This window comes from Macrotis lagotis, chromosome 2 (genome assembly GCF_037893015.1).
Source record: "Macrotis lagotis isolate mMagLag1 chromosome 2, bilby.v1.9.chrom.fasta, whole genome shotgun sequence".
Taxonomy (NCBI): Eukaryota; Metazoa; Chordata; class Mammalia; order Peramelemorphia; family Peramelidae; genus Macrotis; species Macrotis lagotis.
Genome location: NC_133659.1, coordinates 132,234,953 through 132,303,063, shown reverse-complemented (window position 1 = coordinate 132,303,063; position 68,111 = coordinate 132,234,953). Strand labels below are relative to the sequence as shown.

The 68,111-nt window shown below is 39.6% G+C and overlaps 1 protein-coding gene and 1 pseudogene across 3 annotated transcripts; both read right to left on the bottom strand.

The window, feature by feature from the left end:
* Positions 1-10,301: 10,301 nt before the first annotated feature.
* Positions 10,302-51,980, bottom strand: PSEN2 (presenilin 2). Of its 3 annotated transcripts, none has more exons than XM_074222830.1 (11): positions 42,691-51,463; positions 41,585-41,746; positions 25,378-25,607; positions 24,410-24,551; positions 20,157-20,224; positions 17,744-17,964; positions 16,979-17,077; positions 15,252-15,329; positions 13,962-14,081; positions 12,517-12,635; positions 10,302-11,218 (listed from the first exon to the last, which is right to left on the bottom strand). In XM_074222830.1, exons 2-11 carry the CDS (start codon positions 41,723-41,725, stop codon positions 11,063-11,065), a joined length of 1,374 nt encoding a protein of 457 aa, XP_074078931.1. In that variant the 5' UTR covers positions 41,726-41,746; positions 42,691-51,463; the 3' UTR covers positions 10,302-11,062. The 3 variants fall into 3 exon arrangements, with proteins under 3 accessions (XP_074078931.1, XP_074078930.1, XP_074078932.1); XM_074222829.1 differs by lacking the exon at positions 42,691-51,463 and adding an exon at positions 51,895-51,980 and having other exon boundaries at positions 10,303-11,218; XM_074222831.1 differs by lacking the exons at positions 10,302-11,218; positions 42,691-51,463 and adding an exon at positions 51,895-51,980 and having other exon boundaries at positions 12,544-12,635; positions 13,957-14,081.
* Positions 51,981-67,906: 15,926 nt separating this feature from the next.
* Positions 67,907-68,111, bottom strand: part of LOC141511959 (cdc42 effector protein 2-like) — a 621-nt pseudogene continuing 416 nt past the window's right edge.

Sequence of the window (68,111 nt, the reverse complement as noted above, 5' to 3'; positions counted from 1 at the left end):
GGCAGCAGTAACAGAAGAATGGACCCTGGGACAATTGGGAATGGCTTGACAAATTGTGGTATGTCATGGAATATTATTGCATTATAAGAAATGACAAAAGTGAAGAATACAGGGAAGTTTAGGAAGACTTATATGACCTGAAGAGTGAACAAAGAAAAGCTAGGAAAAAAGGACATTCACAATGACTATGATAATGTGTATGGAAACATCAATATCAACAAAAATTAAAACAATACTATATAAATATTATGACTAAGCTTGGACTCTGAAAAAAGATAGGAAAATGTATCTTTCTTTACTTATTGCAGATGTAGGGGACTCTGGATATGGAATTTCACATATACTGTTAGACTTGACTTGGGTGCTGGTTAGTTTTGGTAAAGTGTTACTGTTGTTTTAATTCTTTCTTTTTTTTCTTCATTATACTTCTCCTTTGCAGAGGTAGACTTCCCTGACTTTCTTTAAGTTCCAACTAAAATCCTATTTTTTCAGGAACCCTTTCTCTACTCTTTTAATTCTGGTGCTTTCCTTCTTTTAATTATTTCCTATTTTTGCTGTATGTAGTTTGCTTTGTATGTATTTGTTTGCATTTTTCTGCACTTCCCCCCATTACATTGTAAGCTCCTTGTATCCTTAGCACGGTGTCTTATATCCTTAGCACATAGTAGGTATTTAATACATGCATATTAATTGATTGATTAGGTGTGAAATGCTGAATATACTAGTAGACATGGATTAGTTTTGTGAACTTCCCTCTCTTTTATTTTATTCTTGTTTATTATAAGATGACTTTCTGTGTAACAGGAAGGGGAGGAATACATTAGGAAATGAAGGTGAAGTAACAGTAATTCTATTTTAAAGTAAAGGAACCAGGAAATCTGCTTCTGCCATGAAGAAAACTCACAAAATCCTGCTCTGATGTCTCATTTAAACAAGGACTGTGACTTTGAATTCTTCAAGGCTATGGCACTAGGTTTTGGTGCCATAATAGGTTCTGGCCAGTTCTTCCATTCTGGAAGGACATCAAGTAAAATCCCAGCAACAAACAATGTCTACTTTCTGAGGACCAGCATAGCTAAGTAAGGAAAGGCTCATGACCAGTAGGTAGGCTGGTTACTTGGCAGTGAATATTTTTGGCCATGGCAACCTATGAAATGAACAAGTACAAAATGGTATTCATTCTGCTTCTTCTGTGATGGGGTCAGAAAAACAGGGATGAGGATACACAGCGGAAAGGAGGGTAGACGATCATCCGTAAACATTAACCTGGCTGTGAAGCATGAAGGGAGAAACATTTTCCATTCTCTTCTCAGGATCTGAGTTTAGTCATTGTTCATTTTTTTTATTTGTTTTAACCATCAGTATTTATTGATGGATCAAAGAATACAATTTTTTTTGTTTGTTTTGCAAGGCAATGGGGTTAAGTGGCTTGCCCAAGGCTACAGCTAGGTAATTATTAAGTGTCTGAGGTTAGATTTGAACTCAGGTACTCCTGACTCCCGGGCCAATGCTCTATCCACTGCGCCACCTAGCCGCCCCCAAAGAATACAATTTTAATGAAATGATAAGGTACAACTGTGGTTTAAAACAATTTATTGTACAGTCAAAGAAGGAAAATGCATCCCCCCCCAGAACCTTAAATGTGCAAGTAGTAAAGCCACTAAAGTACCTCTCTAAGAGATCATATCAAACAATTCTTCTCTTTTACACTTTTCCTATTTACATCATCTGAGCAATAATCTAGGTTCTTTCCCTCAAGAGAAAGTCACTGGCAATTTGCATCTACCCTGTCCCATGTGATCACCTCCTTACCCCATCACCCCTTTTCAGCTGGCAGCATTCTGATTCAGGGATTCCCAAAGAATTCCCATATACCCCTTGTTCAGTTTTCTGATGCAAATAAGCCAGGAAAAAGTCAATCTGGGGTAAATACAGATTTCTGTATTTCTGTATTTACTGAATCGTCAGTTTTTATTTTTTATTTCCATTCACATTAATATTGTCTTTGTTCATTTTACTGGTTTTGCTTACTTCACTTTGCATCAGTTCATGTAAATCTTCCCATGCCTTTTTTTATTCTTCATATTTATCAATAATTATTACAACATAATGCAATAAAATAACATTCATGCATTACAATTTGTTTAGTCATTTCCCAATAGATGCAGGTGAGATACTTGACCAGTGAATAACAAGTGGCCATACAATTGAAGGAATTGAATGTACCACTTTTTTTTTCTCATTATACAATCCGTGAAGAAAGGAAGAAAACAAGCATTTATTAAATGCTTATTATTTATTAAGTAGTAGGCTAAGTGCTTTCAAAATAATTCATTTATTCCACATAAGCTCTGGGATGTGGAAAATGAGGCAGACAGATTTAAGTGACTTGGTTACACAGCTAGTTAAGAGTTTGAAATTGGTCACATTTAAACTCAAAACTTCCAACTCTGAGCCCAGTGCTCTATCCACTGTGAGATCTGCCCAAATAAAAAGACTTCTAAATTAAAACAGAAAACCCCCAAAGAAGTAGCATGCTAATGGAGCCTATCCTACAGTTTTTCATGAACAGGAAAATAAAAGAAATGGTGGAATAGGTAGTCATCTGAAATTGAAGTATTTGTAACAAAGTAACAAGATCATCAAGATTTGTAACAAGATCATCAAGGGAATAATTAGAGTTCATCTACCAGCATTTATTTCTGAAGATAGGGCAGCTACATGGCACAGTGGATAGAGTCACTGGGCTTCGAATCAGGAAGGCTCATTTTCATGAGTTCAAATCTGGCCCAGCTGTGTGACACTGGGCAAATCACTAACCATGTTTGCTTATGGTTCCTCATCTGTAAAATGATCTGGAGAAGGAAGTGGCAAGTAATTCCAGTATTTTGCCAAGAAAATCTCAAATGGCATCATGAAGAGTGGGATGTCAACTGTAAAAAAGATTGAGTAACAAATTGCTGAAGATGAAGAAAAGAAATTCTATTGAGAACTTGATAAGCTCTTCCAAATTAAGAATGATGGACATAGGTGGTGATGGCAAAAATATGGCTCAGGAGCAAGAACTGAGAAAAGTCAAAGCTTATAGATTGACTACACAGCAATTTTTACCCATATATCATGAAGACTGTTCAAGAGAAGAATTAGGATGTGTTGGGCATAGTAAACACTGAATAGCATCACACAGAAATTTATTATATCTTTACAGGTAGGAAGCAACTCCTTAATGATATAGGCCAATGACAGGACATCATTTCCTAACTCTTTTGCCCCTTCTCAATGACTAGATACAGGTGTGGGTATGTGTGTAGGACATGATTTCTGTTACCTCTCCTGGAGTAGGATATTTCAGATAGTGGGAATTTTTTTTTTAATAATTGAAGACTGTTAAATTATATTCTTCAAGAATCATAAATTCTTAAGGGTTAGAAGCAAATTTAGATAGTTCCTCTAGTCCAATCTTGTTATGTAGGACTCCCTTTTTTAGTAGTTATAACATCTGTACTATCCTTCTATAAAATCCCAAATGGATGGTCATCTGGTCTCATCTTTTCATGGCTGTATCTTGGTAAAGCTCCAATTGTTAGGGAGTCCTTCTGCACATTGAGTGGAAATCTGCTGCCTCGTAATTTTTACTCACTGGTCCTATGTCTTCCTGCTGCAGTTAGAGAGTTTGTCTAATATCTCTTTGGCATCTTTTTCAGGGATTTAAAGACATCCCTTGGTCAAGTCATTCTATCTCTCCAGTTCTCAGTTTCCTCATGTGTGAAATGAGTAACTTGGAATAGATAACCTCCGACATTTTTCCCACTCTAAATCTGCAAGCCTATGATACTATGACCTATTTGTTAAGTGGAGAGATATGGCAGCCTGGGGTAACACCAACTTAGAATATAAACTCCTTTGTAAAATCTTAACAGAGAAGGATGGTGGAAATTTATGAGAAATATTGCCATTTCAAGTAGTGAGAATTCGTGGAGGGAAAAACCAGTTGAAATAAAACTCGGCTAGATCCATAACTAAGCAAATTCAAATTGGAGGCACCCAGAATTAGAATGGAAAGAAAACAGAGAAAAGATAAAAAGGCTCGACAAAGTTGTTAAACAACAAACTCTTTTTACCATTAAGGACATCAGACTTAATCACCATGAGATTCTAACATCACAGACTTGGAAATGTTTATACGTTTTATAAAAGAAATGGAAATGGCACCAAAGAAACCAAAGATGGAAAAATGAAACTGGGGAGACCAATTTTATGTAAAGAGGAACAGGACTGAAGATACTAATATCAAATAACACATTAAACAGGGAGAAGTGTTTGCCAAAAGTGAGCATCACTGTCAGAAATCTTCAATGCCTTCTCAGGGAGATCCATGATCTTTCAAGAGTTAGGCCTAGCTATCCTCATGGAAAAAAACCAAGTGGATTAAGAATGTGTATTGTCACCACTACTGGGTCTATACCCTGAAGAGATGATGAAAAAGGGTAAAAACATAATTTGTACAAAAATATTCATAGCATCCCTGTTTGTGGTGGCAAAGAATTGGAAATCAAGTAAATGTCCTTCAATTGGGGAATGGCTTAGCAAACTGTGGTATATGTATGTAATGGAATACTATTGTTCTATTAGAAACCAGGAGGGATGGGAATTCAGGGAAGCATGGAAGAGTTTGTATGAATTGATGCTGAACAAGATGATCAGAACCATAAAAGCATTGTATACCCTAACAGCAACATGGGGGTGATGGACTCACTCATTCCATCAGTGAAGATCAAGTTTGATCAAGGTCCATGATGGACCTTGATGGACTCACTCATTCCATCAGTGAAAAAATCAGGGACAATTTGGGCTACCTGTGATGGAGAATACCATCTGTATCCAGAGAAAGAATTGTGGAGTTTGAACAAAGACCAAAGACTATTACCTTCAATTTAGAAAAAAAAACGTTATGTAATTTTGCTATCTCCTATACTTTATTTTTCTTCCTTAAGGATATGATTTCTCTCTCATCATATTCAGCTGAGATAAGTGTATACCATGGAAACAATGTAAAGACTAATAGACTGCCTTCTGTGGGGCAGAAGGGGAGAGGGAATCAAGAATAGGGAAAAAAATTATACAACTCAAAATAAACAAATAAAATCCTTCTCTAAAAAAATGCCTATTGTCTAGACCATCATATTCAATTGTAGGTACAAGCTATATGGCTCATCTGTCATTACATATGTAAGTATCTGTTCTTGGACAGACACTGACAATGAATTAGGACTAGAGTTGAATAGGAAGAGATAAGTGGAGTAGATTGTCTTTTGAATATTAAAAAGTTCTTTTAGTGGCATTATACTATTATCTGAAACAAAAGTCATGTCTTTTTGATACTAATAGTCTTCTGGTAATATTGTAATACTACAAGTAATGGCATAGTATAGACTCTAAGGAACAAACTTGAATATTATCTAGAGATAATGGAGAGGTGTATATCAGGCATCATAAATCTACAACCCATTACAAATCCTGAAATAAGTAGTGTAAAGAATGTCATCAAAGAAATGTATAATCAAAAATAAAGATGAACTGGTCATTATAGCAAGAATATGAAATGAACACTGGATTCTCTATGTCCTTTTATTGGCTTCCTTGGAGAACATCAGGAAGACTCCAGGACACTCGATAGATTCCTCTATGATAAACTTATGGAAAAATGTGGACAAGGGTTGGACAAGATGAGCAGTCATGGAAGGGTTGTGATCCTCTCCATCAGGGAAGCAAAACATTCCCTAGTGAAGGCTCACCACCTCCTTGCTCTTAATTTTAGAGTTACAGGACCAGTCAGGTATATTTTGGGTATTTCCTAAACTGGAGTTGAATGTGGGGTGATATTATATATGCATACCATTATGTATATCCACAAAGAGGAAAGATGGACCCCTGTTTAAGTCTTATGAATCCTTCCTCAGAATGTTTCAAACACATAAAATACATAGGACTGCAAAGGAAATGAAAGATTAGCAAAAATAAAGGTGTATTTTTCCCCCCAAGTTCATGCACCTCTACATTTTGTCCATAGACCCCTTAGAGGGTGTGTGTGTGTGTTTGTGTCTGTCTGTAGATCCCAGGTTAAGAACCCCTGGCTTAGTCTAGTTTCCTTAAAGCATAGCTCAGATCATGCTTCCTATACGGTCCTATCCCGATCTCCCTGCCTCTTGGGTTTTAGCATTTTTCTCTCTTGAAATTACTTTGTATATGTTTACTTGTGTACACGTTGTATCATTCCAGAAGAACATAAACTCTTTGTAGTCAAGGACTGTTTATTTTTTGTTTCTGTAGCCTCATGTTCTAACAAAGTAACTCAATGTAGGAGTTGGAAAATCTCACAGAAACTCAAAAGTAGAGTATCTGGGAAGGGGCCAACTCCTGCCAACCAAATCTGGAACCTACAACTATACAGTCATCTTGCCATACCTGATAATGCCATACTTCCACTGTAGCAACAAAATGATACCTTTCACTTGGGAGCATATGATCTCGTTGGTGACGGACTAGATTCAGCCAGTCATTTATAAGTCATAGGATTGTAGATTTAGAGTTGGAAATTGATTTAGAGATAATCTAATCCAACCTACTCATTTTACATGGAAAAAACTGAGGCTCAGGAGGGTGAAATGAGTTGCAGCAATTTTTCATATGATTTATAGTTTGCAATGTGAATTAACCCATTCATATTCTTTGACCTCTTATCTATTAGGGGAAATAGTGCTTGGTCTTTTACATTTGTATTATTTCCCTATAGAGCTTGGTTAGCAGACCTTTATCTGAGATTTTTGATGCAGAGCCTTTTCCACAACTAGCTTCTTTATCTTATCTGTGTTGGTTTTGTTCACACAAAAACTTTTCAAAGTCATATAATTAAATTTGTCTATTTTTATTTTATCATCTTCTCTATTCTTTGGTAAAGAATTCTCCTCCTGGTCAGAACCATGAGGAACCTCCTTCCACTTTTCTGTATTTTTAAAAAAATGACATGATGGCTAATAAATCTATTTGCAAATTATTAGAGTACAAATTAGAGCTTGGAAGAGATTTCAGAGATCATCTAATCCAACCCTCATTTTATAGAGGAGAACACTGAGCCCTACGGAGGGAAATGCCTTTCAAATTGTTAGCAGTGACTAAGTCCTTCAAGGGAAAGAATATAGAGACCTGAGGACTGAAAATTGTGCTGCATTGAAGTGAAAGACCGTGGTCTAGCCTCCCACTTTTTTTTACTACATGGTTTTAGTTTCCCCCATATTTTCTTGGGCAAAAGGAAGACAGTCTTACTAGTTAATGAATGTTACTGAACAATACACCATTGATTTTAATTGTTTCTGATTCTTATCTATTCCATTGACTTACTTTTCCATTTTTTTATCCAGTACTAAATTCTTTCAGTGATTAGTGTTTTATAACATGGTTTAAGAGAAGAGCTATTCTCTATTTATTTCTATTTCCCCCCCCCCCATTAATTTCAGGAAGGCAGACCACCATCTTCAATATGGTCTTCAGAGCAATTATGGGCTCTGGATTTACCAACCCATATGGGCACCAGAAGGTAGGGTCATCAGAGCAGGGCTGACAAACACCTTTCCCTCAGGGACTCAGAGGTACCCCGAGGGTACCATTCTAAAGCTATGTTTGATCTCCTAATCCAATGTGTTCTCAATATCTATAGCCAATGGCCCATTATAATTTGCCTTACTGATATTTTTCAATATCATTGGTAAGCAATTAACATTAATTACTTTTTGCAAACAGGATATTCACTGATGTCATGAAATACTGGATAATGAAGTCCTATTCCTGGGAACATGCACATTAGGGTCTTGAAGGTGGGAGCTGGTGGGTCTGCTTACTATAGTGTGATGTTGTATAACTAGAGGGATCCTGTTCCCTAGTTTAGAAGATAAAATTATTCTGTGACTTCTTCCTGTCTGCTGAATAGTTAAAATTGAATGCTGAGGTATTTATACAAAAATCACTAAGCAGCTAAAACCATCTCTTTTCTGAGACAAGGAAGGGAAAACAAGCTGTGTAATCTTCTGGGAGGGCAGAGAGTACTTGAGCCTGCATTTCCTTACTCAGACCAAAACGCAATCTTGAACACACAGCACTTTTGGCTTTTTGATTACATTGTATTTCATTCTTTCATGCTTTAAATGAATAAATCCAGGTGATAAAGGGCTAGACTACAACTTTGTGAATTTTGAAAGTTCAGAAGAACAAGATAATATAGTTTCTCCTTCTGAGAAAAATTCAATTACATGAACTACGATTTTATCTCTTGTTATTCATGGTCAAGCTTCTGAAAAACATGGTTGACACCTGCTGAATTCACTTCCTTAAGCTCTCTGTCTACTGGTTTAATTCTATCATTACTCTACAGACAGTTCAGGTAAAAATGTTGCTGCTTTTATTACCAATGCAAGATTTACAAAAAAAGACTGATTTTCAACACTGCTTGACTTAAACTCTCACCTAGAAAGCAGCTCACCAAGACTTTACTTCGGTCTCAGACAGTTTAGAGAAAAGGAGACTTTTTTTTAAAGGTTTTTTTGTAAGGCAAACGGGGTTAAATGACACAGCTAGGTAATTATTAAGTGTCTGAGACCAGATTTGAACCCAGGTACTCCTGACTCCAGGGCCAGTGCTTTATCCACTACGCCACCTAGCTGCCCCTTGGAAACTTCTTTTAAATGTAAAAAAGGTCTTTATTCCTTTCATCATAAATTAACTAATCAAAATATTTGTGTCATCTCTGGGTTAAAACTAGTTTTCTTTTTGTTTACAAAAAAAATGCTTACATCCTTTGACCTTGATACTTCTGGATACATTTGCATTATTTCATAGGGAAGGTGACTTTTTCTAAGATTTGTCTTTCCAAGGTCAAAGTCTGGTTCTTAAAAAAAAAAGGAAAATTCTATCTACCTTATAGTCCTTAGAACTATGGTGATTTAGCCCTAAAGAGAAGATTTCTCTAGAGTTCCCATGACCAGTAATCATTACTCTGCAGAATTTGGAGAAGAGGGGAATTGGCTCCAGTTCTCAAACTGTCATCATGATGAATTTTTTTGTCATCAGTCTTGCTATGTTTTTAAAATGAGCATTTTAAAAAAGGACCACACCTGGGATTATGTCCCAATGTTTGTTTTCAGCTCTTAGGTGGTGTTATGAGATCTCAATAATAGTCAATAATGAAGAGCATAGATTCAGGACAAGAAAGGGTCCCAGAGTCTACTCTTCATTTATTTTGCTGATGAGGGAACTGAGGTGCAGAAAGGAGTAGCTTGCCCAAAGTCAAGACAGGTAACAAGTGACTTGGGTCCTTGGACTTCAAAGTTAGTGTTCCTTTCACTGGCCCTTGTCAGTAGCTCTCAGCTCTTTTCCCTATACTTTTTTCTTAGAGGATTTTTTTTCACTGCTTCACTTCAAATTGTGAATTATAATTGTATGACTCAAAGCTGCATTTCCAGCCCTGAACTTTTCCCTGAATTTCAGGATCTCATAGTCTGCCCTTGGGGGGGGGGGGCATGATGATAGTCTTGAATCATGGCAAAAGATTGGAAATGGCCACAGACAAGGCTAGCACATGGTAGTAGTTTTCAAATATTTGAAGGGCTGTCTCATAGAAAAGGGAGTAGACTAGTTCTGTGTGGTTCCAGAAAACACAACCAGAACCAAAGAACATAAATAATGCTAACAAAAGCAACTTCAGATTAATATAAAAAAGAAATTTAGAAAAATTAGAGATATTCAATAAGGGGACAGACTACTTGAAAGGGAATGAGCTCTACATAACTGAAAGCTTTTATGTAGAAGAACCTAACATTTTAAAACTTTCATTTATACCTATACTTATACTCTCTGATACTGCAGATTACAGACAAGTTAATATCTATATTGGTGGGGATAGTTTTCCTATCTGGAGTTCCTTACACCAATGAAAAAAACTCAGATTTGGATTCTCATTAAAGAACTCACATGGCTAATACTTGACCTGGAATCAGAAAGGCCTGGCTTCAAACTCTGCCTCTGACATTGACTAAACTGTATGGGCATAAATGACTTAACCTTTCGGATGACATTCTAAGATTTAACTACATAATTATCATGAGGTACCATCTGAACTGGTTGAGGGTACTCCTGCTGCCAGTGTAAGCTGGCACCTGTTCTGAGTACTGAGAAATGATTTGCCTTGCTCAGGACCTCCCAGACATAGAGATCTGAAGTCAGGTCTTCTTGGCTCGTCTTGGCTCTGGAGCCAACTCGCTCTTCATTCTGTTACTCTAGAGAAGGGTCACAATTTTCAATAAGGCAAAGAGCAATCCAACCGAGTCAATCTAAGGAAGTTTATTAGTAATTAAGTCACAATGGCCAATGAGCCACTTCCCAGTAGTTATTCACCTGAAATGTAACAAGAACTGAACTTCCTTTCTAAAAGGTAATAAAAATTACATCACTGATAAAACATTGTGAACATTCCTTCCTGAAAAAAATTGAGTTTCTTGATATTAGAGGGCAGAACCAGGCCCTTGATCTACTTCCCTGAAAGCATTCTATGGCTGCCAATATGCCACAATCTTCCATGAATTTCAGGCCCTCAAGTATAAGAGGCTGCCTAGCTCCATCCCCTTTGACCCAGAGTCACATTTTGTGACCACTTGTTGGAGTGCAGGATCTGAAAGGGTGAATGATTGAAATTAGAATTATAGACACCTACCATCATTGAGAACCAGAAGGACCTTAGAGATTCTTAGACCAACTTCCTCAGTTTACAGATGAGGAAACTGAGAATCAAGGTCACATAGGTAGTTAGTGATGGAGCCAGAACTTGAACCCAAATTCTGGGCCTTGCTTTACTCCACTGCACTAATGTTCAATCTCATGAAGTAAATCCATAATACATTTTTTTGTCATCTTTAAAAAAAAGTTTTAAAAAATATATGGCACTAATGTGTAAAACTATACGATTCCATAGAGTTGGAATTTCCTAGTTTCCAGATAATAGCAGCTAAGCTCTGCTCTAAATGTACAACTGGTGAGATGCCAGGGTGTCCATGAAAGGCCTCACAAGGTTGTCAGTGGAGAAGTAGAAGATGAGACCGAAGGTGATGGAGATGGGCAGGGCAGGCAAAGCCTTCTTGAACACTGCCAGCAGCAAGAGTGTCAAACACAGCCCCTGTGGGAAGGAGAGAAGGTGAGGCTGGGGAGGGGTGAGGGGAGACTGTGATGTGTGTCTGTGTGTTGAGTGAGTGCAAACGCCTGGAAAGAGCCAGTCTTTCACTTCAGAGAATACTTCCACCCATGGGGAAACTTGTCCTTCAAAGTCTTTCAGGGTGCTTGGCCCCTTCAGAGACACATCCCTATCCCCAGACTCCCTCAATCCTCACTACTAACCCTGTGGGTCAAGTGTGCAAATATTATTGTACCCTAATATCTTAGGGGAAGAGTGTGGGTGTGGGCTTCTGGACTCTCCTGTCTAGTAGTCTTTCTAGATAGCATTTAGAGGGCATTGTAAGAACTGCAAAGGACTTTACAGATATGATCTCACTGTCTCCTCATGACAACTCTGGGTGGGGGGGGGGAAGGTAAGTGCTTTCATTATCTTCCTTTTATAGATGAGGAAACTGAGGCAGAAAGAGGTTAGAGAACTTAGGGTCACACAGCCAGTAGGTGAGTGAGGATGGACTTAAACTACTTGACTCCAGCTCCAGTCCTCTATCTGCTTTTACCATAGGACTCCCCCAAAATGTGATGAAATAATATCAGCAGACCCAAAAGGACACCATATCTAGCTGCAAAAGGCAAATGGGATTGTCAGCAGCTTGAAAACTGTGATCCGCACAGCAAGAGAAGAGCTGCAGGTCACTCTAAGGAAGTCTCTGGGCTCAGCACCAATCGTTTTCAGTTCTTAAGATCTCCTCAAGAACTGTCTGAGATCAAGGACCGCAAGGCTGCTGCGGGTGTTTTTGGGATGCTTTCTGCAGCACATCTGGTATGGTATCATGCAAGAAGACGACTCATAACTGCTTCTGAATGGGAAAGGGGCCATTCAACCCATCCCAGACATTTGTTAGATACCTGCTGTGGACAAGGCACTGAAGTTGGAAGTCAAAAAACTAGCTGATCTCCCTCCTTCAAAGTCTGCAGGCCCATTGGACAGTCTCACTGGGTATATTCTGGGAGGGATTCCCTGTCCATGTGGGTCAGACTTGAGGGCCACTGAAATCCTTTCCACCTCTCAAATTCTGTGACCACAACTTAAGACCTATCTTTAACCTTTACTCACTGCATAACACTGTGTGACTCATGATCACTGTACCTCAGTTTCTTCTTCTACAAAAATGCTACTAATTATTTTATAGGATAGGATCAGACAGATAAGCTACCTTATGGCTAGGTTAAGGATAATGGCTGGAAGGGGCCATATGAACCAAATTTATTCCTTTTACCACTATCACCTGTCTTACCACTTACAATAAGAATGGCAACAAAGCAGGCTAGTGTTGTGTTCCAGTCCCCACTTGCCGTGGCTGCTGCCTTGCCCACAAGAACACTGTAGAAAATGAAATCTCCCAGGCCAAGCTTCACTCCTCCTGTTTGGACAAAGACAAAAACCAAGCCATGTAAGTCTTATGGCCACTACTCAAGGAAGGTCACTGATAAAGGATGATGGAAGAGACTGACTCAGTGTACTGAGGGCTGACTTATCTCCATACTTATGGAAAGCTAGTTCTCTCCATGTTCAGGAACATAGAAAACATCTGCTATCTGAGATTCTCAGAGAACCTAAAAGCTCACTGTGGTCCACCAAATGCGTCACTGCCCTCCTTCACCAAACACTGAATCACTTGTAAGCAAAAGCTCTGAAATGGACAATGGCCTTACATTTCCCCAACCCTTCCAAAATCTTTGGAAATACTGATGGTCAGTGGTAGTAGGAAGAGAAACAAAAAGTCAGGAAATCTCACTGCCTGGAAAAAAAAACTGATTAGGTCTTTGTGGGATGGGAAACAGGGAAACAGTGTTAGCTGGATCAGGCACAGAAAGAGGTCTTGTTCTGGGTCCAAATGAATTGGGCCTGGCATTGGATTGGTGATTTTACTGGCATAGGGAGTTTCCAGGTGAAGAACTACCCACACTCAAGTGGGTCAGCTCTTTGTAAGTCAGCTTACATTAAAAGTAGTTTGAATTTAATAATATTTTCAGGAACTGTAATTCTATTACAAGTACATAAAAAGCTTCAACTGTAGGATCACATGCTATGTTGGATTTGAAGCTACAAGCCCTGGGTTCAAATATCAGCTTGCCACCTCCTCCCTATGTGACAATGAACAGATCATTAAAATTCTCCATGCCTTAGTTTCCTCAGGTGCAAACTAAGAAAACTGGACTGATGGACAAGATTCCTTCCAGCTCTAAATCTATGGTCCCATGGTCTGCTTTAAAAAACTATTAAGGATGATTTGATTTGATAATGCTTACTTTTAAAGTATTTTTAGATTTGTCAGCAAGATTGCACTCATTATCAACCACCAGCCCCTGTCTCCCAATCACTTTAGTCTCAGCATTTCCCTTGTTTTCTTTATGTTGTATTCCACAGATCAATCTCTATTGTGATTTTTCATAAGACTAATAGGCAATTCAATTCATTAATTAATTATTGAGCACCTTTGAATGTGCCAGGGACTATGCTAGGCAATGAGAAAACAAAGACAAAAAGAAACAATCCTTTCCCCCCAGGGAGCTTGACTGTCCACTAGAAACCAATGGCCTGTAGTTGGGCTCCCAGGAGTTTGACAGAACAGACAATTCTAATCTGTTTTTTTTCCCTTGGAAGGAGATCACTATAAAGGTGTAAGGGACACTCTCTCAAGGGAAGCAAAGTCCCTACTTAGCTAGAGAAAACTAATCCACCTTACTTTCCTCCTCTTCCTCCAGCTCCTCCACTGCATAGGAAGGCACATGGAGTGGGGTGCACCTTGGAGAGTCATAGGTTTCAGAGTAAGAGTGATCCCCAGAAGTGTTGCTTGAGTCTTCATCTGTGTTCCCAGACAGAGGAGAGCATTAGGGGTATCAAAAAAAAAAAGATCGAGAGGGCATTAGAAGCAGTCAGAAGAATTTTTCATTGAGGAGGAAGATTCAACAGCTAGGAAGAAGGAAACCATCAGAAAAGGGCTCATGGTGGATTGGAGCTTGGTCCCTTTCCTCAAGACCAACACTTCCCCATGTCATGTCCTTTCCTATCCTCCTGTCCTCCCACTACCCTGATCAGTTACTTCTCCTTGATTCAAAGAAAATTCTGTTAATAACTAAAAAGGAAATCAAGGAGGGATTCCTGGAGGGGGTCCATGGACCTAGCAATGGAGGGAAGACAAAAAAACCACCCCAACCTGATCTGTAAAAGAAGAAAACAGCTTTATGCATGAAGGACACTCCATTTTCTGATACATATCTGGGTAATTTCTAGGGAGTTATCAGGTCCTAGAATGATACCTCTCCTCATTTGAAATCCTCTCTGAAAATTCCTCCTGTGCTTAAAGACTAATGTTCATGCTTCAGCAGGGGAAAAGGGACAGGTATGGAACTGGAAGTACTGAGACCATATCAGGGAATGGGCCTGGGTCTGGACCATTGATTTCATTGGTATTAGGTACTTCCAGATAAGGTGCCACTATAGACTGGCACCTTTTCTGCAACTTATTGTCTTGAGAGAGCTGCCTAGAGCATTAAGAGGTTCAGTAACTCACTCAGGGTCCCACAGCCACTTGTGTCAGAAACCACTGACCCCTACTGCTTATCCTGTATTGATAAATAACAATGGCCAAGAGCATGGTCACAAATGCCCTTATCCACTTAGCTTCCTGCTCCCTCTGGAGTCTGTCCACAGCCATGCTGGCTGCCCTGAGTACCTTGGCTTGGTGACCATGGACCCCCATACTGCTCACTGCACTCACCCCTCCCACACTCAGACATTCCACTCCCCTCTGTTTGGCTTTCCCCTTAGAATGTAATCTTCTTGAGAAGAGGAATTAAGTCCTGCTTTCTTGAATCTCCAGCACTTCTCACAAGGCAGTGTGCATACAGAATCTTATTATCAGCCTTGTACTCTTAGTCTCTGTCACCCAGAAGGAGGCCAGCCTCCTATAGTGGTGGGGGGACACCATACCCTGGGCCTGGGGAGAGGAAGGTCCTGCTTCAGAGCCACTGACCTTGCTCCTGGTCCTTGGGGAGGGCTCCCTTTGTTGGAGTGTCCACCTTGGCCATGCCTACAGTCCACACCATGGCAGCTGCAAGAAGAAGACAGGACCAGACCATGGTCACTAGGGTTGCACAAACAGTCAGCAAACTATACTTCTGTATTCCTCCTGTACTTAAAGAATTATCTTGGGGTAGAGTGCCCTGTCTTTATTAATATGTGAGGGAGGTGGCCAAATAGTAAAAGCTTTGAGCATGGAGAATCAGGAGCAGAGGTGGCAGCCTGGGTTGTACTACTTGGAGGCTCAAATTCCTCACTTTGTGGGGTATCAGTTTCCTCATATGTGAAATGGGAGTGATGATCCTGACATTATTATTTTATTTGATTGAATCAATGATATAAACCTTAAAAATAACACTGCATTGGTTCTGAGCCCCCTCTCTGATCTCTTCCCTATTTTTGGAATTACAAAGCTTTCTTTTTTTAAATAATTCTAGTTCACATCTATGACCCCAATTTGTTAGGCCCAATTTGTATCATCTTTTTGTTTCCAGTTTTTTTGTATTCTTGCTGTCTGTCAGTATTTTCTAGCACAAAACGTATTCCATTACATCACTACTGCATCACTGAAATCCTTAGAATTCCCCAAAGGTCGAACAGATCTCCTCTAGAATGTGGTTAAGTAACTGCCTGGACTCTGGCCTGCCAATTCTCCTTCAAGGTTCACAGACTGATAGACTCAAAGTGTTTAGAGCTATATGTGATCTCATATGGGTCTTCTTTCTCCTCTAATCCCTCATATGACAGAAGAGGGGACTGAGGCCCAGAGAAGAGAGCTGATCTGGCCACAAAGTTATCATGGAAAGTACACTGGTGGGGGCAGCTAGGTGGCGCAGTGGATAGAGCACTGGCCTTGGAGTCAGGAGTACTTGAGTTCAAATCCAGCCTCAGACATTTAATAATTACCTAGCTGTGTGGCTGTGGCCTTGGGCAAGCCACTTTAACCCCATTGCCTTGCAAAAACTAAAAAAAAAAAAAAAAAAAAAAAAAAAAAGTAGTACACTGGTTTTGGAGCCACAGAACCTGATTTAAATACTGACCCCTGATATTTACTGTCTCTGTGACCTTGCATATGTCACTAAGTCACCCTACTGTATGGTTCCTTCTGCTCTAGGTCTCAGATAATTTGCTCCTGTAAGTCACTGTGTAGGGAGGTGTCATGCAAAAGCCAAACTGGCCTTTTTCTCTACAGGATCAGCACATGGAAGTTACTTGGTGGCAGATTTCAACTTAACCTAGGGAAAGGACTCCCTTACCACAAGAGACAGCCAACATTGGAAGGTACTTCCTGGACCTTAAATCCCCCTCCCTGGGGATTGAATCTCCTTGATTCTCCATTCCTGGGAGCACAAACCAGAGGTCCTTCTATCACAGATACAGAAGGAACTGCACTGGGAGGTTAGTCTACAGACTAGAGGGCCTCTCTGATGGCTTCTAACTATAGAACTGTACAATTCCAGTGGAATAGCATGCTTTTTAACAGTATTCAATAATAAAAAAAAAAGCCAATTCACAGAAAGATTAGGGACAAACTTTCCTCTCTTCCCTCCCCCTCCCCATGCTTTATCATAATTTTGAAAGGAAAGAGTCAAGAAATTGTGGTTGCACTGGGAAAACCAAATGGGAAAGAGTATGGAGAGATAACCATACTCAGCAGGGGCTGAGGTAGGGAGGACTTACATGAATAGATGAGTGCAGGAAATATAGGTTCATTTCTTTCCTGAGCAGTTTCTACAAGCATCCTCAAGGGCCCCTTAGGACAGAGCACAGCCACAAGATCTGTAAAAACCAAGACATCTTTGTCAGGGAAAAGCAATGATTGTTCTCAAGCAGATCTCAGAAACTTGTTTAACTCATACTCTTTAAAATTGTCCCCTGGGCTTCCCTCACCCCTGACCTAGGAGAAGAATTAAGAGCACTGGTTTCCTCAGTTGTCCTTGGATTTCAACCTTTACTAAGAATTTATCTGTTGCCAATCAAGTTTCTACCCTAATCTATGGTGTGCCTGAGAACAAGCAATATGTTGGAATCTAAAGCAGACCTGAAAGTCAATTTTAAGAAAAGATAAATGAAGTATTAAGTGACTCTCTTTTTAGAGGAAGGTCATTTTCTAGTGAAGAATCCCCCTTTTTTTGTTCTAATAAATTCAATTCAACATGCATATATGAAATGCCCTCAGTGTGCCAAGCACTACGAATGCAGTGCCTCTCTTGCAGACAAAAATGAAACAGTCCCTGTTCTCCAGGAACTTACATTTTTTGGAGGAAGAGAATTCAAAGACTAATTGGAATTACTTGGTCAAGAAGTATTCATTTAGCACCTCATGTACCAGATGTCACATTAAGTCCCAAGGACACAAGTGTCAGTCACTGCTCTCCAGGAGCTTATATTCTAGTGAGTAAAGGTTGACCCTACATCAGGCCACCCTGCCCACAGCTGTCCTACCATACACAGAGATGGCTCCCAGGATGACCCAGGCTGACCATTCTGGAAGGTACTTGATGAAGACCAAGGCCATGAGGGCGCTGATCATGATGAGATAGGCCTGCTGCAGCACCAGGGGGCCCTTCCAGTGGATACAGATCATTCCCACTGCCCCAAAATTCCAGATGACCAAGAAAAGAGTTGGATAATCCATTGCCACATTGTAAGTCTTGAGCACTTCCCTGAAAAGCAAGAGCAGCAGATGAGGGGAAATAAGGGGGAAATCTGGGAAAACAAAACAAAACAAAACAAAAACAAACCACTGACTCCACAGTCACTTTCCACTAATTAGACCTTGACCTAGTTGAACACCCTCTGCCTTCCAAAGGGCATAATGGGTTCAAATCCTGCCTCAGATGCTTATTCATTATGTAGCCCTGTGAAGACATTCACTTTCTCTGAGACTTGGTTTCTATGGGTATAGAATGAGAGCAAATAATAACACCTGTCCTATAGGGTTTTTCTAAGGATCAAATAAGATAATGTACACAAAAGGCACTTTGTTCCCAACTCCTATGAATTCCCAGGCATAAAGAGAAGACTTTAAGAGTTATAAAACCTGGGGCTTAGATCCTAGCATTTTCATGTATTATCTAAATGACCTAAGTCAAGTCCCCAACTTCCTTGGGCCCTAGCTTTCCAATATGCAGTCAGGAGATTGTATTGTGATCTCCAAGGTTCCTTCTAATATTAAGATCTCCATGACTTTATAAGTTCAAATAAGTTTTCTCCTCTACTCCAAAACATATTTTCATGAAGAGGGATCTTGTTACTTTTATTTTAAGTCCTCCTCTTAGTTTATTTTAGAAATTCATTGCATATTCAAATAAATTAAATTTAAATTTCTAAACCTTTTCGTTCCATAGACCTCTTTGATGAAGTCTGGAGAAACCTACAGACTCCTCAGAATGATGATTTTAAAAACATAAAGTAAAATACATAAGATTCCAATGAATACCAATCTTTTGGGTTATCAAAATATTTTAAAAAACAAGTTCATAGGGGCAGCTAGGTGCCGTAGTGGATAAAGCACTGGCCCTGGAGTCAGGAGTACCTGGGTTCAAATCCAGTCTCAGACACTTAATAATTACCTAGCTGTGTGGCCTTGGGCAAGCCACTTAACCCCATATGCCTTACAAAAAACCTAAAAAAAAAAAACCAAGTTCATGGACCCCAGGTTAAGAAATACTGTTTTAGACAGCTGAATTTCACTCATCAGTCCAGCAGAAAACTAACAGAATGTTAGCTGCCAATATCCCCCAAAACATTAGGAACCATTCCTTCCCTGTCTTTCTTATTATATTCCTTAGAAATATGGAATAAGAGGACATTCCCAAACAGGGTACAATGTCCCAAATCAATCATTTTCTAAATTTTGGAATTGATCAAGTTTTAGAAAAAAAGAATAAAACTTAAATAAGAGGAATTTTCCATCCAATATACGACTATCGTCTAATTTGGAATTGGAGGATTGTAGTTCGATTGTCTCCTAATGACTTACTATCTGTGCTACCATGAGCCAGTCACAACCTCTCTGGACCTCAGACTCCTCATATAGAAAATAAGAGGGTTCGATCTGATGGCCTCCATTTGAGGTCCCTGCTGGTTCTCAATACTCAGTCTCCTAATCAGGTTTATAGTAAAGTATCAACTTGCTTTTAAACTTTTGGACTGGATCTGGGTTTTCACTGCTTGAGGGAAGACAACCCTATACTCAGGCTGAGAGATGTCTGTAGCAATGACAGCTTGGCTTGCTCAGGGTCATGCAGCCAGGAGGCACCTTGACCCTAGATCTTCTTAACTCCAAGGCCAGCACTACATTCATTGGTGTTTTTACAGGGGACCGAAAATTGAATGCATAGTCAACTAAGGTCTACCGTGTTATACCCACAAGGAAATGTGTAAGGAAATGCCAGGTCCTAGCTCAAAGTCTGGCAAATAGCAGGTGCTTAATAAACATCTACTGATTGGCATCAGACAGAAGGCAATCCTGGTCCCTCTTGTTTCTATGGTATCCCATTGCTAAATATCATTTTTGTCTCTTACTGAAGTGTACTTGAAAGAGCAACAGGGTCTTAGAATCAGAATAAATGGATCAATGTTCTAGTTCAGACCACGACCCTCCTGAACCCAAACGCCTTTCTTCCTGAAGCTGTATGACTGTGGGCAAGTCTCACAACCTTCTGTGCCTCAGAGTTCTAATCTGTAAAACGGGTATAATATTGCTACTTACACTTGCAGAGTTGCTGTGAGGAAAGATGGATCCCCATCACCTCCTCTGACCCATGCTCCCTTTCATGCTCTTCATCTCAGGGAGCAGTGTGGATGAAAGGGTCACCTGGAACAATCAAAGAGCTGGGGGACAGACACTTACCCAAGATAAATGTAAGTGAAGAGGAAGAGCAGCATCAGAGAAGATAGGATCAACCAGCCATGGATAAACTGGACAACAGAAACACACATCATAGTTTACACAAGGAACATTTTTAGTTTGCTCACTGTTTCAAAACACAAACCCTAGGTTTATCAGTCGAAGTGAGGGTGCTGCTGCTCAAGTCAACCATCACAGGTGACTGAGCATGTGGCTAAAGTTCTGTACTACCATGATGCCAAATAAATAAATTTGAGCAATTAAAAATGAAGAGCCCCAACAACCCAGTACTTCTGTTCCAAAGTGTCCTCACATCAACAAATGGCTTTGCAACAGAAGCTGCAGTCTACTCTATGGTTTCACAGTTACGAAGAGACTGGGTATCTCCAATGTCACTGCATTCTCTCTAATTCCTTGTATTTTTACCATCTGCTGCTTTGTTGCTGTGCTCTAAGGACAATGGAACTTTCCAAGTGACATGTAGCCGAAACTTCCTTATTTAATGTCTCCTCTCATTAAAATGTGAGCTCCTTGGCAGCAGGGCATGTCTGATTTTTCTCACTGCACACCCAGGCTTAGGACAGTACTTTGCATCCAATAAGTGCTTCATGAATGCTTCATTCATTTATGCATACATGAGTATAGTTAGATCAATGGTGACTGAAGGTGGGCACTAGTGCAGCACAGCAAAAAGAATGCTGAATTTGGAGTTAGCAAACCAGGGTTTGATTCCTATTTCTGTCTATGCAACAGAATCTATGTGACCTTGGGTAAGTCTGCAGCTCTTTGGGTCTCAGGTTTCTCATTTGTAAGGAATAAAGGGATAATTCTTGTACAATTATGTGGCTTTGGGAATTACATGAAGTAATGTGCACAAAGTGCTTTGGAGACAATTTAAAGATTACAGACTTCAAGAAATTTGGGATTTCATTAGCACAAATGCTAATTACTTATCTGCAAACAATGACTGCAATTACTGAAAGCTAGAGGAGAAAGTGGAGACTACAACAATTTTCAAGTCTTTCCTAACTAAGTTATTTTCACAAATTCAGGTCACTGAGGAGCTAGAGTTTTAAAGATGATCAAAGAAGAAATACACTCCCCAAACACAAGCTGGGAAGACAAGGAATTTTTTAAGTCTGGAAGGGACTTCCCTCTAGGATCAGTCCTTCCACCTGCAATGGCAGAAGTACTGATCAGAGCAGCAGCCTCCACAAGACACCCCTGGGAAACACTCATTCGTCATTCCCTCCTAAGAGGCATCCACTTCAAATACTACCTAAAATTCCTCTAGTGGAAGATAGGAATGAGGAGAGAATCTTTTGAACTCAATATTATTTTCAACTTAAAAGTTAAAGGACTGTTTCTGCATTCTGACAATCACTAATTTTCTGTATTCTGATAATCATTAATAAATTAATTTTACCTTTACAAAACTGGTAATACTTATTCTAGTAGTTGATGGTTTAGGAAGACAAATTTATGGAAGCTAATTCTGGGGTACATACCACTATATACCACATTGGGAGAGAGAGCCCAAGATTGCTCTATTAAATAACTGTGTTAGCTGGGACAAATCATTTTATCCTTTGGGATCTTTATTTTTACATCTATCAAGTAAAATGGCTAGATTGAATGTTTTCTAAAGTTCCTTCTGGCTCTTTTTTTTTTATTTTTGCAAGGCATTGAGGTTAAATGACTTGAACAAAGTCACACAGCTATTAAGTATTAAATGTCTGAAGCTGGATTTGAATTCAGGTCCTTCTGACTCCTGGGTTGGTGCTCTATCCACTGCACCAGCTGCTTGCCTCACCCTCCCCTTCTAGTTTTCTAGGAGGCCATTCTCCTAAAGTCACCAAGTCTCTGGGACGATAAGCAAACAGGGCTAAGGAGATATCTTGGTGCCGTTATACTATTGATTGCCATGTAGACAAAGGGACATCCCCAGATGAAATGATTCTCAGACCATAGAGCAAAATCTGTATAGAGCCCGCTCTAAGGAGAAATGGGAAAAGAAAATAAAACAAAAACCAGTTTGTGGCAGTCAAAGGCCTTAAAATAAAGTCTTATTTCTTAATAAGGGGAATCAAAGTAGAAATTAACTTTTAAAATAGGGGAAGTGATACTCTGAACAATATAAAAAAAGGGAAATCCAGTAGGACATTTTAAAAAACAAACCATAGCACAGTAAAATTGTATAACATATTCAGAAATGTTGTGAAAGGGACAGGGGGAAGATTCAAACACACTGACTTGTCTGGCATTAAATATGAACTGTTGAGTAGTGGAAACATCTGGGATGGCCTTTTTCACATTATACACATATATGTAGTTGATATCTACTTATGGAGGGCTGGCAGAGCAGACAGAGGGCTTGCCTCCAATCAGAAAGACCTTGGTTCAAGCCCCATATCGAGTCCATGTATATATACCTACTTATCTAGTTATACAGATAGACTTTTCAACTGCTTTAATAAAAGGAGTTTCCTTACAGAAAGTTCCTAATATCAGTGAAATTACAGAACCCAAAAAGACACATACACAAACACTTGTGTGCATTTCTAATATTAGTGCTTTGTTTTCATTATTTCATCTGAGCCTCACAACAATTCTGTGAGATAGGCATTATTATCACATTTTATAAGTAAGGATAATGAGGCTACAGTAAATGACTTGTCTAAAGTGCATAGGGAATGAGTGTCAGATTCAAGTCTGGTCCTCTTTTCATCTATAACTCCCTCTTATATAAAGACAGATCACTAGATACACATAGATAAACAGAAATACATCAACACACAAAAATGTAAATGGATTAAGCATAGCATGGGGCAGCTAGGTGGTGCAGTGGATAGAGCACCAGCCCTGGAGTCAGGAGTACTACCAGAGTTCAAACCCGGCCTCAGACACTTAATAATTGCCTAGCTGTGTGGCCTTGGGCAGGGCACTTAACCCCATTTGCCTTGAAAAAACCTAAAAAAAATTCAATGATTAAGCATGGCTTTAAAATACAATTACACATATATGCAAACACATGATGATTATGACACTAATAACTGACACTCATAGCTCCTATTTTGGGTTGCATTGTACTAAGTGCTTTGCAAATATTATCACATATAATCCTCACAACAAATTGTGCCTCCTTTTTTACAGGTGAGGAAACTAAGGCAGAGATGAAATGACTTGGCAGAGTCAAGTAATTGGCAAGTGTCTGGATTTAACCTTAGGTCTTCTCACTCCTAGCACAGCACTTTCTTGACTATACCTACTAGCTCTGTGTGTGTGTGTGTGTGTGTGTGTGTGTGTGTGTGTGTATGTACATAAACACAGACACACACATGTATGTAATGTGTTTGTATATATTATACATACATAAATATTATTCATATATAATATACTAATACATACATGTATATGTTTTTACACAAGAAAGGATAACACAGTGGAAGAGGTCCAAACTTGGAATTAAGACAGACCCAGGTTCAAATCCTGCCTCTGACCCTTACTGGCCATCCTTACCATGAGTAGGTTACTTAACCTGGGATTCAAAGACAAAAATGAAACTGTGGCATAGTGGGGAAAGGACTGGTTCTAGAATTGGAGGCACTTTGTAAACCTTAAAAGTGCTACAAAGTATCACTAAGACACATATTGGGTATAGATGTCTTTTTTTTTGGACTAGAACTGTAATTTCTTTGGGATAAGGTACTCTCAAAAAGAAAATTCCTCTGGATCAATGTGTACTGCAAACTGACAAGTCAGTCTAAGGGAACTGCCTGGGGCATTAAGGTTAAATGACTTGCTCAGGGCTACTGATAGGTGAGACAGGAGGCTGCTTTTGTCAGAATATGCAAGTATCTATGGGCATACTCCAGTAGTGAGGAGGGCACTCAGCACGGTGAGAATGCTCACACTAAACTCTCCCAAGAACATAGACAAGAAAGTGCAGAAGATGGCCAGATTTGGACGGCTTTTGGGATAGAACTCCCAAACTGATGAGATTTCATCATGTGGACATCTGAGTATATATACATACAATGTAAAAAATATATGTCACAAATATACAGATAATAAAAAGAATGCATATATAACACATACACACTATATAAACTATATTGGGCAACTACATGTTGACACAAACACATATATGTAAAACCTGAAAAGGCAAGAGTTGGGCAAGAAGTGGTGTTGGAACAGTCACAAGCAAGCCCTTGGCTGAGCTCTGGAGCAGCGAGGATCCCTCCAGCACCACTCACCTTGTAGCAGCGATACTTGTACAGCACAACCAGGAATATGGTCATGACAATGATGACACTGATCATGATGAGGGTGTTGAGCACGGAGTTGAGCAAGCGCTGACCAATAGAGGGTGTGTCTTCTGTAAAGGGCGTGTAGATTCTGAAGGTAAAGAGCAAGGATAACTAGTCCCCAGCCTTATTCTCCCTTTCAAACCCTTTCTTCATCACCTCTTCTTTTCCCCCTCTATCAACTGGAATCTCTCACCCACCTTATTCCTCTACCTTCTCCATGCTTCTATCTGGCCACAGGCCCACTGTCTGAGGCCAGGCTTTGTCATTCTGCCACCAGGGCCCACACTTTCAAAAGAATCCACCTGATTTCTCAGTTTAGGCAATTTCAGGTTTCATTCTGCTGACTGGTTCTAGTCTAGCAGAAGGGAGAGAGATGAGATGACCTTCTCAAAATCCCTTTTTTAATCTAAAATTTAAACTCAGATTGAAGTTTCTTTAAAATAAATATGTTTTAGAGGTGAGAGTGCTGTCTTGGGCTCCAATCTCTGCCCTACTGTTACTCTTCCTCTGTGATTTTGGGAAAAAATTTCATCTTTGGGTCTCAGTTTCCTCATATGTAAAACAAAGAAAATGGTTTAGATCAGAGGTGTTAGACTGTTTGGAGCAGATTAAAATATTGTTAGGAAATATTTAATAAAATAAACACAAGTACAATGGAACACAGATAAGGTTGCTATGCCACCTGTAGGTACGATTTAGAGATCCAGTTTCTACTTTTAAGTTGGACACCATTGGGGTAGATGCCCTTTGAGGGCTTTTCCAGTTCTCATGGTTTCTCTCTCTCCACAATGAGGACTACAAATCTATTAGGTCCATTTACTTTCTCTCTGGCTCTTCTCTTAATCCAACACCCCCCCACACACACACACACATGTTTAGCTAGCTTGGGTATTGCATGTATAGGACTGACTCACAACTGTCCATTCTTCTCTGTGTAGAAGCGGACTGACTTAATGGTTGCCACGACGACCACCATGCAGAGAGTGACTGGCACAAACAGCATGATCACGTGCTTTGCCCCATACTTGAGCGTCAGCTCTTCTTCTTCTTCGTCCTCCTCCAGGCTGCTGCTTCTCGATGAGCCCCTGCTATCAGGGGTACACTGGTCAGCATCGCCATGGTTACACAGGCTGCCTCGGCGTTTCTGCAGGAGGGCAATAGACACCATCAGTGGAGCCTCAGATCTCTCCCAGCATGCATTCAAGAACAGGGCCCAAGGAGGATGAGGAGAATTGCTCCTTTTTTGTTAAAAAACAACAGCATTACATGTTCTCATTCCATCTTCATGACTGATGGAGAGAGAATACTGAGAATACTAGATCCCACTGTACATCAGTTCATAAGCAGCACTGATGCTGTCCTATGTGCTGAGGATGCAGAGGAAAGTCAAGAACTCAGTCCCCTCCTTCAAGGAGCACACATTTTAATGCTGGAGAAAACATGTAAATAATAATGTTATACAAGATATATCCAATGAGTAGAGGGTTTATCTGGCAGAGTATAAAACTACCTTAATGACTCTCTTCCAAAAGGGTGTCTTCTGTGCTTAAAATCATACAAGGTTCTTTAAAATAGTGAACAAAGGTAGCTTTGTTTAATGACACATTAATATCAAGAGGGGCCTAAAGCAGGAAGACCTACGGTGGTCAAATGTATAGGACCCTGCCATGGAGCTGGCTGGCAGAGTCCTTAGAGAAGGAAAAGCTTCCCTGATGTAATCTACTCTGACTCCTCAGAGACTTTTTGTTTCCATTTTTTTAAAGAAAGATTTTATTTATTTTATTTTATTTATTTTATTATTTATTATTATTTTATCATTTATTTATTTATTTGTTTGTTTTATTTATTTTATTTATTTTGAATTTTACAATTTTTTCCCTAACCTTGCTTCTCACCCCCCCACAGAAGGTATTCTGTTAGCCTTTACATTGTTTCCATGCTATAACATTGATCTCAGTTTAATGCGATGAGAGATAAATCAGATCCTTAAGGAAGAAAAATAAAGTATAAGAGATAGCAAAATTACATAATAAGATGTTTTTTTCTAAATTAAAAGTAATAGTCTTTGGTCTTTGTTCAAAGTCCATAATTCTTTCTCTGGATACAGATGGTATTCTCCATTGCAGATAGCCCAAAATTGTCCCTGATTGTTGCATTGATGGAATGAGCAAGTCCATAAAGGTCCACCCCTGTGTTGCTGTTAGAGTGTATAATGTTTTTTGGTTCCATTCATCTTGCTCAGCATCAATTCATGCAAATCCTTCCAGGTTTCCCTGAATTCCCATCCCTCCCGGTTTTTAATAGAACAATAGTGTTCCATGACATACACATACCAGTTTGTTAAAGCCATTCCCCAATTGAAGGACATTCACTTAATTTCCAATTCTTTGTCACCACAAACAGGGCTGCTATGAACATTTTTGTACAAGTGATATTTTTACTCTTTTTCATAATCTCTTCAGGGTATAAACCCAGTAGTGGTATTGCTGGATCAAAGGGTATGCACATTTTTATTGCCCTTTGGGCATAATTCCAAATTGCTCTCCAGAAAGGTTGGATGAGTTCACAGCTCCACCAATAATATATTGGTGTCCCAGATTTCCTATATTCCTTCCAACATCCATTCTTGTCCTTTCTAGTCACATTGGACAATCTGAGAGGTGTGAGGTGATCCCTCAGAGATGCTTTAATTTGCATTTCTTTAATAAGGAATGATTTAGAGCAATTTTTCATATGAATATGGATCACTTTGATTTCCTCATCTCTAAATTGCCTTTGCATATCCTTTGACTATTTCTCAATTGGAGAATGGCTTGCTTTTTTGAAAATTTGACTCAGTTCTCTGTATGTTTTAGAAATGAGTCCTTTGTCAGAAACACTAGTCATAAAAATTGTTTCCTAACTTACTACGTTTCTTTTGATCTTGTTTACAGTGGTTTTGTCTGTGTAAAAGGTTTTTTTTTTAAGTTTTTGCAAGGCAATGGGGTTAAGTGGCTTGCCCAAGGCCACACAGCTAGGTAATTATTAAGTGTATGAGGCTGGATTTGAACTCAGGTACTCCTGACTCCAGGGCCAGTGCTCTATCCACTGTGCCACCTAGCCACCCCCTGTGCAAAAGCTTTTTAATTTAATGTAATCAAAATTATCTAGTTTGTTTTTAATGATGTTCTCCATCTCTTCCTTCCAAACTGCTTCCCTTTCCATAGATCTGACAGGTAAACTATGCCTTGATCTTCTAGTTTGCTTATAATATTGTTTTTTACAGAGACTTTTTAAACTCAGTTTTTGATTCTTGGTCATGTTTCACCAAAGTTCTAGTTAATTGAGGCATTCATGTGGTACAATCAGATGTCCAGGAGAACCTTTAGCCTGTTCAACTATCACAAAATGTTGGAAGCTGGAAGGGAGAGCACCCTCTCCTGGAGTTCTTAACTTGGGTTCTGTAAATAGATAGACAAAAAGGATGGGTGCTTCAGAGTAAGGAAGGTACACTGTTTGATGGGCAGACTCCCCAAGGGAAATAGTTTGAGTGGGGGTACTGGGATCCCTTCTGCCCTATTTCTCCTGGCTTTAAGACCCTTCCCTCCACCCTCACAGTAATAGAATCTTCCTTCATGAGATCAGGCAGAATTTATCAGTGGCCTAAAGCTCACAAAGGAAGGAAACTGTGTCTCCTTGATAGACACATTTAGCCAATTTACTCATGGAACTGAAGCTGATATGGTTCCCTCTAGAACATTAAACTGTCAGTGAAGGGTTCATATTGTTATACAGATGTCAACCCAAACCCTCGTGTTGTAATGGAAGGAAAGAAGCGAATACTCATGAAGCCTTTACTAAATGCTACTAAATGTTTCTTTCTACTTTGATCCTTGCAAAGAAAAGGTAGATATGACTATGATTCTCACTTTAGAGATAAAAAAACCAAGGCAGACAGAAGTCAAAAGACATGACCAGGGTCACCAAGTTCCTAAGTATCTGAGGACTTTGGGTTTAGTGTTCTATCCACTGTGCCACTGACTGCCTCAGAATCATAAGGTCTCCCAGTCTCACAGTAGGGACCCTCTAAATCAAGGACTCTTAATCTTTCTGTGTGTCACAGACTCCTAAGGCAGTATGGTGAAACCTATGAACCCTTTGCAGAATAATGTTTTTTGTTTTTTAGGTTTTTGCAAGGCAATGAGGTTAAGTGGCTTGCCCAAGGCCCCATGGCTAGGTAATTATTAAGTGTCTGAGGCTGGATTTGAACTCAGGTACTCCTGACTCCAGGGCCAGTGCTCTATCCACTGCACCACCTAGCCACCCCCAGAATAATGTTTTTAAAAGCATAAATTATATAGGATTACAAAGGAAAAGAATTAAATTACAAGTTCATGGATCCCCTGAAATCTACCCATGGTCACCTTGGGAGTCTGAGAATTCAGGTTAATAACCCTTTATCTAATCTGACCCTTATCTGAACAAAAATGTCCTTTAAAATACACACAACAAATTGTTGCAGAGGTCATTTGAAAACTTCTAGTGATAGGGAGTTCATGATGATTTTTTACTGAGCTGCGATAGGCCTCTCTGCAGGCTTCCTGTACCCTTCTCCACTTGGCTATAAACACACATGTACAGGAGGCAGAGGAGGCTGGAAGAGGGGTCTGAAGTCCCTGGTTAGAAAATTGACTCACTTTATGTGACTTTGGATAAGTCCCTCTGGGCCTCAGTCTCCTGATTTACTAAATATAAACCAGATAACATTTTTTGATGTGAAGGTTGAAACTTAGTAATGATTATTTTTAAAAGCAAGACATCATAAACTATACATTTATAATAACAGAAGTTTGTGTTTTATATAGTGTTTTAGGGTTGGCAGAATACTTTTCACATAGTCCCTCTCAGTTTTTACGACAACCCTGGCAGGGAGGAAGCACCATTGATATTGCTGTTCAGTTATTTTCAGTCGTATTTGACTCGTCATGGCTCCTTTTGGGATTTTCTTGGCAGAGATATTTGAGCAATTTGCCATTTCTTTCTCCAGTTCATTTTATAGATGAGGACACAGAGGCAAACAAGGTTAAATGTTTTGCCCAAGATCACACAATTGGTAAATGTCTAAGGCCAGATCTGTACTCAGGTCTTCTTGCCTCCTGGCCTGGTATTCTTTCCACTTTGTCCCCTGGATGCCCCTGAGGCATTATTATTATTATTTCCATTTTACCCATGAGGAAGTTGAGTCTCAGAAAGAAGTTCTATGGTTTGCCCAGGATCACACTATATGTAGCATGTCTCTATAGAGGTGTCTGTGAGCTGTCTCCTCATTAGAACGTGACCTCCTTTAGGATTGGGACCATGTCATTACCTTTCTTTGGTACCCTCAGGGTATTAGCCCAGTCCCTGGCTAAAGAATTCTTTTTTTTTTTAGTTTTTTTGCAAGGCACTGGGGTTAAGTGGCTTGCCCAAGGCCACACAGCTAGGTAATTATTAAGTGTCTGAGGCTGGATTTGAACTCAGGTACTCCTGACTCCAGGGCCGGTGCTCTATCCACTGTGCCACCTAGCTGCCCCCTTAAAGAATTCTTTAAAAAAAAACAACCTATCAATTACTCTATGATCAATCCAAGAGTTAAATAATAAAATGTATTATTGCAGAATCTGGTTTCCACCTGGCCTCTGTCAGAGATAGAATATAAACTCAGGGCTAGTCCTGACTCCAAGTTCATTGCTCTATCTAATCAATCAATCAACAATGTTTAATGGCCTACCTTGGGCCAGGCACTGTGCTATAGGAGCCAAAAGCAAAGGAAACTAATGTTTGTTTGTCCATTTTCAAAGACCATGACATCAGGGAGATGATACCATGACAAGCACGTGAATTGGATTTGAGAGAGGGGGTGCTAAGTAACCAGCCTTACTTTCTTCTTTAAAGCCATCTTGGGTCTAGATCCAGATATGAATCAGGATGACTGGAGATGGCCCTGGATGTGGGGCAATCAGGATTAAGTGATTTGCCCAAAGTCACATAGCTAGTGAATGGCAAGTGTCTGAGGCTGGATTCAAACTCCTGTCCTCCTGAATCCAAGGTCAGTGTTCTATTCACTACACTACCTAGCTGCCCAAAGGAAAATTAGACACAATGGGGGAAAAAGACTGGTTCGGAAACCAGAGGAGCTGGGTTCAGATCCTATCTCTGACCCTTACCATACCTGGATACCTTACTTACCCTACCCAAGTCTCTTATTACCTTATCTATAAAGTTAGGGACCTAGACCAGATAGACAATTCTTATGGCTCTAAATCTGTAATCCTATGATTCTGTCCTCAAGAGGCTTATAATTTATGGGGTATAAACAACACATATACATACAAGTTAAGACAAAAATCTATGCCATCTAAAAGCTATCTCAGTGAATGGAATAATGATTGGAAAAGCAAAATATAAATATATATATCTTATAAATCTATGATTTATGAAAAGTATGAATTTGTGATTTTTAAAATACATAACATGCATGTAATATTTTTTGTTACCTTTGTACATGGTACATTCTATACAAATTGGCATTGCTATGTAAAATTAGATCAACTAATGGGAAAAGGAATTTAATTTATCCAGTCTATAATAGGCCTACATTGTTCAAAAATTTGCCATACACATGCAAGTATATTAATATTTAACAATTAGTTCCTGGACTGAGAAAGTATTCAAAGAAATTTTTAAATTCTTTAGACAAGGATTGTGTTAAAGAGTAACAGGCCTAGCCCTAATGGGAGAGATAGAGTGAAGAATGAGATCCATATATTGTAAATGGAAGATTATTTCAAAGGGAGGAGGGAGGAAGGAAGGACTAGGACTAGTCCCAGGACCAGGACAGGCTTCTAGTAGAAGGTGAGATTTAAAAAAAAGGAGAAGGGGGTGGCTAGGTGGCGCAGTGGATAGAGCACTGGCCCTGGAGTCAGGAGTACCTGAGTTCAAATCTGACCTCAGACACTTAATAATTACCTAGTTGTGTGGCCCTGGACAAGCCACTTAACCCCATTTGTCTTGAAAAAAAAAACCCTAAAAAAAAATAAAATAAAAAAAAATTTAAAAAAGGAGAAGGAGAAGAGGAGGGAGGGCCTTCCAAGCATGGAGGAGTGCTACATTTTAGTAACAGCAAGGGCAGTGTTGTGGGATTGGAACATAGTTCTAGGGAATGAAGTGAAAGAAGATTGGAAATATAAGAAAGGTCCTGCCTCTGGCATTAAAAATCAAACAGAAGGTATTCTAATTGATCCTGAAGGTAATGGGGGCAGGCCTGAGTTTTAGGAAGACAAATAATTTTAAAGAATGCACTGGAGTTAAGAGAGACTTTATAGCAAGAAGTCCAACAAGAAAGTTACTGCAATAGCCCAGGTGATGAAAGCTCCAACCAGGGTATTTACTGATGAAGAAGGGTGAAGAATTCAAACTTAGATATGTAGGGTGAAGGAGAATGAGGAACCTAAGATGGCACCAAGATTTTAAGACTGAACAGAACTGAAAGGACTGAGGATTTTAAGATTGAGAGGACAGTTGATACCCTTGGGAAATTGGAAAGAAGAGGAAAAAATAATGAGTTCTGTTTTTGGACAGGCTGAGTTTGAGATGCCTGCAGGAAATCCAGTTAAAGGTGTCTAACAGGTAATGTAAGACTGGAAGTCAAAAGGAAGATTAGGGTTAAATACATAGCTCTGAGAATCATTTTCTTTTTTTTTTTTTAGTAAAGATATTATTATTACAATTTTCCCCCCAATCTTACTCCCCCCCCCAGAAAGCAATCTGTCAGTCTTTACTTTGTTTCCATGTTGGACACTGATCCAAATTGAATGTGATGAGAGAGAAATCATATCCTTAAGGAAGAGAAAAAAGTCTAACAGGTAACAAGATCAGACAATAAGATATCTGGTTTTTATCCTAAATTAAAGGGAACAGTCCTTGAACTTTGTTCAAATTCCACGGCTCTTTATCTGGATACAGATGGCACTCTCCTTTGCAGACAGCCCAAAATTGTTCCCAATTGTTGCATTGATGGAATGAATGAGTCTATCAAGGTTGACCATCACCCCCATGTTACTGTTAGGGTGTACAGTGTTTTTCTGGTTCTGCTCATCTCACTCATCATCAGTTCATGCAAATCCCTCCAGGATTCCCTGAATTCCCATCCCTCCTGGTTTCTAATAGAACAACAGTGTTCCATGACATACATATACCACAATTTGCTAAGCCATGCCCCAACTGAAGGACATTTACTTGATTTCCCATGAGAATTATTATTATTATTATTTTTTAAGGTTTTTGCAAGGCAAATGGAGTTAAGTGGCTTGCCCAAGGCCACACAGCTAGGTAATTATTAAGTGTCTGAGACTGGATTTGAACCCAGGTACCCCTGACCCAAGGCCGGTGCTTTATCCACTATGCCACCTAGCTGCCCCCAGAGAATTATTTTCAAAGAAATAATAACTAAACTCTTGGAGGCTGATGAGATCACAGAGAGATTCTGTAGAGTGAAAAGAAAAAAAGGTACTCAGAATCATCCATGGGCATAATACTAAGTTCCAGTGCCTTGGGAGTAGCTAGGTGGTGAAGTGGATAGAGCACCAGCCCTGGAGTTTGGAGGACTGGAGGTCAAATCCAGTCTCAGACACTTAATAATTGCCTAGCTGTGTGTGGCCTTGGGCAAGTCACTTAACCCCATTGCCTTAAACAAAATATAATTTTAAAAAAACCATCCAATGCCTCTTGGACAATTCAAACAGGAAGTTCCAGAAAACACCTCAAACTTCACACTCATTACCTATGGGGCATGGTGGATAGAGTGATGGATTTGGGTGTCAGAATCCTGCCTCAATTACTAGTTGCATGACCTGGACAAGTCTCTTAACTGTTCTCTGCCTCAGTTTCCTCATCTGTAAAGCAGCTGGACTTGATGGCTTCTAATATATTTTCCAGCTCTAAATCTATGCTCCCATGACTTTTCCCTTCAAACTCACTCTGCTACTAAATTTTCCTATTTCTATCCAAGATATCACTATTTCTTTGGGTTCCCAAATTTACCCTCAGAGTTGTCTTCAAATACTTGAGTTCAAATCTGGCCTCAGACACTAAATAATTACCTAGCTGTGTGGCCTTGGGCAAGCCACTCAACCCCTAGCCTTGCAAAAACCTAAAAAAAAAAAATCAAACCAAAACTGTCTGGTACTGGCTAAGAAATAGAATGGTGGATCATTAGAATAATTTGTGTACAAAAGAAATAGTAATAAATGACCATAGCAATCTACTGTTTGATAAACTCACTAGCTGACAAAAACTGTTGGGAAAACTGGAAAATAATATGACAGAAACTAGGCACTGACCAACATCTCACACCCCATACCAAGATTAGGTCAAAATGGGTACAGGATTTATATACCATAAGCCAATTAAGAGGTGTCAGACATCTGGAGGGGGAAGGAATTTATGACCAAAGAAAGATAGAGAACATTATAAAATGCAAAATAAATAATTAAAATTACATTAAATTCAAAAGGTTTTACACAAATAAAACCAATGAAACCAAAGATAAAGGAAGTCACAAGCTGGAAAACAATTTTTATAGCTAGCATTTCTGTTAAAGGTCTCATTTCTAAAATACATAGAGAACTAAGTCAAATTTAAAAGAACACAAATCATTCCCCAACTGACAAATGGTCAAAGGATAAGAATAGGCAATTTTCTGAAATACAAATTAAAGCTATCTAAAGTCATATAAAGATAGTTTAAATAATTATTGATTAAAGAAATACAAATTAAACAATTCTGAGGTACCACCTCAGCTACAACCTATGTTTGGCCATTATGACAAAAAAGGAAAATGATCAATGTTGAAGAGGAAAACTCGGACACTGATACATTGTTTATGGAGCTGCAAATTGATCCAACCATCCTGAAGAAGGAAAAAGACCCACATGTACAAAAATATTTATAGCAGCTCTTTTTGTAGTGGCAAAGAATTGAAAACTGAGGGGATGCCCTTCAATTGGGGAATGGCTGAACAAGTTATGGCATATAATGTGATGGAGTACTATTGTTCTGTAAGAAATCATTAACAACCAGACTTCAGAAAAGCCTGGAAAGACTTAAATGAACTGATGCTGAGTGAAGTAAGCAGAACCAGGAGAACATTGGACACATTAATAGCAATACTGTGTGATAATCAACTAAGATGGACTTAACTCTTCTCAGCAGTTCAGAGATCAAGAACAATTCTAAAGGACTTATGTTGGAAAATACCATTCACATTCAAAGAAAAAAACATGGAGTCTGAATGCAGAGCATAGCAACTATTGTCACTTTTTAAAACTCATTTTATTCTTTAAGTTTTTCTTTTTCCTCTTGAGGTCTTTTTCCCCCTTTTGTTCTGATTCATCTTTCACAATATGACTAGTATGGAAATGTTTAACATAGTTATACATTTAAAACTTATATCAGATTACTTGTTTTCAAGCAGAGTGGGGAGGGAAGGCAAGAAGGGAGAAAAATGTGAAATTCAAAATCTTACCCTAGAAGAAATATTGAAAACTATTTTTGCATTGCAGTTGGAATAATAAATGAATATATTTATTTTAAAAAACACAGTTCTCCCCTTTCTACTACATGCTTCTACAACTGACAGACTGATATTTCTAAAGGGACAGGTCTGACCATGTCTTTCCCTCATCAGTAAAATCCAGTGTTTCCTTATTACTCCTCAGATCAAACACAAACATTGGCAAGGCATTTAGCCTCTGGCTGCCTCAGTTTCCTCAATGTAAAATGGGGATAAAAAAGCACTTCCCAGGGTTGTTGAGATAATATAAAACCCTTAATACAATGCCTGACCTAAATCAGGTGCTCAATTAAACAAGATACATTCAGGAAGATAATCTGAGAGGGAGAAAGAGATAGGCAGACAGAGCAGTAAGTACCCCCCTTTCCCCTCTTCCCCTTTAATGTCTGTCAACAGTGACCCCAGCTCCCTTTCCAGTCTTGTTCTCCATCATTCTCCTTCCTGACTTGTTGATTCATCTCATGGTCCATCCTGCTGCTCTTTGCACATCCTATTCCCTGTCCTGTCTCCTCCTATGTCTACACTGGTTGTTTATACCACACACTTGGAGTGTAGACTCTCCTCACCCCTGCCTCATAGCCTGTCCCTTTTCCTTCCAGACTTGCTGCCTGAGGCCTCTCCTGAACCCCCAGCTGCTAGTCCTCCCTCCTGATTAATCTCACATTCTCTTTGTGTAGATGATCCTAAATGTGCATCCTGTTTACGATTTTTTTTAGGTTTTTTTTTTTTTGCAAGGCAAATGGGTAAGTGGTGTGCCCAAAGCCACACAGCTAGGTAATTATTAAGTGTTTGAGACCGGATTTGAAGCCAGGTACTCCTGACTCCAGGGCTGGTGCTTTATCCACTGCACCACGTAGCTGCCCCCCTGTTTACTCTTATACAGAAAACACAGGTTCCTTAGGACGCTGACCTGGTTGAGTTCGGCACATAGGAGGCTCTTAGGAATGCTTGGTGAGTGAGGGACTTGTGCTCTCTCTGCCGTAAAGCTGCTCATTCCAGACGTGAAAGGGCTTCTTGGGTAAACCCAAGCAGAAAGGAGGCTACTGTAAATAGGCAGCTAAGAAAGGACCAAGGGGAAAACTTGAGGGATCGTGGCCAATAGGGATCTGTAAGAACTTCCATTTTTCAGCTGCAATCGTACAAATGTATCAGCAGTCTGTTTAATTCTATGAATAGCCTGAAACCAGAGCCAAGGAAAAGAGAGGGAGAAAATCTTTTGTAGCTCAAGTATCATTCTTTTCCAGACCACATTCCAATCTAAACATTTAGAGGAAGAAAAGGAGGAAAGGGGCAAAGAATCAATTGAACAGAAACAGAAACAATTTAAAATCCACAGGCATTTAAAAAAAAATTAAAGAAATTGGAATCATTTAACCTCCACAAGTGAAGCCTGAAGGGTGACTTGAGTTGTCACATCAAGTTCAATGCAGCTCTCTCTGTCTACTGAGAACAAATAAAAAATGAAGTGGAGGGCTGGGGAAGGATAGATGATTAAATGTAAAAAAGCATTTCTTAGGTGTCTATAACAATAAGCTGGATTGTAAGTGACTGTCTCAACAGTCTGCTGGGCAGGTAGAAGGGTGGTCTCAAAGACAGGCCCTGGAGGGGGTAGCAAGAGTGCTGAGCCATGAAGGGAAGGGGAGCTACTGAAAGTCAGGGGGCAGTAAATGTCCTTGACAAGAGGTGCTAGCACAAAGGCAGAGGTGGGGAATGGCATGACCTCAACAACAGCAACAATGAGAATCCCTAACAAAAGCCTCCCCTAGGTATACTAAGGGCTTTGCCATTACTGTCTCCCTTGATTCTCACTATAATCCTGGGAGCTTGGTGCTATTCTTTTCCCCATTTTTATAGAGGAAGAGACTGAGGCAGGCAAAGGTTGAGTGACTTGCCCAGTGTGACACAGTTATTCAGTGTCAAAGAAAGGATTTGAACTTGGGACTTCCTAACTCCAAGTTCAATTCATTATCCATTGCCTCACTGTAAAACATTATATAAATATTTATTAATAGTCTTATTTGTTCTAATTTGTAAGTTAGCCAACAAAGAGTTCAACCCTGCCAAGAATCCACTATCCAGCAAAGCTAAGCCTTCTCTTCCAGGGCAAAAGATGGACATTTAATGAAAGAGGAGTCTTCCAACTTTTCCTGATGAAAAGACCAGAGCATAATAGAAAATTTGGACTTCAAACAGAAGATTCAAGAGACACATGAAAAGGTAAAATTAAAAAAAGGGGGGGGGAAGGGGAAAAAACTATTATCAAATAAGATGAAACTGGCAATATCCCTGCCTGGAAGAAAGACTTTAACAACTCTGGAGAATTGTAACGCTATTAGAGAGAATTTAATTAGCCAGAAGAAATGGATATGCATGACTTATTTGAGAAACTGTTGTTCAATAAGATGAAACTGGATATATCCTTACCTGGGAGAAAGACTCTAATAACTCTCAATAACTGTAATTCTAGTAGAGCGAATAGCCAGAAGAGATGGACACTGAAGACCTTTCTGTGACTCAGATAGAATGATTTAAAAACAATACCTCCTTAAAAAAGGGTTCAGTAAAGAGAGGGAGGATGGAGGAGGCTGAATGGGGTAAATCTCATTACATTAAGAGGTACAAAGGCCTTATTGCAATAGAGGGAAAGAAGGGAGGAGGTGAATACCACCATTACTCTCATCAGATTTACTTTAAGTTAACATATACACACATTCAGTTAAGTTAAGAAACTTATCTTACCTTTAAAGTGTTAAAAGGGGAAAAGGGGAGAGGGAAGAAAGGGGGATCAACAGAAGGAAGGGGCAAAGGGAAAGGGGAAAAAGGGGAGGGGGACTGGATATAGGAGGGCAAACACACTGAAGGTGATGGTATTCAGAAACAAAACACTGGGGAATATGGATAAAGGGAAAAAAGGGGAAATACAAATGAAGGGAAGATAACATGGAAGGCAATAAAGAGGTAGTAATTATAACTGTGAAAAAAACAATAAAATTGATAAACCTCTGTCAATTTGATTTAAAAAAGGAAAGAAGAAAACAAAATTGCTAGTATCATAAATGAGAAAGGTAAACTCACCACCAATGAGGAGGAAATTAAAGTAATAATTCAGAATTATTTTGCCCAACTCTATGCCAATAAATTTGATAATCTAAATGAAATGGAATAATATTTTAAAAAATATGTTGCCTAGGTTAAATGAAGAGAAAATTAAATACCTAAATAACCCTATCTCAGAAAAAGAAATTCAACAAGCCATTATTGAGCTCCCTAAGAAAAATCTCCAGGGACAGATGGATTCACAAGTGAATTCCATCAAACATTTAAGGTTCCAATTATATATAAACTATCTGGAAAAATAGGGGAAGACGGAACTCTGCCTAACTATTTCTATGACACCAATATGATGCTGATACCTAACCAGGAAGAGTTAAAACAGAGAAAGAAAATTAAAGACCTATCTCCTTGATGAATATAGATGCAAAAATCTTAAATAAAATCTTAGCAAAACGACTACAACAAGTTATGACTAGGATTTATCCCAGGAATGCAGGGTTGGTCCAATATTAGGAAAACTTTCAGATAATTAATTATTATCAAAACAAACCTATCAGAAATCATATGATTATATCAATAGATGCTGAAAAAGCTTTTGACAAAATACAGCACCCATTCCTACTAAAAACACCAGAGAGCACAGGAATAAATGGATTGTTCCTTAGAATAATAAACAGTATCTATTTGAAACCCTCAAGAAGCATTATATGCAATGGGGATAGGCTTGAGGCATTTCCAATAAAATCAGGGGTGGAACAAGGATGCCCACTATCACCACTACTATTCAATATCACATTAGAAATGTCAGCTTCAGCAATAAGAGAAGAAAAAGAAATTGAAGAAATTAGAATTGGGAAGGAAGAGACAAAACTCTCACTCTTTGCAGATGACATGATGGTATATCTAGAGAATCCCCCAAAAATCATCTAAACAACTACTAGAAACAATCAGTGACTTTAGCAAAGTCGCAGGATATAAAATAAACTCTCATAAATCCTCAACATTTCTATATATGACTAGCAAGATGCAGCAGAAAGAGAAAGAGAAATCCCATTCAAAGTAACCTCAGACAATATAAAATACCTGGGAGTCTACCTGTCAAGGCAGACTCAGAAACTTTTTGAAAACAATTACAAAACAATTCTCACACAAATAAAATCAGACTTAAATAACTGGGCAAATGTCAACTGTTCATCGAGCAAAATAATAAAAATGACAATTCTACCAAAATTAAAGTACTTGTTTAGTGCTCTACCAATCAAAATTCCCAAAAAATTACTTTAATGAGTTAGAAAAAGTTTAAAGTAAATTCATATGGAGAAATAAAGTCAAGAATCTCCAGGAATTTAATGAAAAAAAGTGTAAAAGAAGGTGGCTTAGCCCTATCACATCTAAAATTATGTTATAAAACATCAGTCATCAAAACTGTCTGGTATTGACTAAGAAACAGAGTGGATGATCAGTGGAATAGACTACCTAGTTTACCTACCACTCTGTTTCTTAGCCAATAACAGGAAATGATTATAGTAATCTGCTGTCTGATAAACCCAAAGAGTCCAGTATTGGGATAAAAACTCTCTTTGATAAAAACTGTTGGGAAAAATGGAAGTTAGTATGGAAGAAACTTGGATTAGATCAACACCTCACATCCTATACCAAGATAAGATCAAAATAGATACAGGATCTAGACATAAAAAACAATATTATAAGCAAACTAGAAGATCAAGGAGTAGTTTACCTGTCAGATCTATGGAAAGGGAAGCAGCTTATGACCAAGGAAGAGATTGGAGAACATCATTAAAAACAAACTAGATAATTTTGATTACATTAAAATTAAAAAGCTTTTACACAGACAAAACCACTGTAACCAAGATAAAAAGAAATGTAGCAAATTGGGAAACATTTTTTATGACTAGTGTTTCTGACAAAGGACTCATCTCTAAAATATACAGAGAACTGAGTAAAATTTTTTTTAAAAAGACAAGCCATTCCCCAATAGACAAATGGTCAAAAGACATGCAAAGGCAATTTACAGATCAGAAAATCAAAGCAATCCATAATCATCTGAAAAATTGCTCTTAATCACTACTTATTAGAGAAATGAAAATTAAAACATCTCTGAAGTACCACCTCACACCTCTCAGATTGGCCAATATGATCAGAAAGGACAATGATCAATGTTGGAAAGGATGTGGGAAATCTGGGACAATAATACATTGTTGGTGGAGTTGTGAACTCATCCAACCTTTTCTGGAGAGCAATCTGGAATTTTGCCCAAAGGGCAACAAAAATGTGTATATCCTTTGATCCAGCAATAACACTACTGAGTCTATACCCTGAAGAGATTATGAAAAAGGGTAAAAACATCAGCTGTACAAAAATGTTCACAGCAGCCCTGTTTGTGGTGGCAAAGAAATGGAAACTGAGGGAAAGTTCATCAAATGGGTAATGGCTTAATAAACTGCAGTGTATGTATATGATGGAATACTACTGTTCTATTAGAAACCAGGAGGGATGGGAATTCAGGAAAGCCTGGAGGGATTTGCATGAACTGATGCTGAGTGAGATGGCAGAACCAGAAGAACATTATACACCCTAACAGCAACATGGGAGTGATGATCAACCTTAATGGACTTGCTCATACCAATAGGAGAGCAAGCAGGCACGATTTTGGGATGTCTATGATGGAGAATGCCATCTGTATCCTGAGAAAGAATTGTGGAGTTTGAACAAAGACCAAGGACTATTACCTTTAATTAAAAAAAAAAGTCTTATATAATTCTGCTATATCTCATACTACATGTTTCTTTCTTAAGGATATGATTTCTCTCTCATCACATTCAACTTAGATCAATCCATACTATAGGAATGATGTAAAGACCAGCAAACTGCCTTCTGTGGGGGGTGGGGGGTGGGGGGAGGGAAGCAAGATTGGAGGGAAAATTGTAAAACTCAAAATAAATAAAACCTTTCTGAAATTAAAAAAAAGTTCAATCCCAGGCTAGTTTCCTCTTGGCATTTATTAGCCTCTGAGTTGCTCCCTTCCAATATTCATCAGAGCTTTCTCTGTCAATAAAAACCATTTTAATATTATTATTCTGAACAAAGCATCATCCGAAACAACACATACTTGTGAAGGCATATATAAAGATATATGAAAACTATATCAAAGGGAGCAGCTAGGTGGCTCAGTAGATAGAGCACCAGCCCTGGAGTCAGGAAGACCTGAGTTCAAATCCAACCTCAGACATTTTAATAATTGCCTAGCTGGTGACTTTGGGCAAGTCACTTAACCCCATTGCCTCAAATAAATAAAAATAAAATTTAAAAAAATCATATCATGCACTTCAAAGTCAAAGGCAAAGTGCCTTGGAGATGGCTTTTTTTTTTTTTTAACAGAATGATAGAAAGTTTCTGCTGTTTACAACTTCCCAACAGCCAGTCCCCCTGCTATGCTGGGTCAGAGCGGACCCTACCTCTTGGATCTCCTTGTCCCTTTCTTCTGTGCAGATCCCTTCATGATAGGATGCCCTTGCTGGGGGGCTCTCTGTTGACATCAGGGACGTCCTCTCATTGCAGACTTCCTCCTCGCTGTCGGAATTCATGAATGTGATCATGGTTCACTCCGTGGGAAGAGTCTGAAAGGGAAGGCACAAAGGAAACCCATAGAGGCCACCAGGAATTACAAGGTGAGGGTAGGGCAGGGCTAGAAGGAGTTGGAAATAAGGTAATGACCTCAAATATAATAGAACCATCACATTTTAAGTTTTTGTAACAGAAATGTTAAGTCAAAAGACTCCTGTAAAGGGTAACTTCTGATGGCATCCTAAAATTGTCTGTCTTAATGTGCCTAGGGCCCAAGGACTGGCCCTCAGGGAAGGGATGTCCTAGCACAGCTGCTATATTCTAGGATGGTCAGATACAATAAATTATCTGAGAGGAAAGAAAAAAGACACTCTAATATCCACCTTAATGAAGAGTTATTAGACAAGCATACTACTTCATATACTTCTCAAAAGAAAGGCAGCCTCTCTGTACACCAGCTAGTAGGTCCACTGCTTCCTAGCTCCGCATCCTTCCCACATTGCCTCACTTTCATTTTCAAATAAATATTTATTAAGCACCAACTGTATGCTGGATATACAATAAAAGTTTTATGGATATTATATCATTTGATCAGCAAGCCCAGGATGGCTATGGCTTTCTTGTACTGGGAATGTAGTACAATGTTTACAATATAAAATGGCTATCCTTTTGTTTCTGGCATAAGTTAATCATTAAATTATCTTTTTCACTAGTGTCTAATCAAAAGCACCATTCTTCCTATATCTTTTCTACCCTAGATTCTGAAGTATAGAAGGGTATGGGGATCAACAAAAGTCCATCTTTTCACTGATAACAACTCTTCTAGTATTGTTCTATGGCTATGAAATCCAAAGAAATAAACAGTATCAAAAGAATTAAACTTTGGGAGTCACCCTCAAATGTGCCTTTTTTTTTGCAGGGTGTAGGTGGCTCACTAAAACTGGGTGAAGGAGCCTGCAGATTAAAAAATAATAATAATAAATTGGGAACTACTGACCTAGGTAGGAATGAGCAGTCCTCCACCTGAATGCTGTTCCCTTGGAAGAGTCAATACAATACTCATTTTCCTTTCATCACATTCTGAAATAGCATATGTGAAAGGAAAGGTGGAAAAACACTGAACTTGATTAAAGATATAATGGGAAAAGAAATGAGAGAACTAGCTTCCAAAATAGGATGAACAAGGGTATAGAAGCAGGCAGAAAGAAAAATCTTTTTGTCTGAATTTCCCTAGCCAGACCCCACCATCATGGCCTCCCTTTTAAACTATTTTGTCTGTATTTATTCACTTGATTTTTTAACTGTCTATGTCTCTATCTTGTCCTCTTTATTAGGATGCAAGTTCCTTTTGTGAACAGGGTGTTTCATTCATTGTCCTCATATCCTCACATCGATGATGATTAATAAATACTTGTTTTCTGACTAATAGTCAGCAATGGCCAGCAAAACAAATCCTGGCTTGATGTCTTTGAAGTTCTTTGTTCTGTGGAGATCAGACATGAGACCACAACAGCAGACTTGCTGAATGGCTTCCAAATGAGATATGGATGGATCCATGGAGCTCTTGAAATATGATGTTTTCCTTTGTGTCCAACATCATATATGTGAAGATACTGCTATATACTGTCATCATTGCTTAACAATTTTCCTGTTTATTTAAGAAAGCAAACAAAAACAGCCTGGCTTAAGTTGAGAGGGGGTGGAGGAGGTATGTACAAAAGGTTCAAAAACTTTGCATGCTCTCATACATGGGAGTGGTAGAAAGGACACTGGGATTTGAAGGCAGAAGTCCTCCTATAGACTGTGTCACTATGATCAAGTCAAATGTACCTCTCGTTCCTCAGGAGATTAGAATAGATGACATCTAAAAGTTCTTCCTGAATCTAAATCCTATCAGTCAAAGCATAGGGAAACCTCAAAATAGAATGTTAATGTGATCCTCTTTCCTGGCCTACCCTACTTCAATTCAACACAAAATATAACAAATTTTCTCATTCCCCCTGAACACAAATAAAAGGTGTACCCCAATTCTTTCCCCAAATTATATACATGCATGTTTTCAAATTATATACACACATACATAGGCACATTACATATAAGTATATATGAATGTAAGCTTATATAAATATAAATCATATAATATTATACACACAATCATACACACAACTTGGATTTCTAATACGTTTCATGTCATAGTTTAAAGAAAAATGGATTTGGAATCGGAGAAGTCTTTGGTTCAATGCTGGTACTTATTATACTATATGTCCTTGGGTAAATCATTTAAATTTCTCTAGGCCTCAGAAATTACACAGGTTAATCTCTATGGTCCCTTCCAGTTCTAAATCCTCTGATCTTGTCACAATATAGGATTTTTTGGGTACCCTTTCATCTGTCACTATGACAATGTAATACCATGAAAACTAGTGAAAATAGCACCTTCATTTTACTGATTAAGACACTGAGAACCAAAGAGAGAAGCAGAGAAGAGACTAAATTGGGGCAGAGTGGGTCCAGTGCCTGAGCACCTTGCTTTCACAGTGCCCAGAAGTCCTTAGAGAAAAAGTCACTCAGCCAGTGTACACTTTATAAACATCTCTACCAAGCAACACCACAAGTAGTTTGTCCACCCCAAGCTTTGCTGACGCACAGGAGTAATCCAGGGGGAATTTGTGGCTCCCAAACAGGTGGAGCATGGCTGTGCAACCGACACACCTGGTAGAGGTAAACTGATACCTAAGCAAGGAAATAAAGATTCCAACCAGCTCTCCTTCCTCCAATGGTTCTTCAGCAAAGCCCATTTATTTGATTTACAGATGGCAGCAGGCTCTAGTTACCTGACACTGATCTCAAAGCTAAGGTAGGGCCAGGTGATGGAGGGCTGAGGGGAGGGGAAAAGAAAACAAACAAATTAAGTCTGACCAGAGCACCAGAGCCACATCAAGAAAGCCTCCTTCCCACAGTAATCCATACCACCCAGCAGAACAATATTTTTGCTGAAACCTGCTTTGGCCCTGGGAACTTTTTTAAAACAAATATCCATAGAAAACACCCCAGTTACTAGGTCTCATAATTCAGGTATATCTATCTGAAAAAGCTGAATGAGCGATCCAGCAGAACTGTCCCTTCTGACTTGCAGAACTTCAGCAAACCTGCTTAGGCCTGCAGTTCCCTGTGGTTATAATGAAACCTAGTGACCCACTTTCCTCTACATTCCTGTTTTATTTAGATCCAAAAATGAGCTTCATGGAAGAATGCAAAGGAGGTCTGCCCTTAAAAATTGAAGGCCAAACAATATCAAGGTTGGCAACATGTCAAAAATCCTATAGAGAAAAGCAGTGCCTTATGGGAGAGACATGAATTATTGCTCTAAAAGCAAATTTGAAACACTGGATATTAAGTATTCATGCAGTCTCACTTGAGTCTGTAGCATGAGGAATAGGTTTGGGGCATCCTGTTTATTTAAGAAAGCAAACAAAAACAGCCTGGCTTAAGTTGAGAGGGGGTGCAGGAGGTATGTACAAAAGGTTCAAAAATCTTGCATGCTCTCATATAGCAGATACAGATACAGTAACCTTATTTATTACATGAGAAAATTGCTCCTTGTCTTTAAGAGATTTGCTTTGACCAAAGACTAAAAACCCCTGGGCACCACCCTCTTCCATAATCCCACCCCAGCAGCAGAGCCTATCCAGGCCAGGTCTTCAATCATCTTGGTGACTATCCATCAAGTCACACCTGATTGGCGCACATGGAACCAACTTGATTTCCACTGCTTTTCCTGCAGTCTGGCTGCTGAAAGTGAGACGATAGCAGGACTTGGAGTTTGGTGCTGGGCCTATAACAGAGCGGCTCTGCCAGCCCAGGTAATGTAACACGTCTGTGGTAGCCATCTGCCCTGGTTTGTCTCCAGAGAGACCAACAAGGCTAAGAGATCAGGATAACCTCAATAGTCAGCTAAGTTATGAGCAGGCTGAGTTATCCCACTGGTCAAGTACACTAGTCAACGGGCCCTTAGGTCCCAAGCAGTCTTCATTATGATCTCTCTTTTGGCCCTCAATTTTCTTGTTTTGTCTATAAGTGAAACTTAAAAAAAAAAAGATAAAAACACGCCCCCCCCCATCCCAATAGTATTTCCCAGTGCAATGAGTTAGGAGAAAGCTGAGGGGGAAGGGGAGGGAAGGGATTCCCCACCCCCAAAAGGTTATGAAGAGTTCGATCCCATGAGCATTCCTTAAATGCCTACTAGCCTATGTACAGAGGCACAAAAAAGAAAAAAATAACTTTGTCTCTGCCCTTAAGTAGCTACTAGTCTCTAATCTCCTTAAGGACAGAGATCAGAGCATCGTCCCTGAAATCAAGACCTGGATGCAAACCCATCTGACACTACTTTTGACCAGATCATCTTCCCTGGTTCAGTTTGCCTATCTGTAAATAAGAAGACTTCCAATTTTACATCTGTAACCCCTTGATCTATGTCTTAGATACACTTGGTATCAAACTCACTGACTAGGGCAGTGCCCTGCACAAAGCAGACCTTTAATAAAGGTTTATTGTTTTTTTCCATTCTGATGGGAGGGTGGAGGGGAAGGGACCCTTGGGATGACATGCATATATAATTAAGGACATAAAAAACTCCAGAAGCTAACATTCCAAAGTCTGTCTATCCATTCCTGCTGCTTCCTTCAAAATAGGCAGTGAGAAAAGATAATGGATTTCTTTTTTTTTTCCTGGCTGGAGACATTTGTAATATAAGAGAGGGGACTAAAAGAGAATGGATATACATCAGCAAGTAGAACAAACACACTGAGGCCCTTGGAGAATTGCTGTAGTCTAGAAAATTTTACAAAATAATAAATATAGCTGATATTGATATAGTGATTTCACATTTTCAAGATACATTATATACTTCCTCTCATTTAATCTTCTCAATAACCCTGTGACACAGGTGCTATAACTGCTGATCCCCATTTTACAGATGAGGAAATCAAAACTCCCAAATGGCTGAAATCACTGCTAAGTGATCTGCTCAGGGTCACTTATGTAGTAAATAAAGTGTCTAAATCAGGATCTGAACCAAGGTCTTCCTGTCTCCAAGTCCAAGGCTTTCTTGGCCCACTATAAATAGAGCCAGTTCCCCAACTGTAACATACCACCTGGTACATGGCTTGATGAGTTATGAGTGAGGCTGCAAAGGCTGAGGGTTTCCTCAATTTACATCCTCTTCTGCCATCCACCCCAAGTCTTAGTAAAAGTAACACCCCTCCTCTCTTCCTTCTAGCACTTCCATAGGGACAAGCTGTATTCATATCCCACTAAAATTTTGGTGATGAGTTGGGGGTGGGGTGGGGGGTGTAGTAGACTTTTCTTAAATGATCCTGGAATGAAAGAACACATGTCTATGGATTAATGCTCCTGTATCTGAATAATGGCACTACTAGTGAGATGTGTTGCATGGGAACATCCAGATGGCTGCATTCACTACAATCATTTTAAGCAAAGCTTCTCCTTTCTGTTACCTTTAATATTCAAGGCAGTATTTCTCTGTTGGAGAGTCAGACTATTTCTAATCTCAATCATCAATTGTGAAAGATCCACTGAGGAAGACAAGTCTTCCAGAAATAATCTTTAGAGTTCCTGGTTTGTTTATCCAAGCCTCTAGCAGTCATCCACAAAGTCATGCAGCCTCCTGAAGGATAGAGATTGGTCTTATGATTTTACTGGTATAGAAAATGCCCAGATTAGGAAACTCCCTCTCCCTATGCAGATCAGCCACCTTCTCTGCAATTCAGTTTTAAGAGAGTTTCTTGGAACACTGTGAGGTTGGGTGATCAATCTGGGTCAGAGGTGAACCCTGACCCCCCCCAAACCTTCCCTGCCCCAAGGCTAGCTTTCTAACCACTAGGCTAGGGGTGCTTCTCATTGGTGAGCTCCCATCTCCTTTGATGTTCCTGAGTTACAAAGATCCCATGTGCTTTTACCCTGCCCTCCATTTCTTCTAGATGTCAGGAGAAGATATGTAAGCTTGCCCTTCAGCACTGGCCTGTTCCAGAAGCTTCTGCCTTTCAAGGGGAACCTGAGAGTGGGGACCTCTTTTCCAGAGATGGTCTTAAGGGATCTTTAATGTACAGATCTGGGGCCTGGAAGGACCTAGAAGGAGACTTTGAGGGCCTGTAATCCAAAACCCCCAGGTCAAGCTACTTTCTCCAAATTCACAAAGTGGCAGAGTCAACACCTGAACCCAGGGCCTCTGACTCCAGTTTTGACAACATTCTACTGCCTCTTCATTTTTTCATTTTTCATCTGGGTGTTGGCCTTCTAGTTGCAGTCTTTTTAAAGACAGACTTTAGCATGACCTAGAGCCTATAAAATGAAAGGATTGTTTCAGAAAAAAATAACAGAACAAAGGACCTGGAGCTGGGAGGAACCTTGGAGAGAATTTGGTCCCAAACCCTTCATTTTTACAAATGAAGCTTATGGTACAGTAGACAGAGTGCTGGACTGCAAGTGAGGAAGACTTAAGCATATATCTTACCTCATATATTAGATATGTAATCTTACACAAGTCACTTAATTATGATCTGCCTCAGTTACCTTATCTGTAAAATGGAGATAATAATAGTAGCTGCTTCCTAGGATTGTTGAGAAGAACTTTGCAAAATAAGTGTTACATGAATGCTAACTATTAGTAATGAGGCCCCTGGAAATGATATGACTTACCTAAGGTAATATAGTTAACAATAGAACTAGAATCTGGATACAGAGCCCCTGAACTCCAAGCTTATGTTATTGCCAATATTGCTTAAATAATTGCTAAATTCCCTTTTAGTTTCTCTCTCTCTCTCTCTCTCTCTCTCTAAATTCATTAAATTTTCTCAAAAAGGATATTGCACCATCTTTCTGAGAGACCTAATTGAGATGATCCCCAGGGGCTCCTCTGACTATGGTTCTCAGATTCTAAGTTCTTTGCACTCATTGATTGTAAGTGGTTGTTTATTCTTGATGTAGTCATAAATTTTGCTTGACCATCAACAGTTGCACAGATTTCAAAGATTTGTCTGAACTTTAGAAAATTCTCAAAGCATGGATCCAAGTTGACAAATCTTGTGGGGTTAGAGGAAGCACCTTCAAAACAGCATTCACTATAATGCATACTTGGGCAGGTCTATCTGAACCACCCTAGCTCCAGAGAATATTCTTCCCCCAAGCCATGATATCCCCTCTGAATAGTAAGGAAATCTTTCAGAAGCAGCGGATGTTTTACAAACTCCTGAAGTATCTAACAGTTATAATCTGGAAACCCTAATTCTATCTCTGACCCTAATTTTGACCCTGTCTTTATTTCTAACCCTATTTCTGTCTCTATCACTAACCCTAATTCTATTCAATATCAATTCAACAAGCATTTATTAAGTTCCTTACATGCACCAGGCAGAATGCTAGGTACAAGGATACCATGGCAATAAACAAAAAGGACTCCTGACCTCCAGACACTTTCCTGTGGAAAGTTTAAGAGAAGGACCGGGCACATCAAATGACATAAAAATATGCTTGGCCCTTCAAGATATTTTAAAAAATAACTTTAAATATTTAATATTTAAATTTTAAAAAATAATTCAAAACTCCAGTTCTTCTGGCTTTTTAAGCTAAATAAACCTTTTTCAGTAGAAAACTATTTTGGCTGGTAAGTTGAATCCACTTAAGGAATCATAAGCTTGGAAGAGGCCTTAAAGATCATCTAACTCAGAGATATCACAAACCTGAAGAACAGGGTCCCTCAACACTCCCTGCAGGAATCTGATGAAAAGGAATTGAGAAATATTAGTCAAAATAAATAAAAACACTGTAAGACAGAATAAGGTTACGCTTTAAAACTAAGTCAATAGGTAGCTGGCAGAGATTCTTATGGGTGGCCCATTTCTATTTGCCAGAAGGCATAAACAAAATATTCTTGGTCCTCTGGGAGCTTACATTCAATTGAAGGAAACAATATATAAACATACAAAGTACAAATAGTACAAATACAAAGTAATTGAGGGAAGAGGGAAAAATCCAGTTCCCTCATTTTGTAGATGAAGGGTCTGAGTAGAGTTGGGAAGAAACTTGCCAAAGCTCACAAAACTAGTTAACAGAAAAGCCAAGATTGGAACCAAAAGTCCCTGATTCCTAATACTGTGTATTTTTCCATTCCCTAGGCCACACAGGCACTCTAGTTTCTAAAAAAAAGTTGTGGGGTAGACTGAGCTAGACTCTTTTGAGATCACAATACAGAAGGGTTGGCAGTACTATCTGGTGAAAGAAGGCAAAAGACTTGAGTTCCAGATGCAGTTCTGCCAACTACTAGTTTTGTGACATGGGAAAAATTCCATGAATAGATCTGAAATGTAAAATAAGATAATGATCTTCCTACTCTTAGCTCCTAGGGATGTTCCTTTAAATAACATAATATTTGTGAAAGTGCTATGAAAAAGAAACAGTGCAACTTATTATTAAGTCAAGACCTTGGAAGTCTCCATATGATGGAAGCTAAGCAGGAGTGGATACTGGGCAGGAATATGGAATGAAAGAGATGAAGGGGGGGGGGTGATAATCGGCCCTGAGCCTTCAGGAAAACATAAATGGTAACCTCTGGGTATTTTCCCAAAGATGCAGGAACAGAGGGCTGACCTTTCGCAAGCAAAACATGCAAATTGCCATCTCCTGGGAAATTAGTATTTCCACTCTAAATGGCAAAACTTTACTGGAAAATAGCAACTCACTATTATGCCCATAGCACCATCTCAACTAGATAGTCATAATAGCTCCTACATCTAATTAGATATATTCAACTCCTAATAGGGATGCCTGGTTCCTTGGGTTGTCCCTGCAACACAGAATTACCCATTTGTTTCATCATTGGGTTCTTAGAAAGTCTGTCTTTAGAGGAGCAGGAATATTGTTCACATGATTACAAATCATTCCACCCTCGCTGACTCGTGACATCTATTTCACAGAAAGGGAACTTGAGTCTTGTGGCAATGACATAATTTGTGGAGAGATTTTAAATCTTCCTTGAAATATCAAGCAGACGGAGACTGCCCGGGTACTCACATCCCTAGCGAAAGGGCAGGCTAAGGCGCGTGAAGGACATCTGAAGGAGAGACAGACAATGAAGCACACCTATAGAAATGGGTAAAATAATGGGCTAACTGCTTTTGAATCAAGTTTGCTCTTCAGGCATAAAGGAGGAGGCTGCTGTTTTTTCATCTAGGTTAGAAAGTGGAGATCACTGAATGGCAGGAAAAAAAGGGTCAATTAGTGTACATGTAAACATGGTCAATGTTAGCACGGTATTCTGTAGAGGGTATTCAATACCCCCTGAATCAGATTAAAATGTAATCAGGAAATACTTAACGAAATAAACCAAAAATCAATAAAATAACACAGATAGCTTACATTTTCAAACCTAAATCAACACGCAGCCTTAGAGATCTTTGGGCGCTATTTAGACGTTCCCTTTCTATTTGGTTTAACACTGGCTGGAAGAGTGGGGAGGGTCCCCGGAGTCAAGGCTTGCTCTGACGGAGTGGTGTGAGGACTGGGGGCCTCGGTACCCTCACATCGGGAGTGGGAGGCGCGGGTGGGGGAAGCTGCCCTCTGCACCAGTCTGGCGTCTGCAATCCCACGCCTGAACACGGTGCCCGCGGGAATTGGTGGGCATTAGCAGGCCGATAGAGGGAGACTACTGGGAGTTAAGGCCAGGCTGTGCCCGCTGTGGCAGCACCCCAGATCCATGGGCCATCTGGCGTGGTCCCGGTTGGCGGAGGGGGCGGGGGCTGAGGCTGGCAAGGTTTAGCGACGGGCCCAAGGTGGCTTCCGAGGGGTCCTGGCCCTCCTGGCGGGCCTCCCTTCCCCCGCCACAAGTGGGCTGGCCCGAGGCGCCCCGAGGCGGGGCACGCCCGGCTGGCGCTCCCGGAGCCGCAGTTTTTAAGAAGCCGTGCGTTTTTAAAAGCTGTAGGAAATGATGCGGGGCGAGGCCCGCGGGTGCCCAGGGGCGCCGCAGCCCCGTCTCGCGCACGGGGGCGCGCGCAGCCGGCCGAGCCCCCGGGGCCTGGGCGGGGCCCGCGCGGGCGCGCACGCGCCGGCCTCGGGGGCGCGCACGCGCCGGCCTCTCCGGAGGGCGCCCAGCGCGGGGCCTCCCCGGACCGCCCCGGCCCCCACTCACCTGCTCCCGAGCAGCGGCCCGGCGAGGGTTCCCCGACTCTCCGGTAACGGAGCCAGCCCCGGCCCTGCCCGGCGCCCGGAGCCCCGCCGCGGAGCTCCGATTGGCCGCCGCCCGAGGCCCCGCCCACAGAGGGCGGGGCCGCCGCAGGCCTGGACCAATCGCGGGGGGAAGCGGGGCGGGTGGGCGAGAGGCGGAGGGCCGGGGGCTGGGCCCAGGCCGGACTGCGGCTGCGGAGGCTTCCCCCGCCGCCCGGCACGGCGCGTGGAGTGGCCGCGTCCGCGAGGCTCGGCTTCCTGAGTCCGAATGCGGCCCCGCCGGGACCCACCCCGCCCCGCTTGCCTCGCGGCCCCATTTGTAAGTTGGTCGGTCGGCCCTTGACCTCTGCACCAAAATGCCGCACCGTGTTAGAGATGAATAGCCACTCGCAGCCGACCAGGCCCGCATGCGCTTGGAATGCCCTGCCACAGGTGAGGCACCCGTGAACACCTGGCCCACGCACTCCCAACTTTCATATCTCACCTTCCTTTGAGCTGTTTCCATTCGGTCTCCCTCAAAGGGCACAGCACCCTCTCTGATGGATGGTCCTGTGCCAGTGTCTCCCATGTTGTACCATCAATTCTGAATTTTTTCCCTTTTTTAAAATTTTTGCCATAGAATTGTTTTTATTCATTCTTATTTTTGTACAGATGATGTTACTAAAATATTCTTGTTTAAGAGTAAACATAATACCCCTCCCCCCCAAAATATAGACCTACATAAGCAATAAAGTAAAGGAAAGAGAGACCATTCAGAGTGTCCTCCTATCACTTTTTCTGATCCCACTGGGACCTCTTGCCCTGTGTGAGTTCTTCATAAAATAGTCTTTTTGACAAGTACTTCTGTCATTCTAACAACAGCCCATTGAAGTTTTGTCCTCCATAATAGAATGCTTGGAAGTTTACTTCAAGAAAGGACCTCAGTGTCTGGTATCTTCTCCTGCCAGGTGATCTTCAGACTCTTCCTAAGACAATTTATTTTTTTTAGGGTTTTTTTTTTTTTGTAAGGCAAACAGGATTAAGTGGCTTGCCCAAGGCCACACAGCTAGGTAATTATTAAGTATCTGAGACCAGATTTGAACCCAGGTACTCCTGACTCCAGGGCCGGTGCTTTATCCACTAGCCACCTAGCTGCCCCTTCCTAAGACGATTTAAATGGAAGTGATTCAGTTTCCTAGCATAGTACTGATAGGTTATCCAGATTTCACAGGCATAAAGCAATGAGGTCAGCACATCAGCTCCATAAACCTTTAGTTTGATTATTAGTCTAATACCTCTTTTCTCCCACACTTTCTTTTGTAGTCTCCCAAATACTGAGTTAGTTCTGACAATGTATATGTCAACCTCATTATCAATACCTACCTCCCTGGAAAGGACACTGCCAAGGTAAATGACTGATCCAAAGTATTAAAAACTTTTTCCATTTTCTGTATTCAATGGTTCCACATTTGACTGGTGTGGTCCTGGCTGATGGACCATCTGTGTTTTCTTGGTTTAATTGTTAGACCAAAATTAGCACAAGGAGCAGAGAATCGATCTAAACTCGATTGCATCTCAACTTCAGAAGCTGCATTGAATGAACAATCATCTGCAAACAGAAGACCATGCACCAACACTCCCTCCACTTTGGTCTTGGCTTGTAGCCTTTTCAGGTTGAAGAATTTACCATTAGTGCAATAGCTGATGCTGTGTTTATCCTCAGGGAAGGCATTTGATAACATGACTTAAAACATCATGCTAAAAATCAGGGGAGCAAGGACCCAGTCTTGTTTCACTCCATTGGTGACTTGGAAATCACAAGAGTATCATAAACTCTCCAGACCCAGGGAAGCTTGATATCACGGAACTGATGTATAATACTGATGAACTTCTCTGGGCAACCAAATTTTGACATAATTTTCTGTAAGTCCTCACAACTGATGGTCTCAAAGGCCTTCATCAAATCTATAAACATTGTATACAGATGTTTCTTCTGCTCCTAGCCTTTTTCCTGGAGTTGTTGGGCAACAAACACCATATCAACTATTCCTTGACCCTTTCCGAAGCCATACTGGCTCTAAGGGAGGTGACCATATTCCAGGTAAAGAATCAGCCTCTGGAGAAGGTCTCTGGCAAGAATCTTACCAGCAAGGACTAAGAGAGAAACACCTTAGTCATTGTCACAGGACAATCTACTCCCTCTACCTTTATAGAGATGTATGATGGAGACATCCTTGAATTCCTGGGGGGAATAATCTCTTCATGCCAACTAACCTGGAAAATTTTAAGTCAGCTTTTGGATGAGCAACATACCCCGCCCCCCAATCTTGTAGATCTCAGCTGGAATAGAATCAGCACCGGGTGCTTTATGCTTTATCATTTGAAAGGAGCCTAATGCTACTCAAAACCTCTTCTTCAGTTGGAACTTCAGCCAGGTACAGATTGACTTCAACTTGAGGTTGAATCAATGGCTTCAACATTGATTGATGACAGTCTGTTAAGAACATTAAGGAAGTGTTTGACTCATCTCTCTAGAATCATGTCCCTATCATTAATCAATGTGGCTCCATCAGCACTGAATAAAATGAGCTAGAGAAATAAATGGCAAAACACCCCAGCATCTTTGCCAAGAAAACCCCAAAAAAGTCAAACACAGACCAACAAATAAAGGTTGATTAATTAATGGTCATTGAGTTCAACCCCCACACTTTACAGATGAGTCCCAACAAGGTTAAAATAATGCAGGTTGTAATATCTGAGAGAGGTCCCTAGATAATCACTGAAAGTAGGCAAATAGAATAGTTTTTGTATGTTATAGGTTAGAACTATAAGTAATATGGTCAAGATGTTTAGTTTGTGCTTTGAGGAGGGTTGTTAATTTTTTTTTTTTTGCAAGGCAGTGGGGTTAGGTAACTTAAGTAAGCCCAAGGTCACACAGCTAAATAAGTATTAAGTGGCTGAGGCAGGTTTTGAACTCAGGTCCTTCTGACTCCAGGGTCAGTGAGCCACCCACTGTGCCACCTAGCTGCTCCTAGGGCTATTGTTTGTTCAAGGAATTGAATATTGGGTAATAATGCCATAATGAAGATGACAGTTTGACACCTTGAATAGTTTCAGTTTTACCTATAGAACAAGAGAATGTAAAGATGAATAATACAGGGTGGGCTTACCAACAAGAGAACACTGAAGTGAAACCCCTCCCTGCTGCTCTGAACATTAGCACAGAAGGTCCAACAGGCAGGAAACAATGCTGACCTGGAATGGAGTAGTCTAAGGTTTTAGGGAAGGGAGAGATAGAGGATTAAGAGAGAGACTGAAATGCAGGTTTAGAGAATGGAATCTATGGGAAGTGGGGGAATCAAGAGGGAGATCAGGAGAAGGCTCTAGACAAAGTTGTCTTGTTATGTGTATGTATATAGAAATATAATAGGAGGTATACACACACACACACATATATATATATATATTAGGAGTAGATAGAGTGTTAGACCTGGAGTCAGGAAAACTGAGTTCAAATTTGACCTCAAATACTTACTAGCTGTATGAACCTGGGAAAGTCAACTGATTTTTGTTTCTCTCAATTTCTTTAATTGTAAAATAAGGATCCTATCCTATAGGGTTGTTGTGAGGATTAAATGGGATCACCTCCCCACTGGCTGATCTTCTTCAAGAACAAAAGACAAGGGGAGGCTAGGTGGTGCAGTGCATAGAGTACTGGCCCTGGATTCAGGAGTACCTGAGTTCAAATCCTGCCTCAGACACTTAATAATTACCTAGCTGTGTGGCCTTGGGCAAGCCACTTAACCCCATTGCCTTGCAAAAAACCTAAAAAAAACCCCAACCCCCCCCCCCAAAAAACAAGAACCAAAGACAGGGACAGCTAAGTGGTTCAGTAGATAGAGTACTGGCTCAGTGGTTGGGAGGATCTGAGTTCAAATTTGGCTTCAGATACTTAATAATTATCTAGCTTTGTGACCTTGGGCAAGTCATTTAACCCTATTACCTTGCAAAAACACAAAGAACAAACAACAAATGGGTTAATACTTATTTTTTCCCTATTATATTTTTTGGTTTTTATTTTTTCCAATTATATGTAAAAATAATTTTCAACATTAATTTTTGTAAAATTTTCTCCCTCTTACCCTTACCTCCTCTCACTTTAGGATAGGGAGTAATTTGATATAGGTTGTACATGTATAATCGCATTACACATTTCTGTATTGGTCATGCTGTGAAAGAAGAATCAGAACAAAAAGGAAAAACCATGAGAAAGGAGAAGCAAAAACCAAAATTAAAAAAATGAAGATAGTAAGCTTTGCTCTGCATTTAGATTTCATAGTTCCTTTACTGGATGTGGATGACATTTTCCATCTCTGGTGTTCTCTCCCTCCTTACCTCTGCCACTTCTAGATTTAGCTCAAATCTCACCTTTGGCAGGAAGCCTCCCCCTATTATTAGTTCCTTCCTTCTGAGATGACTTCCATCTACTCTGTTTATGTTGCAGGACTTGATTATTTATGTGTTGTTCCCCCCATAAGAATGTAAGCTTCTTGAGTTCAAAGGATTTGGTGAAGGGGCATTCTTTGTATTACCAGGGTTAAGAGTAGTATCTGGGGGCAGCCAGGTGGCACAGTGGATAGAACACTGGCCCTGGAGTCCGGAGGACCAGAGTTCAAATCAGATCTCAGACAGTTTACCTTGTCAAAACAAACAAACAAACAAACAAAGACTTCATCTGACTGAGTATAACATGTCTCTTCTCTCTCCCTTCCCTTAATGGAACTGTTAGATTTTTAAATTTAGCTGCCAATGTCAGCACATCTGTTTGATTCAGTAAAAACAGGAACTGAGATCTCAGGAAAGATGGGTTCCCCTCCCAGCTCTGCTGCTAACTAGCTTTGCCACTTGAGGCAGTTCAATTTCTCAACTTCATCAACAAGAAGACTAGATTGGATAATGTCCTTTTCAGCCTTAACATCCCATGATATAATCATTATATCCACATTTATTTATCCTTAGGGTTTTGGAGAGTCCTTTCTTTACAATAATCCTACTAGATAGGGATTGCAAATAAAACAATACCCATTTTACAGTTGAGGAAAATGAGGTTGACTTGTGTGAAATGATTTGCTCAAAGTCATGGCTGGTAATGGCAAAGTCAGGTCTCTGGAGCAAATGTTCTTTCTCCAAAACCACCTCTTGATACTTTTACTATATTCGTTAAATAAACCATCCCTTTATCTTCTGTTTAGTTTTTGTAGAGCTCCTTGGCGGATTGCTGAGCTAATGCTTGCTTCATGGAAGAGTTCATCTGTTATACATAAATTATATACACAGTAAATTAAGTCAACAAATATTTATTAAATGTTTACTTGTGCAGGCACTATGCTGTAAGAATTGGGGGTATAAAAAGCAAGCAAAATGAAAGACAGTACTAGTAATAATAAATAAGGCAACATTATAATAAACCAATGAGACAGGCTGTTGAAACTTCCTCTGACCCATACACAAAATGACATACAACAAAGAGCAGATTTTATATATCCAAACTAATGTTGTCTTTCATAAATGCCACCTCCAGGGTTTATCCCTATACTGTAGCAATACTATCATTGTGCAGAACATTTTTAAAGCTCTGCTTCTCATGAAAATTCATATTACAACTTGGAAAAGATCCCTTGAATTTGTTGTTTTTGCAAGGCAATGTGATTTGACCAAGGTCACACAGCTAAGTAAGTATAAAGTGTCTGAAGCTAGATTTGAACTCAGGTCCTCCTGATTCCAGTGCTCTATTCCCTTTGCTACCTAATTGCCCAGATCCCCCTAATTTTGACCCTAAATGATATGATTCAGTTTTTGTTTGGTGCTAACTTTTGGCTTTTTTTTTATCAAATTCAAATCTACTCTCAGAGGTTACAAATATACCAGCTCTGAGGGAAGTTGAAAGACAGGAATGGAAGTTTTGAAGTGAACTCATTCTGGCATCAAAATTTATGAATATATGAAGGAAGCTGGTACCTCCAGGAGAAAGAACTGATAAATAGAAGTATAACATAATATGAGTACATATACATACATATGTACATACATGATGTTTGTCCTTTGTTCTGGAAGAAGACCATGACATTAGGCAGGTGATACCATGACAAGCATGTAAATTGGATTTAAGCGAGAGGGGCTGTACTAAGTCATCAGCTTCACTTTCTTCCCTGGAGATATCTGGGTCCAAGGACTAAATATGAATCAGGACAACTGGAGATAGTCCTGGATGTGAGGCAGGCAGGGTTAAGTGACTTGCTCAAGGTCACACAGCTAGTGTTTGAGACTGGATTTCAATTCAGGTTCTACTGACTCAGGATTTGGTGCTGTATCTACTGCACCACATATGTGTGTGTGTGTGTGTGTGTGTGTGTGTGTGTGTGTGTGTGTGAATTGGTATCCTTCTCTAGTGTGGAATGATAAGGGAAGAGAGGGAGACAGTTCAGAGCTAAAAATGTAAGAAAAAAATTTAATTTTACAAAAGAAAAATTACTGATATCTTTTTAAAAATTCAGTCAGTAAATATTTATTAAATCCCTATTATTTTTCAAGTACTCTGCTAATCCATGGGACATAAAGAATGGCAAAGGCTATTCCCTGCTTTCAAGGACCTCACGTTGTAATAAGAAAGACAACATATAAACAACAATGTACAGAAAAAGCTACATTCAGGATTAAACTGGAAATAAACACTATCTCCATTTTTCTAATATATCTTCTACCTATATACCTCTTTTCTAATATGTTCTTCTACCAAGATAGCCTTCCTTGGTTACAAAGAATAAAAAAGAAAGAATAAAGGAAAGAAATTAATCAATTCAACACATCTTGTAGTATATACATAGTTTCTTACCTCTGCAAACAAAGGAGAGCCATGCATTTTCTTCTTCTTCTTCTTTTTTTTTTTGCAAGGCATTGGCGTTAAGTGGCTTTCCCGAGGCCACACAGCTAGGTAATTATTAAGTGTCTGAGGTCAGATTTGAACTCAGGTCCTCTTGACTCCAGGGTCTGTGTTCTATTCACTGCACCACCTAGCCGACCCCTAAGCATTTTCTTAAATCTCCTACAGGGCTAAGATTGGCTATTATAATTATCCAGCATTTGATTTGAGGTTTCTTTACTGTTCTTTCCATTTACATTGTTGTAGTATCTGTATATATTATTTTCCTGCTTCAGTTTACTTTACCTCAATTTATATGTCTTCTCATACTTCTCCATATTATTTGTAGTCATCATTTCTTATGGCACAGTAATATTCCATACTTTGTTATTCTGATACTATTTCTATTAGATTGTAGTTTTATAGTCATCTATATACTCCTTGAGGAGAATTTTTCATCCTTTTTGTATCCTTAACACCTTACATGATAACTTATAGGGGCTTAATTATTATTAATTACTAAATTGAATTCTCAAGATGTATAAAGGGAGCATATTGTATATGGGGAGGGACTCAGTTTAACAGCCTGAAAATCTTTCTTTATGGTAAGATTTTACATGTTATGTTTACAAATCCTGAAGTATACCTACCTATGAAGATGAAAAATGGAAGTGATCCATAGGTCAATGGAGAGAGTCAGCATCAATCACTCAGCAACAACAGCATATTTATGAAGATGACCCAGGGGCAAGAAATAGGCCAAGAAATGGTTTTTTTTTTTTTTTTTGGTCTGAATCCATGATTTCATTTGGTGTTGGACTACCAAAGCAGGTCAGTGCTTGCTTTGTAACATATAGACTTTAGAACATAAGAGAAATTTGATCTAGGAAAAATGTCCAACCAGAAAAAGACCTGAGCTGATCATACAATAAGAAAGAGAGAGATAATAGATAGTCCTATTTCTGTACTGGCATTTATGCAATGTAATAAAACTTAGAGGAAGACCTCCATAGGGTCAGGCTGATATTCTCTGGATGATGGAATTGATGAAAATTGCACAGAAAAGCAAGTATGGATGGAAGTTTCCTCTTTAGGGTTCAATCAGTCAGTAAACATTCATTACTCATTTTCTATGTGCTAAGTTCTGGAAATAGAAAATAATAAACATGGCCCCAGCCCTTAATGAATCCACATTTAAATATGGAAAATAACCCACAAATAGCCATGTAGCTACAAGGTATATAGGGTATCCTAAAAGTTTTCATTCAGTTTTAAGCTATTAAAGCTTATTAGTTTAAGCTATCATAATGTAAAATTAAATGAAGATTTTTTTTTGGGATATGCTTTATATATTATAAATGCTGGATCACAGATTCAGTGAAGTTTTAAAATAAGTTAGAAATGAGATAAATTAGGAAGGTTCATATTAGTAATTATTTTGCCAACTTTGTGTTTAGTTTTTAGGAAGAATTATCTTAATTATTTTCTTAAAAACATGAAATAGAGGTTGATGAAATTTGGTCCTTGGATAATCACTAGAGATGTTTCAGGGACATCTAGTGGATATTGGTGGTAATTTCCTCTGTGGGAGGTGGGACTTAAAAAGATAGTTTTTATGAACCTCAACTTACCTAAAGCTGCAATAAAAATAACAGTACCTGCTGAAGGTCATCTTGAAAGATAATAAATACTTGTATTTTTAAAGTCCAAATATAATAGAAAGAACAATGTTGATATATGATATAGTGAAATATGAATAAAATTATAAAATGCAAGTAAACTTGTACATTCTTGAGTAGCTTAATTCTTAGGGTGTGTCAATCAACAAAACAGATAGATCTTCCTTTTTTTTAAAGCATTCAGTCAAAGTTGATATTGGGACCCCAAAGGTCATTTAGTCCAATTCATTCATTTTACATTCCTCATTTTACATTGGGAAACTGAGCCTAGGGAGATTGAATGACTTTTTTCAAAGTCATAAGGCAATTACATGACAGAACTAGGATTCAAACTAGGTCTTCTTGTCCTTGCTTGAAAGGATTAAGTTTCTGAACTACTATCCCTCATCTACATGTTCTTAACTATCTCGTCTTTGCTCTTTGAGCTACACTCCTCATCTATATATCCTGATTACCCCATCTCTTTATGTAATGATCTTATATTAAAACTGACTCCCATCCCATTATTCCAAGTTATCCCTATGGAAACTATTTTGGACTCACCTATATGACCCTACTCCTATCCCATTGTTCAGGGCTGTTGAAATAACTTGAAACCCACCCATACTCACATCTCATAGTCTACCTTACAGATATTACCAGAAAAATCTGGATTGTCCTCTCAGGACCTGTGCAATCTTTGTGTCACCCACTACTTGATCCTTCCCTGGCACCCACCTGACTCTTCCTTTCCCTTTTCCTTCCCATAGGCCATGTTTGGGACCCTTATTTAAAGCCTGGTCTTTTCCCCCCTGCTAGCTGCTCATCTCCTCAGGGGATTAGTGTAGTAACAATCACTTTGCCACTGTTCTTAATTTCCCCTCTCTATACAGCTCTCTCTTGATGTTACTTATTCCCTGCAGGCTGCTGCTGATCAATTGACTGTTCTAATTCTCCCTAATTACTAAATTCATATTATTGTTTAATCCAGGGGTGCAGAACATCTATAAGACCAGAGGAATCATTTGGTCTTGCTCTGTCATGTCAACCGCAGGTGGGACTTGAAATTTAGTAAATCTAGGAGCTTTTTAGTAGTGAATTAATTAGATGCTTGATCAAATATGGCAGGCTAATTTTTAAGTTGATAATTTTGTATGAACTGCGAATGATATTATAAATATCCAAATGGCTCTTGGCAGAAAAAAGGTCCTTCACTCCTGGGTTCAATCCCTTTACTTCTGTTACCTTAATGGACTAAACTATTTTATCCCTAAAGACTTTTGAGTCAAGAGTCGATCCTTTCAGTGAATTCATTCACACATCTTGAACCCAAGACTAGACCACTCTAAAACATTTTTTCCATCATCATTCTAACTCTAGTATAGTAAACCCTTAAACAGTACTTGTTGATTAATTAGGATTTCTAATTCAGCATTCAGTTGTTCATATTAATTGTTGTTGTTGTTTACTTGTCTCAATCATATCCAACTCTACATGACCCCATGTAGGGTTTTCTTGGCAGAGATGTTGGAATGGTTTGCCATTTCCTTCTCCAGGTGAGGAAACTGAGGCAATAGGGTTAAGTAACTTACCCTGGGTCACACAACTAGTAAGTGTCTGAGGACTGATTTGAATTCAGGAAGTTGAGTCTTCCTGACTACAGACCTGACATACTATCCATGTGCCAGCTAGCTGCTGCTATTCATATTAATAGTAATATTACTATAGTAATACTATAGTAATTACTATAGTAATAATAATGTAATTTTTTTATAACCCTTTACTCACATTATCTCATATGAGCCTCACAACAACTTTTTGAGGTAACTACTAGTTACAATATAATATGATACCAATGTATTATTATTATAATATATTATTACTTAGTATTATTACTATTCCTGTTTTAAAGATGAGGAGACTTGAGACTCAGAGAGGTTAAATGATTTTACCATGGTCTCACAGCTAGTATCAGAGATGGGATTTGAACCCCATTTTCCTGAATCCAATTCCCATGCTCACTCTATGATTCTTCATAAAATCATAGTGTATTAGAGATGGAAGGAACCTAAGCAATTTCTTAATCTAATGTCTTCATTCTACTGATGATCCTACTTGAGGTTCAAAGAGGTTCCATGAGTCAATCAATGTCTTAACTTTCCTGTTTCTCAGTTTCCTCATATGCAAATGAGAGTACTGCAGCAGGTGATATGTAAGATACTTTCCAGCTTTTAACACTATGATATTTTGGGAGTGATAGTGATTTTGAAAATTTATGTCAAAATGTAACTAGTAGATACACCAAAGAAAGAAGACAACAGCATCATATACCTTTTTATAGCCATTCCAAATATTTAATTTGGAACTATTGGAGGAATGGGGAAAATATTCCCCATGAATGTTGCTTTCTTTTTTCATTCATTCATTCATTCAGTTCATCTTGTTCATTTTATTTTTTTATTTTATCTTTCCCTCAGGGTTCTTCTTAACTCAGTATCAGAAGTTCTTCTTAACTCAGTACCCTTCCACATAACCTTCGAAGTTATGAGCACAGGGCCTCACTTTAGCCTTACTACAGAAGAGAAAATAACTCATTCTACTACCTGTTCAGATGGAGAAGTTGAAGCCTTGAGGGAAGAAGTGACTAAGTCAGGACCAGGAAGTAAGGACAACTATAACTTGGTGTGGTTTTTACCTGCCTTACCAGTCTTATTTCATATTATTTCCCCTTCTTGAATTAGTAGGGGGAATTTCCTTATCTGAGAGTTCCTTGTATCAGTGAAATCACAGGTCCTTTCTACCTTTGTCCTTTTCCTGCCCTGACCTTTTTAGTCTGATACAACACTCTATCTCCCATCTCCAGTTTTGTTTTTTTTTTAACAGGCTGGCCCTCTCTCCTCCCAGCCCTCCCAGATCTGAAATATATTCCCATCTCAACCCAGCATTTAGAATCCCTACTTTTCTTCAGATGGGTGGTACAGTGAATAGAGCACTGGGCTTGAAATCAGGAAGACTCTTCTCCCTGAGTTCAAATCCAGTTTCAGACACGTGTCAGATCACTTATATGATCCTGCTCAAGTCACTTCATCCAGTTTGCCTCAATTTCCTCATCTGTAAAATGAGTTGGAGAAAGAAATGACAAACCACTCCAGTATCCTGCCAAGAAAACCACAAATGGAGGCATGGAGAGTCAGATATGACTGAAATGAAAACTTTTGTCCCATAATGACATCTATCTCTCAGAATTCCTGTGAAGGTAGTATATATACATATATATATATATATATTGTATATAGTGCTTTGCACATCTTAAAGTGCTTATTATTATTATTAAAATGGATTTTGCAGCAATGAGCAGCTCCTGGGGGTTCAGAATTATTTCAATGAGATATTTACATTTGTTAAATTGTACCCAGGATGCTGATTGCTTTAAGAAGACTAACCCTAAGGGACAGCAAGGTGGCGAAGTAGAGAGAGCACTGGCCCTGGAGTCAGGAGGATCTGGGTTCAAATTTGACCTCAGACAGTTAATAATTACCTAACTTTGTGACATTGGGCAAGTCACTTAACCCCATTGCCTTGCAAACCCCCCCCTCCCCAAAAAAAGATTAATTCTATGACCTAGGGCCTGCAGCCTCTCCAGGGAGGTCTTGTTTCTGCTCCCTGATCCCCAGCATGGACTCACCTCCAATGACCTGGTCTTGCTAATGCTTGCTTGCTTGCTTGCTTTCTTTCTTTCTTTCTTTCTTTCTTTCTTTTTTTTTTTAGGTTTTTGCAAGGCAAATGGGGTTAAGTGGCTTGCCCAAGGCCATACAGCTAGGTAATTATTAAGTGTCTGAGACCAGATTTGAACCCAGATACTCCTGACTCCAAGGCCGGTGCTTTATCCACTATGCCACCTAGCTGCCCTTTGGTAATGCTTTCTTGAACACAGAAGAGGATCTCAGAATTCACCCTTGGATATCCTTCCTCTTCTGACTCTAAACATGGATCTACACTTATGTAGTCTTCCTCCCTCATTTTCATTCCCCAGTATTTTTCTCTGACCCTGTACTATGGTCAGCTGAGAGGGCAATATGGTATAATAGATAGGGCACTTGTCCCTAGCCTTGCAGTTAGGATGACCTGGATTCCAATCCCATCTTAGATTTTGATTAGCTATATGACCCTCATCCTCTCTGGGTCTCAGTTTTCTTATCTGTAAAAAAAGAAGGGTTCCTGTTCTCTGAAGTCTCTTGTAGCTCTCAAGTCCCACTTTGGTCTCTTTTGACCATTTTGTTCAATGTAATTCACTCCCAGCCTTCCCATGGTATGCCACAAACACACCCAAGTCCAACGACATTCTTTCCATAATAGCTCCATGCTCATCACCAACACACCCAGGGGCTGGATCTTGCTGCCACATTAAGCCATGATCAGCATGTTTTGACACTGTCTTGGTTTGGTTTAGTTTGTTTTTAAAAATAATTCAGGTTATATAAAGTATTGACTCAAGAATCAGAGGTGCTGAATTCAAATTCAGCCTCTGCCAGTGTGAGCTTGGGCTGGTGACCCTTTCTGGGCTTGCCTATAAAATGAAGTAGATTGATTAGTTGACCTTCCAGCTCTAAATCTCTGCTACTGTTATCCTAATGATTATGTACAGGTAAATGAGGTTTAGAACTTCTCTCCATAGCTTGATGCCTTCTCTCAGGAATTTCCCTGACCTCAATTCTGTCTTCCCTGAGGTATCCTCAAACTCCAAAAATCTCAACAGCTGCATTAGGTGTTGGTCCTTTGTGGCCACTCTCTTAGCTCCTCTCACCTATAATGGGCACTAATTTTTCCCCAAATTTTTCTAATTCTACATTTTCCCTAAAAGCCCCAGGCTTCTTCATGTTTTTGCCACTTTATCATCTCCTCCAGAGATATAATTTTTCCATATAGAAATTCTGTCTACATATTTCATAGGGTGTAACTATAATGGATTTTATCTGGGGAAATAAACTTTTTCACTGATACATTCAATATTAGTATCAAATAAGACTTAAAAAGGAATCATATGTTCACCTGAGATTTTTTTTTTAGGTTTTGCAAGGCAATGGGGTTAAGTGGCTTGCCCAAGGCCACACAGCTAGGTAATTATTAAGTGTATGAGGCCAGACTTGAACTCAGGTACTCCTGACTCCAGGGTTGGTGTTCTATCCATTGTGCCACCTAGCCGCCCCTCACCTGAGATGTTTAACAGAAGTATGGATGATATCTGGGGAGAGTCCAAACATTTGGATTCTCTATATTTTCTCATGGCATAGAAGCAACTAAGTGGTGCATTGGATTGGGTGCTGAACTTGAAGTAAGGAAGAACTGAATTTGAATCCTACTTCACACTCACTGTGTTCATGACAAGTCCCTAGCCTTGCAGTAAGGATGACCTGGATTCAAATCCCATCTTAGACTTTGATTAGCTATGTGACCCTCATAGTCTCTGGGTCTCAGTTTTCTTATTTGGCAGTTACCTTCCAGGGCTGAGATAAGAATCAATTATGAAATGCTTTGCCAACCTTAAAATGCTATTTAATTGTTAAACTATTATTACTGCAGTGAATCCTAGAAAACCATGAAAAAACTCAGCTTTAACAATACATAATAAAACAATAAAAATAGGAACATATATCATCAATATTATGCCTGGAAGTGTAGCCTACTGAGGTAGGCATATTTGGGATAGGCACTGTAGATGGACAATGATTTACCTTCAGAGTTTAGTGTCATTATTGTTCAGTTGCACCAGTCATGTCTGATTTTTTGGTGACTCCCATGTAGGGTCTTCTAGGCAGAGATACTGGAGAAGTTTGCAATTTTCTTCTCCAACTCATTTTACAGATGAGAAGACTGAGGCATATAGAGTCCAGGGTCACACAGTATGTATCTGGGGCAAGATTTGAACTCTGGTCTTCCTGACTTCAGTTCTGGTGCTCTATACACTGCATCACCAAGCTGCTCTACAGAGTTGAATAGTAGGGGGATATTGGGTTGAATATAATATGGAAAATTGGAAGGCATTTCCTTCCATTCTGAGCTGCTCATTGCTGCAAAATCCATTTTAATAATAATAAACACTTTAAGATGTGCAAAGCACTATATATATATGTGTGTATATATATGTATATGTATATATATATACATATATATAAATATTACCTTCACAGGAATTCTGAGAGATAGATGTCATTATTGACTTCATTTCATAGATGAGGAAACTGAGGCAAACTGAAGTTGTGTCTTGCCCAGGGTTACACAGCTAGTGAGAATCTTAGGCAAAATTTGAACTCAAGTTTTCCTAACTGCAAGTGTAGAACTCTGACCATATTGCTATCAAAAGACTTGCTATCTGCCTCATGATAGCAATATTCTTCCAGTGTTGCTGTATGTTTGCTGGAATCCAACCTCAGGCACTTGATACTCTCTAGCTGTGTGACCTTGGGCACATCACAACCCAGGGTGCCTCACATTCAGGATCATCTTCAATAGCCCTGATTCCTATCTGACCACTGGATCTAAATGGCTCTGGAGGAGAAAGTGAGGCTGGTGACTTAGCATAGCATCCCCTCACTCAAGTCCAATTCATGTGCTTGTCATAGCATCACCTCCCTTGATGTCATGCTGTTCTTTGAGAATGAAGGACAAAAAACAGTAACAATATGTTTGCTGGATGCATCACTACAATCCCAGAAGAGATTGTGGTAACTCAAATGAAAATGGAGATACACAAGTTGGGTACAAACAAGTTGCATGCAGTGTCTTATTATTATAAATTTTTTTTTCACCAATTCAGCATGGCTTATTGCAATCAAAGCTAATTTTAAGTCAGGAAAGGGTTGGGGTAGGGGTAGGGGCTGATACCACAGTCATATTGCCTACAAAGTGGGGGAGAGGGAACCAGAGTCTAGAGGGTATGTGTGTATGTTTGGGGGGTTACCAGAATTTAGAGGATGAGTATCACCCATTCCCACCCAGAGCTGGGTGGATTTCTGCAGTCCTTTCTTGAGCCTTCTCCAGCCTGCATCTCAAGCATGAGATTATCCCCCTGGTTATCCCTGCCATGGCTGAGGGAAGAAAAACTTGGGATCATCCCTCCCAAATATGAAGCATCTGCTGACTGGGATATCTGAGAACCCATTTGAGGCAGTCTCAGAGAGAATGGGCTGCTTTCCTGGCACCTGTTTGTCCTAAGCAGTGTAAATTTCTTTTCTGCTGGTCCCTCTTAAACAACACAGGAGAAAATTGAGGTACAGGAGTGAGAAATAATCTGCCCTTCAAGCACAGAAGTGAAAGTTTGAATAGCTAACAAACACAGGCATACTTGATTGTCTCTCTTCCCCCTGGGCTCACCAGAAGACTAACACTATCAGACTGTCTTGCCCATTCCCAGAGGCATTTGTTTATTTGGGGATCTCTACTCTGTCTAGGTTTTGGGTCTGGTCCATGCTCTGTAGGATGTTATTTAGTATGGAAAGCATCAGATCCATGTGGAGGGAGAGGAAGGAACTGGTTTAGAATAGGAATCGTTCCTCCTTTGCTTGCTCAGATGCGAAGTCATTTTGGTTCAAGGGAGAGTCGGTCTCCCGAGTCTTTCAGACCTCCAAA

Excerpts from the sequence above, each read along its gene's own strand:
- PSEN2 (XM_074222829.1), bottom strand. The coding sequence starts at position 41,725 with ATGATCACATTCATGAATTCCGACAGCGAGGAGGAAGTCTGCAATGAG. Across the intron at positions 20,225-24,409 it reads ACAAGTATCGCTGCTACAAG|TTTATCCATGGCTGGTTGAT; the intron begins GTGAGTGGTGCT and ends TCTGTTGTCCAG. Across the intron at positions 14,082-15,251 it reads CCCCAAGGACCAGGAGCAAG|ATGAAGACTCAAGCAACACT; the intron begins GTCAGTGGCTCT and ends CTGGGAACACAG.